Source organism: Triplophysa rosa, linkage group LG17 (genome assembly GCF_024868665.1).
Source record: "Triplophysa rosa linkage group LG17, Trosa_1v2, whole genome shotgun sequence".
NCBI classification, from domain to species: Eukaryota; Metazoa; Chordata; class Actinopteri; order Cypriniformes; family Nemacheilidae; genus Triplophysa; species Triplophysa rosa.
The window spans coordinates 3,318,599-3,389,944 of record NC_079906.1 but is presented as its reverse complement, the minus strand read 5'-3'; the positions used below and the strand labels follow the sequence as shown (position 1 = coordinate 3,389,944).

The 71,346-nt window shown below is 39.9% G+C and overlaps 6 protein-coding genes across 12 annotated transcripts in view; 4 read left to right on the top strand and 2 right to left on the bottom strand.

The window, feature by feature from the left end:
* prickle3 (prickle homolog 3) overlaps positions 1-8,574 on the top strand; it is a 49,665-nt gene extending 41,091 nt beyond the window's left edge. Inside the window, exons 7-11 of one of the 2 annotated variants that reach the window (XM_057356428.1) lie at positions 2,269-2,455; positions 2,736-3,110; positions 3,460-3,732; positions 3,850-4,221; positions 6,398-8,574. In XM_057356428.1, the coding sequence (XP_057212411.1) occupies positions 2,269-2,455; positions 2,736-3,110; positions 3,460-3,732; positions 3,850-4,221; positions 6,398-6,819 (1,629 nt within the window). In that variant the 3' untranslated portion in view covers positions 6,820-8,574. The remainder of the gene's footprint in view (positions 1-2,268; positions 2,456-2,735; positions 3,111-3,459; positions 3,733-3,849; positions 4,222-6,397) is intronic. The other variant, XM_057356429.1, reaches the window with a different exon arrangement.
* A 1,155-nt stretch (positions 8,575-9,729) lies between these two features.
* fam110a (family with sequence similarity 110 member A) lies at positions 9,730-14,766 on the top strand. The gene is made up of 2 exons (XM_057356430.1): positions 9,730-9,928; positions 11,959-14,766. The coding sequence occupies exon 2, from the start codon at positions 12,060-12,062 to the stop codon at positions 13,344-13,346; it is 1,287 nt and encodes a 428-aa protein (XP_057212413.1). The 5' UTR covers positions 9,730-9,928; positions 11,959-12,059; the 3' UTR covers positions 13,347-14,766.
* Positions 14,767-22,711: 7,945 nt separating this feature from the next.
* Positions 22,712-37,159, top strand: mfsd2al2 (major facilitator superfamily domain containing 2a-like 2). The gene is given in 11 exon segments (XM_057357015.1): positions 22,712-22,716; positions 24,657-24,832; positions 25,661-25,784; positions 26,887-27,055; positions 28,853-28,943; positions 29,221-29,338; positions 29,597-29,684; positions 34,516-34,619; positions 36,121-36,201; positions 36,630-36,761; positions 36,991-37,159. Coding segments are annotated over 11 exon segments (1,257 nt in total).
* Positions 37,160-39,045: 1,886 nt separating this feature from the next.
* Positions 39,046-44,295, top strand: fkbp1aa (FKBP prolyl isomerase 1Aa). Of its 2 annotated transcripts, none has more exons than XM_057356844.1 (5): positions 39,046-39,177; positions 39,379-39,426; positions 43,092-43,204; positions 43,434-43,583; positions 43,956-44,295. In XM_057356844.1, exons 1-4 carry the CDS (start codon positions 39,141-39,143, stop codon positions 43,560-43,562), a joined length of 327 nt encoding a protein of 108 aa, XP_057212827.1. In that variant the 5' UTR covers positions 39,046-39,140; the 3' UTR covers positions 43,563-43,583; positions 43,956-44,295. The 2 variants fall into 2 exon arrangements, with proteins under 2 accessions (XP_057212827.1, XP_057212826.1); XM_057356843.1 differs by having other exon boundaries at positions 39,047-39,177; positions 43,434-43,608.
* LOC130568148 (syntaphilin) lies at positions 44,131-52,081 on the bottom strand. Of its 2 annotated transcripts, none has more exons than XM_057356842.1 (5): positions 51,893-52,081; positions 48,459-48,565; positions 47,992-48,117; positions 47,661-47,810; positions 44,131-47,376 (listed from the first exon to the last, which is right to left on the bottom strand). In XM_057356842.1, exons 2-5 carry the CDS (start codon positions 48,500-48,502, stop codon positions 46,071-46,073), a joined length of 1,626 nt encoding a protein of 541 aa, XP_057212825.1. In that variant the 5' UTR covers positions 48,503-48,565; positions 51,893-52,081; the 3' UTR covers positions 44,131-46,070. The 2 variants fall into 2 exon arrangements, with proteins under 2 accessions (XP_057212825.1, XP_057212824.1); XM_057356841.1 differs by having other exon boundaries at positions 47,992-48,120; positions 51,893-52,080.
* Positions 52,082-52,251: 170 nt separating this feature from the next.
* On the bottom strand, positions 52,252-65,811 carry rad21l1 (RAD21 cohesin complex component like 1). Of its 4 annotated transcripts, none has more exons than XM_057356837.1 (14): positions 65,084-65,811; positions 64,335-64,517; positions 64,091-64,220; positions 63,910-64,009; positions 63,701-63,801; positions 63,516-63,611; positions 61,095-61,199; positions 60,848-60,967; positions 60,027-60,250; positions 59,822-59,918; positions 59,443-59,585; positions 59,229-59,342; positions 53,912-53,986; positions 52,252-53,023 (listed from the first exon to the last, which is right to left on the bottom strand). In XM_057356837.1, the coding sequence occupies exons 2-14, from the start codon at positions 64,476-64,478 to the stop codon at positions 52,835-52,837; spliced, it is 1,638 nt and encodes a 545-aa protein (XP_057212820.1). In that variant the 5' UTR covers positions 64,479-64,517; positions 65,084-65,811; the 3' UTR covers positions 52,252-52,834. The 4 variants fall into 4 exon arrangements, with proteins under 4 accessions (XP_057212820.1, XP_057212823.1, XP_057212821.1 ...); XM_057356840.1 differs by having other exon boundaries at positions 60,848-60,952; XM_057356838.1 differs by having other exon boundaries at positions 64,335-64,488.
* Positions 65,812-71,346: the final 5,535 nt, after the last annotated feature.

Genomic DNA, 71,346 nt, shown 5'->3' with positions numbered 1-71,346 from the left:
TTTAGTTTTTATATTACCTTTAGGTTTTTTTTTTGTTGCAATTTTGTCATTGTGTTGTTTATTTCTTTGTTGTACAAGTTGAATTTATTAGTTTGTTTTTAGTTTAGTTTATAATGATTTCAGTGCTTCAGCTTTAACTTATTTCAGTTTCCTGAGGCAACATTTCTCGTTTTTCAAATAATATTTGGGCCAAAATTTTATTTGATTTCAGTAAACGGAATTATTTGAATGAAAACTGAAAATAGAACCGACACTTTCCATAATTTATACTCAAAAACAAATTTGTTTCAAATAATTTAAAATGTGAAAAAAATTGGAAGCTACCCACATAAAAACGATAAGTATCAAATGTAAATGTTCCCGGTCTACTTTCCATTAGCATCTCATTTATGGTTTTCTTTTATGGGTCTAGGGTTCTCACATCATTTATTCTCCATCTCAACATACAGCATGATTTATAACTTTTTATTTATATACAGTCGCGGAAAAAATTAAGAGACCATTACAAATTTTCATTTAAGCAGCATTTCTAGATGTATTGTGGCCATTCCAGTCCAGTGTTTGTTGAATTTCAACAAAATCAAACCTCAAGAGTGACAAAGTCATCCAACAGCAATGTGAAAGACAGGCAGCAAAACTGTGATAACAATCGAAGTTATCACATAAAATAATCATTTTTGAGCTTTTCCTAAATGCATCTACAAATATTACTGTTTACTGTATTGCTTAACAGCGAATGTGAACTTGTTCTCTTTGCAGTATTTGAGGTCTATAAAAATACAGTGCATCTTTTCTGTTATTTTGACCTGTTTCTCCCGTTTTCATTTTCTGCAAATAAATGCTAATAAAACAATATTTTTATTTGAAATTGGGGAGAAATATGATCATTTTCATTTCTAAACACATACCCATAAATAGTAAATAAAAAAACTGAAAATAAGTTTGAAACGGTCTCTTATTTTTTTCCGCGGCTGTATCTGTGATATGCATGTTGACTGCACGTGACACCTTATGACTAAACATTTTTGATAAAAACAAAGACTATCACATCACACACACATTAAACCAGGGCTTGACATTAAGCATTGTCATGTGGTTGTCCTTCGGACAAGTAAATTTGACATTCACTTGTCCGAGTACAAAAATTACTTATCCAAAGATAAAAAAAATGATATTTCATTTGAATTATAATATAATATAATCAATATAATTGTTTCGGATTTAGATTGGTCAAGTTTGCTTCTAAGCATTTTAACTAGTGTCCGCTTTGGCCGCCTTAATTTGGTTATAGGCCTACTCTCCGTCACTGCTATAAACCAAAGGCAAGCAGTAATTATTATTAGTGTTAAGGCTGTAGGTTAACTTTTTTGCACATAGCACTGGTGTTAGAGAGGTTTAAAGTTTGGTAGCACAGGCAGAAATGTGCAAGTGTAGTTCAACATGAATAGGCAGATAACTGACAAAAGACATTAATGTTACATTCAGACGGATAAATTAGGGCCATATCATTTTTAGATTACCTAAATTTGTTTTAATATTTCTAAGTTCTGTGTTTTTCCTTTTTTACTATACAATAGTGGTATATTTGTCCACATAAATTACTGTAGGTTACTATAGTATTTACTATAGTAAACTGCAGTAAAATTCCCACTATATTGTTTTTGAACTTTAACATAGTATACAGTGTTTATCAATTTACTACAAGGGCACTTCAATTTTCTATAGTACACCACAGTATTTTTTTGTCTGAGTGTTCAATTTAACGGGACTTTTATTTTGACGGGTCTTTGGGAAGACGCTTGTTTGCAGATAGCTTCACTCAAACAGTAAAACGCTCGTAAAATAAACTCTCAAAGCAACTCTGGAGATGAAGTTCACGTGTTCATATCCTCATACAGTGCAGACGCAGATATATACTCGACCATCACTCGTGTTGTATGTTAAACTGTGCACATAATTCACTCAGACATGCAGAACAGCCAGATGACATTAAATAACAGGATTCCGCGTCTGCGTGGACTCAGTGCGGTGCGCATTGATTATTGTTACACACAAACAAGCACAACTACGACAAACACGCAGCTCTGTCTAATGCACATATACTTATTATTCTACATATATGTCGCACTGTTCTCTTTTTTCAAGTTACTTGTCCGGTCGGGCAAGTAAAATTCTCTCTCACTTACCCATACAAAACCATTCACTTGTCCCGGACAAGCGTTAATGTCGAGCCCTGATTAAACTCTATTGTCCTCTTCTGGTGGTCAGATCATCTTTGCCGATGAGTGTACGGAGGCTGAGGGCCGGCACTGGCACATGAAGCATTTCTGCTGTTTCGAGTGTGAAGCAGCGCTCGGTGGTCAACGTTACATCATGAGAGAGAGTCGACCATACTGTTGCTGTTGCTATGAGTCGCTGTACGCCGAGTACTGCGACACCTGCGGGGACCATATTGGTGAGTACAGTCAAAACAACGCTTTCCCTAAACTCCAGGATATATAGAATCACATTTGTAAATGAAGCTAAGGACACAACATAGTGAAAATGCAAAAGTGTGGCCAAAAATAGGAAAAGCCTGCAAAAAAGACAACTGTGACAAAGAATGATAAATTCCATGAGAATTATGGTTTAGGTCATGCTGTGGCAGTCTTCATGTTTCTTGATGATTAATAGGTTTGATAGAATGCTGCACTGTTTGCATTTCTCTCTCTCTCTTTGTCTCGGTTTGTCTGTAGGTATAGACCAGGGGCAGATGACGTATGAGGGCCAGCACTGGCACGCCACTGAAGCATGTTTCTGCTGTGCCAGCTGTCGACTCCCCCTGCTGGGCAGACCCTTCTTACCTCGGGGAGGGCTCATTTTCTGCTCTCGCTCCTGCTCATTGGGGGACGATCCTGATAACTCAGACTCTTGTGATTCAGCCCTGCAGAGCAAATCGGCCTCATATAAACTCACTCAAAATAAGCAACGTAGTTCTGCGCAGCGGCCACAAGGGGGAAGCAGCAGTCCCAATGCCATCAGGTCTAAAGGCAGTATGCAGAAGAATGCACTAGTAACCTCTAGCACAACAACAGTGAATGGGTGTAGTCATCTTCCACTGGAGAACAAAGGTACAGGTGTTATTAAACCCATTTTTTAAAACGTTGACGTTTTTACTACACATGTCCATAAAACACACAACATTAAAAGAAGTCATAAATACTTTCGGTTTATTTTAAGATGAAGAAAACATACATTTTTAAAACTATTACTGTATGGATAAAAAGTTATCCAGTTTAAAAATGATAAAGAATAATTAAAAGTATACATTTTGGCAGTAGGTAGGACATTAACACAGTTTTTTAATCTTGTGGTGAAACTGAAAACATCCTCAAAGCAAAAAAGAAAATGTTTGTTTTTCAATGTTTTTTTTCTCATAGATTTATGCATAATGATTACATGTCTTTTGTAATTTTGTAGGCGTTTGCACCTCATTCCCTTCTGAACCTCCACAATATGAACAAGCGCACACGCAGAACTCCCACCTGCCCTCTCAGCTCCTTCCGGCAGCCAATGACAGGACAGAATCTCTGTGCAAGGACCAATCAAACAGGACGGACAGTCCATACAGCGGTCTGGAGTTCACAGTAGAGCTGAATGGCTATGCAGAATTTGGCCCTTTCCCACCCAGCTGCACGTCCAGAGGAACTTCCACAGCAAAGGATTGTGGGAATGCTGTTGAAAGTTACACAGGTATGCTTTAAAATAATGTATGCAGACAGGGGCCGTGTGTTACAGAGATTTTACCGTGCTACAGTTACTTTACATATTCTGGGAGACTAAATGTTTCTTTGCTTTCTCCATCCCAAGGAATCTCCTCTGAACCCCAGCCATCAGATGCATTCGACGATTTCATTGACTCGGACTCCTTTCCGCCACCTCCACCCCCTGTGTGTTTTGACCCATCTGATTTGCCGCCCCCTTCAGATTCCCCACCCACTGTTACAGAACCTGAAGAGACTCCTGTTGCACCTGTTCGCAACGGCACAGCCAGGGTCAGCTTCAGAGAGCCAATCAGCTGCAGTTATTCAGTGGAAGAGGACGATTGGGAGGAAGAGGAAACCGTTGAGGTAAACAGAAATGAAGAAGAGGAGCAGGAGGACGATGGAGAAGAAGCCGTGGGAAGTTTGGGACACAGGTTGAGGTTTTGCACTGGAGTACCATCACAGATAGACCTGCTGGGTAAGATAACGTTGCTTTCCAAAGCAATGATGTATTTAATAGCATTTTTTAGAAATAAAAAAGTATCATTATCATTTACTTGTCAGATGGGAGATTTTTCTTTACAGTTGAAAATGATAGGGACTGGTGCTGTTAGAGATTAAATGGCACAAAAATATTTTGAAAGTATCACTACTTACCATTTGATGTCAGTAATTCCAGATGCTGTTTGTTCTTGTGTGTTTTATAACATTTCATTCATGAATGCCTGCATATGACATTTAAATGCTATGGCAGAGGGGAAGGCAGTCGGTTAATCCAGTTAAACTAAAAAGAAAAATAAATAATTAAACAAAAAAACATAATGATCACTTCAAACAATTTCTTTAAAAAATATATTTTTTATGCCATATTTATAATTTAAACAAATGTAATTTTGTTTACAAATGTCTCAAATTAAACAAAACAGTCTGTATATTTGAATGCTGCCCATGGTGGACTCAATTTTCTAAGCCCATACGCCCTCTAGAGGAAGACAACACTATGTGTTATTGTTTCTCAAATGTTTTCTTACGAGCATTTTAATGTTTTTCTTAAGAATGAAATGACAGGCTTTAACAATGATTATACTAGCTTGCTCATGAGGTACCACTAAATCAGGCCCATAGCCAGGGGGTTCGGGTGGTTTGAACGACCCACCCATCACGGTCAAAGGTCTAGAATTTAAGTCAGTATTTTTGTATATTTTTGTATTGAAAATGTGTCCTTTTAAATAACAACTAATTAGGACCATGAGCGTCGGAAGCACAAAAAATGTGAGTGCAAAAACGACAGTACTTTGTCAGTAGCTTCAGTGGCGCAAGACGTGTGACAAGTAATAGTAGTTTTGACGCTATCAACCAAGTTCGAATCCACCTTTCGCCAAACTAACTCTTCTACATTTTCACATATCATATCGTACAGGCATTTATTTTTCAACAGCACACAGGAACATTTTCGTTTTTATTTTTGGCATGTTTTTCGATGCATGATCTCACAAGCATGCCATTGTCATCTTTAGTCATATAAAATAATTGGCCAAAAACAAAATTGTTGACAGTGAAAATGCTGAGTGGCTAGTGTAACAGAGACCAGCGAGAGCTGTGCAAGTAAACCAAAGTCCAACTTCAAGGATTGCTTTAGCGACAGACGCTAGAGCGCTCGTCTCCCATTCCGGACAAATGCTGGTTCGAGACCCGGAGCGGGGAGAGTAGGAGCCGTTAGTCATTTTGGAAACCCCTAGCTACAGCATCAAGCCCTGGTATAAGTTTATCATTCATTATATTTATTAAAGTTGAATGATTTATAGCATTTATTGGTAATATTAGGTATAATTATTCGCATCCCACCACAGACCTCACTAATTTTCAAACCCTAGCTACGGCCATGAAAGGGCTAACCTTAGCTAATACTGGAGTCATGAGGATTCATGTGTTAAAACTGCCCAGGCATGTTTGTTAGTTAATGTATTAATTAACACATAAAAGTAAAACTTACCAAATGGACCCTTAATAAAGCTTAGAACAAGGAGTTCTTCTGAGTATTTGTAATGAGCAGCTGGATTCGTAATGGTCCTCCGATTACACATTTTACCATTTGTATGGAGACCTCAAAATTAAATAATAAATGTGGGGGGGAACGACAAAATGAGTAAAAGAACCACCCCTTCCACAAGGCTGGCTACGGCCCTGAAATGCGTCTATCCATTAAACTTTTTAGAGTGACAAGCATCTCACGATCACATACATATACCATAAATTTAGCAATGGAGGAATTTCTCTGCTGGTAATTTGACAATAAATTCCCTATGGAGGATTAACAGAATTTTGACAGTTAACAGTCAAAATAGCAATTCCTGACTCAACATGATGTGTGGCACATTTAAATGAACCATATAATATGTATAATTTGTTGGATCGTCACTATCCTCACTTTAAAGTCACCAGAAACGGAAGTTGTGATTGTCGTCTTTTCCATATCGTAGTAGTATTCCGTTCAAGTACACTGAACAGAAAGGTTCAGTGTACTTGAGGGCAGACTGAAACCAAAAAGCAAAAACTGGAAATTCAAGAAGTTTATCATGATTGCGTAAGGCCAACTCTTCATTTTTATTCGAAGGAAAAGCACATTAATATTATCAATCTCATGTCTGTTTCAGATGGGTCCTACCATCGCAGCCTCCGACGAGGACATGGTGGCCACGTTGGCACTGAGAAGCATGCAAAGCGTTTTCGAGGCTCGCAAAGTGACAGACCTCGGCTGGACATCCTGGAATCCAGGGAAGGAGACAGCAGACACCGGTCCAACAGCGTCCTGGATGAAAGACATGGCAGCCTGACCCTGCACTCCACCCGCTACAAACACGAAGAGTCGTGCTCAACCTGCTCCTCATCCACAGATTCCGAGGAGGAAGGCTTTTTTATGGGCGAGCGTATTCCTCTGCCGCCGCAGCTGACAGGTGGACAAAAAGAGAGCGATGGACAAAGAGAGGAAGCAAAGAAAAGCAGGACAGGAAGTTTTAGGAGGAAGAGAACGCAGAGTCTCAGTACGAAAGAAAAAGACAACTGCTTACTATCCTGAGACTGAAAGAAAAAAGGATTAAAACTGTAAAATCAACGTTTAAAGGGACGTGCTGTGGATTTATAGCACATTCTGGAGTCTATCAACACCATTTTATGAACTCCTCTGAACCATGAAGCTGCTTAGTCTTAAACAAAGGTCATTAAAGTTTATGAATCACATTTTGTATGGTAAAAATAAAAGTTATCTTACAGTTTGTGCATTTGCATACCAGTATTTGTTTTTTTGATGCGACTAAATATGATCCAGTACGTAGTTTCAAAAGGGTGCTTGTTGTCACATTACTATTACAATATTATTATTATTATTTGAACCGAGGAACATTTCTTACCCTACTTTGGTTTCATTTTATGTAAAAATGTCATTTTCTTTAAAGGTAATGTCTTATCCAGTTTTGTCTAAAAATGCCGTAATAATGTAAAATAATGATTAAGAAACGAGTTAACAGCTGATATTTTTTTCCGGTTCCTTCAGCACAATAGAAGATCAGTTGCAGTGTGGGATACAATATTCCACACAGTGTGCTTTGTTGTATATTGCACCTTTTGACAACTATGGTTGGTCATCCTGATATTCTGTGCCCAGCAGTATACTCTATGGTGATTCCAAACATAGTTCTCTTTTATGTGAAAGATTATCTTTAAAAAATAGATTCTCTTTTTTACAATTACAGAGTGTTCTCATAGTTGATTTCACCCCCCTACGTCTACTGAACCATTACATTTTAAAATAGTTATTACCAAACCTGAAACCAGTTACTTTAACTAGTGAGCAGTTGCATCTTGCTTGACTAGTTTTGAAAGGACTGTGTTATTTGCACTTGCTAAAGGTTTAACAATATGAAACTTATTGAAATGCAAATGCAATGTTATTGTGTTACTGTATTTGAATATGCATTGTCGTGGCTGTATAAGTAACAAGTTAAGCAGGAGAATATTCCACAATGTTTCTATGGTATTGCTATAACATAGTATAATGAAAACCAGGAAACATAAGGCCACTCCAGGATATAGTGAAATGGTAATGTCAATTTTATATATTCATGAACTGTATAATATGTAAATCAATGTGTAAATGAGAATTTTAATAAAGACACATGACATTCTCTTTTTGTATTTCCAAACAGAGATCAAAGAATTGTAAGTTAAAGGGATAGTTCACTCAAAAACAAAATTCTGTCGTCTTGTATTCATCCTCATGTCATTCCAAACCTGTAGGTGACTCTTTCTTGTTGGAAACAAAATGTATATATTTTTTAAATGTGGGGACTGAGGTTGTTATATGGTTAGACAGATTTATTGGTCCTGCAAGGGTGATTGAGGTGCATTAGCAGCAATAAAGATGAGAGAATGACAAAAACAAGACCGTAGACAATAGTATAAACATGATAAACAAGGCAGGGAATATCCACATGTATTAAATATACAAATTTCATACAAATTAACAAGTGTAATTATAATACATATAAAGTACCAACTAACGTTCTTCAAATGTTATTGTGTTCTGCTGTCGACAAAAAGTAATTTAGTTTTGTTATATGAATTTTTACTTTTTGTATGAACTATCCCGTTGTGGACTGTACTTTCAAATTCAGCATGGTGGTGGTTTATATCTTTATCCAGATGTTGGCTGGTCCTAACTTTAAAGACTAAGGAGGTTTTTTTATCTTTTTCATTGAGGAAAATTTCATCGCCGCAGCTTGGAGACTGCTGACATTATTTTTCCAACTTAATAAAGCTGTTGTACATTTAAGTAAATTTTGTGGTAATTCTATGGTATTTTTATCAATAGAAATTCCATGTATTCCACAAATTTGGTATTTTGCTCTACTGTACTAATATGAATTTACTGTAAAGCTGCTTTGCAACAATGGAAAGCTGCCTTTAAAGACGCATGAAATGCACATGCAATAAACAGGCACGATCACATGTGAAATGTGTGTTTTTGTAACATTTTTGTGTGAATCCCATGTGAATTCCCATGTGAAACCCATGGGATCACATGTGGAGATGTATGTCATCACATGCCGCACATGTCATCCCATGGTTTTTACATGTGTTCAAATGGGATTCACACAAAAATGTTCCAAAAACAGGCATTTCACAAGTGTTATTGCTCATGTAAAACTCATGTTGTACACGTGTGAAAAAAATTTGAAATTCATGTGTCTTTTCTGTAAGGGTGTGAAAAAGCCCTATAGATGGTTTCAGCGGCAATAACATACAAATGCCATGTGGCCCAAACTTCCGGTAGACTTCCGCTAAGAATCAATAACTGTTGAGTAGTTTAATTTAATTTTATGTAATACAATGAATATACAATAAAATATTAATATAAATTAAATATTGTTATAGTAGTAGCCGCTAAGCCACATCCATAACCAAAAATACAGACCTGAAGCTACTTCGGGCCAGGCGTGTGGGTTCAATTAAACTGTCTGTAGAAGTTTTAAAAAGTAAAAAACAGCTACAGCACAAAACAGCTTTTACAGCACAAGCAGTGTGATGTTTACATCCAAATCCCATTTATGATGGACAGCTTTTGCTTTGGAATGGCACTCAAGAAATACCTACACTGGGTTGTCTCATAACCATCCTGGCTTTATTTCTCAGACCACACTGTAACATTTGGTAAAATGTGCCTCTTTAAGCAAACACGATATAATTCCTTGTCCGTCATTTTTCATTATATGAAACCACTGTGTTTGGCATTAAAATCTTCTCTTTCCTTCATGGAAATATCTTACCAAAAAGAGATTACGGACAAGAGACAGCATGACAGTATTCTCAAGGCAAAGTTTGCTCCTTTCTTCTGTGATCAGGTGACTCAAAGGTTATATGGGACTCACTTCCTGGTGTGCAAATGAGTTTCTGATTGGACAGGAACAGGAAAAAGGGCAGGAGGAGTCTTTGAAGAGATAGTCAAACTGGTCTGGCAAGTTTTACTTTCTCCTTAACAAACACATGTACCGTCTGTGACTTTATTGTCTCCCACACTCATACGAAGAGACAACCGAATCCTTGCTGTATGCTGCCAGAGCAGTGGAGATATCTACATTTACAGTTTGAAGGTTTCACCGGTGCAGTTCAGTTCCCAAAGGCAGTCACAGGTATGTGTTTGGAGTATTTGTGGTGGTTCTGTCTGTGAATGTGTGTCATTGCTAAAACTTTTAACAAATACTACCACATCTAGACTAACCCAGTAACATAGATGCTTTGTTTAGGCATATCTTCCCAAAGTCCTAACTCTGGATCATGTAAAGACATGTCGTTTCTTGTCCTTGGAATGGTGAATAGTGAAATCTCATGTTACATTAAGTCTTGTTTACCTTATCTTTTTTTGCCTTAAGGTATTGATTTAGTCCACTTACTCCGGAACGAACTCCATTGTTGTGTGTGAAAGAGACATGTAGAGAGAATGGGTTTTAAATATTGATAAAGGAGAAAACGAAAGAGCAGTGTAAAAATAAAAGCACAGAATAATAGATTGTGAAAGAAGGCCGAGGCGAGTGAGAAAGTGCACTTTAACCTTAGGTGGAGTGCTGGTTCTTGGGTAAAATGGAATGATAAACATTTAGACAGTGAGTTGATGTGTCTACATCACATCTTTTTTAGGTCTAAGTAAATTGAGTAGTGTTTTGAACAAAACCACTTTAAACAAAATACTATCTGACAGAATAAAATTTCCCTTGGGTTATCAAATGAAGAGGGCAAGAATGAAAAAACACAGATGAGTTCTCTTTAATATCTCAATTATTTCCAATAGACATCAATGAAATTTCATGAAGAGCATACGTAAACTTTTGCTTAAGTATGGCATCTCAGGAATTTCTATTCAGCAAAACACCCAGAAAACTCACAAATGTCTCATTTTTAGTTTCAGAAAAAATCCAACAATTTCAAAAACTAAGCTTTGCCAAGTCTGCAATCAAAAGTCAGTAATAAAGAAGATGGACTCAAGCATTTCTCATCAAAATGACGCAAATCTAAATGATCCATATAATCTACATTTGTTTTACATTTATATCCTAAACCATTTTAGGAGGATCATCTGAGACTAAGTTGATATTTAAAAGATAACTGAGAGCTATAACAAAAACATCTAGCTCTAGGGAGGTTTTCATGTCACAGTTTGCTAAATAAAGAATGCGTCATAGATATTAAAAAGATTTCACTGATTTTAGACTTTATCATGCATTAACTATGAGACATTGATAACTTACATCAATATACTACAGAAAATGGTTTCCTTTAAGCCACTACTAATGGATCCTAATGAGCTGCATGGTCTCATAATGGTTGCTCATACTGCTCATCCATCAATAACCTTCAGGGCACATCCGTTGTGTTTGCTAAGACTCTTTGCTAACAATCATTTGGCTACATGTTTGAAAGTATGTCTGTATGTATGCAAAGGGGACAGAGAATTTTTAACTTGGTCTTTAAACTTCAAAAGTATTCTGAGTTATAATTTTCATTAACTGTTGATTAAGTAGCCTATTAGATACTTTTCACATAGTTTTAAATATTATAAACTTTACAAGAGAGTTTTCTTGTGGGATAGCTTAAGAGACGAGAGTAAATAAAACATGCATAGAACGGAACATGTTCTTTTTTTGTACACAGGGATAATAGGAATTTACTTCAAGTCTACTTATAAAGTACAGTTAAAGGTGAGCTTCAAGTATAAAAATGAATACCTAAATAGGAATATATGTACGCTATGAGTGCAAAATAATATCTAAATAGTGACATATGATGGCAAGTTCACTTAAAGAAAACTTATACTTATGTATACTCGTATAGAGTACACATCAAAGTGTACTTTCATAAACCAAAAAACGTGCTATTGAAGTATTGACTCAGTAAACCCATGCACTTGCAGTACTACACAAATGTAGTTTACTAGTTTTTCACTTAAAGTATGCTTAAAAGTTAAAGTGGGCCAAGTTACTCCCAAGTATTGAAACAGTGTACATGTATACCACTAGTACATTGATATTAGTACACTCACTACATACAGTCTACTTAAAAATATACTTGAACTTTACTTAAATATACTTAATAACGTGAACATGAAGTTAAGGCTGTTAGTGTTTCGAATTGTCTGTTAGTGATCTCTTTCTCCTTGTCTCCACAGGTGTACGATAAAGAAATCCAGTGTTTCGATCCCAGATGAGTTAATGAGGAATGGTACTGGCTTATTCTGAGCAAAGAAGTTGAAGTTGTTTGTTTCCAAGTATGTCAATTGACACTCTACAACCGTCTCCACGGCGATTCCTAAAGCTGGCTGAAACTTCTGCCATGCCAAGTCGGAACCCAGAGTCCCGTTGTCCAGTCAAATCATCTCCAGGGACACGCAAACCCAGTGCAGTAGAACGTCTGGAAGCGGACAAGGTCAAGTATGTCAAGAGCCAGCAGGTGGCTTTAAAAAAACAGCAGCCCGTCACTTGTCCATCCAACAACAGCCAGAGTGGACCAGGTGCTCAACAGCCGACTAGGAAGGTCCCTGCACGACCCACTAAGTCTGAGACTCCTCCCCTTGACCTGGAACATCTTTGCAAACTGATCGATGGCGTTGACGATACAACCACCACTGCGGTGTCTACGCAACCTATCATCACTGAGAAAGTCCAAGAGGATGCTGACCCATGCAAGTCCCTCTCCCCAACTCTAAATGCGTTGGAAGAACCTTTAGTTGTGTCATCTCCAACAAGTCAAGGAAAAGCAGATGCTTTAGGTGCTAATGGATGTCCCGTCATGACCGTACGGAGAGTCGATGTCAGGCCACAGTTACCTCATACGAGGATGGCTGGTAGACCACAGCTTCAAATCCGCCCACCAGGGCAACCCACCATGCCGCAGGTTCCAATGCAACTTTTGCGTTTTCTCAGGCCATACACACAGCAAAATCAGCACCACATTAATTTAAAACGCCTTCAAAACATTACAAGTGCCTCTCGAGGACCCATTAAGCCACCGACCAGTCCTGCCCAAATCTCACCCACTTCTAAATCTCCATCAAGCCCATTTACCTCTCAGCCTTCCCCCATTAAACCAAACACTGAACCTGCGTCATGTACATCTCCTACCCAAATGACTCCAACCTCGGTACCCCCATTCCTTAATGACTTCCAGTCACCACCATCTCCAGCCATCACTCACCGCTCGTCAACAAGCTCCAGGAAGCGTCCTTCCCTGACACGGTCAAAATCGGATGTCAGCGACTGCTTTTCACGGGCAGGGGCGGAAATTGAGCGCTTCTTTAATTATTGCGGGCTTAACCCCTCCGATTTAAAGGAGTTAGCTAGACCAGGTTCCGACATCGTGTCTGTTTCGCGTCTTCGCAGCGCCAGCGCCCCGGCATCTGAGCGTACAGCCGAGGGTGAGGAAGAGGAGGAAGAAGACGCAGCAAAAGATGAACGCCCTGGATATGGCATTTCTGTTATAGAAAGAAATGCACGAGTTATCAAGTGGCTTTATGGAATGCGTCAGGCCAAAGAAAGTCCCAAGGTGGCCAGTATGTAGGCAGTCCTCAACTTCAAGCTATTAAATTGAAATGTATTGCAAAGCAGCTTTCTACAAGTATTGAGAAAGTTGAACAATCATGTGCAATAAAGAATTTATTGTGTGTCATTTCTGTGCCAGGAATTTTTTTTTGTTTGAGTGGCCCACTTGAGAAGACATTACAACATTGGCACAACAAATGGCTTGAGTTTGGTGCACTGGTGGCAGATAAAGAGAGTGTTTAAAATCTGTTGGAAAAGAACAAGTATATTGAAATGCTTTTTGGTTCGACTAGTGCAGCAAAACATGTTTCTCTTGTAACTTTTTGTCTCTATAATGTCGTTATTGTTTGTCACCATTGTTTCTAGTGTCTAATGTGTGCTAAGAATCACTTGTTGTTAGCATGATAGCAGGCACAAATGTTTTCAAACAATAACAGTGCTTACATCTATAAGCTCTTGAATATAATTTCTTGCAGTTGCAGTGTATAGTAATCTTAATAGTATAACATGCACATTATTTCAGCTAATGATGAATATTTATTATTATTTTACTACACTGTATGGAACAATTCTGAATATTGTCATTGTTTATCGCTGCATTAAAACTCATTTTTATTTATCATAAAAACATGAACTAATGTTTTTTGGACAGTGACCCCAATGTTTATATGCAACATATACACAAACATGTAACTGAGTAAATTTTAAAGCTGTGAAATCAATGTTTAAATTGAGTCAATGTAAGTAAAAAATAAGTAAATCTGAGTAACTCAAATATTTCTATTAGAATTCCCTAAAATTATTAAGTGTATGTTAAAAATAGTTATTTAAATTAATTAGTTAATTAAATTATTATTTTTTCCCATTAAATAAACTTAAATAATATATGTACATTTTAGAGAAATTAACTGTTGGATTTGTAATGTCACACTAAAAAAAACATCAGTTAAATGGTTTTAAAAGACTTTATTAAGTTAATATAGCTGTTTATTTTTGTGATATTTCCTAGGACCACAGAATTATTTTTAAGAGTGAAAATGTAATATTGAATATCAGATTTAAAGGGATAGTCTACCCAAATAAACTAATTAATTTGGAAAAATGACAATGGTAGTCAAAAGTGGCCCAGAACTGGTGTCCTACATTCTTCAAAATATATTTTTTTGTTTTCAACAGAACAAAAAAAAAAAAGTAATTTTTCCTATGTTAGTCAATGGGGTCCAAGAACTGTTTGGTTATAAGCATTCTTTCAAATATCTTTCTCTGTGTTCCTCAAAACAAAGAAATGTATAGTCTTGGAACAACTGGAAGGTGAGAAAATGATGTCAGAATTTTTATTTTTGGGTGAACTATCCCTTTAAGCTCAAAGCGCATCAGATCGTGCTATTAAATGACAGTCCAAAACCAGATGTGACAGTTTGATACTGAAGAATTAGCCCTGCAAGATTAAAAATAAAAATGAATTTAAAACAATCGGTGTCTGTTGTATTCTGTTAGGCATTGTTCTGTACAACATTTACAAATGCAAATGCAAAAATTTATTACAGTTTTTTACGATCACTATGACAATTTTTTCAATACTTTTAACAATTTTGCTAAACTCTTAACACAGATAGCACAACATCTGTCTGTGTAGACTATACAATTAACACATTTATTGTTGCTTTGACACAAAATGCATACAGTTAACACAAATTTAAAATGCTTGAACTTCTTTTACACACAAGCTCAACCAAGACCAAAACAATGTAATTTTACTGCCAAATTTTCATATGCTTTCACACTATATGTCAGAACAGATAACATCATGTTCTGAACCTAACTTGTAGGCTAAAGTCAAAGTGAACAGCTGTATGTATATATTGTGAACTGAAACACAAATATGCCCCCTGTATTTTATTCCATTGCTAATGAGAAACAGCTGATCAAAGTTATGCAAATATATACATTACAGCTGATTCCCATATAGGAAACACACTCAGGTGTTGAGGTTCTTTCAATTACATGAGCATATGGTATAAAGTAAAAAAGGACCTCTTTGGCCTGAATTTGTGTGGAAAAGGAACATTACAGAGCAACACACACACTAAGAAAATGCCTGCACGAAGGAGAGGAAGGCAAGTACCAGGACAAGGGAGAGGAGTGGGACAAGGACTAGGAGGGAGAGGAGTTAGAATGTGTGGTGGCGCTCAAAGACGGGCCAGAGCTAGGGTAACTGATGAAATAAGAGCTACTATAATAGATCATGTCATAAACCATGGGCTATCATACAGAGGCTGGTGAACGAGTACAGCCAAATCTCAGCCGGGACACAGTGGCATCCATTGTTCAGATTTTTCGAGAAACCAACAGGTAGGATATTGTATGAGAGCTTCTACTACTGCAAAGTGTAAATTTTACCATGTATTACAGTGACTGTATGCCTCCTGTCTCTAATATGTAACACTATTTTGTCTCTCTAAGGATTCAACGTCTACCTCCCTCAGGGGGCAGAGGAAAGCTCCTAAATGAAGAACAGGAACTTGCAATTGTCAACATGGTGATTGCTGACAATGAAATGAAATTGAAGGACATTCAATCGAGAGTTGTGGAAGACAACCTTGTCTTTGGGAACATTGCAGCAATCAGCATAACATCCATTTCTCGGACTCTAGCTAAACACAGAGTGCAAATGAAACAACTATACAAAGTTCCTTTTGAAAGAAACAGTGAGCGCATCAAAGAACTCTGTCGCCAGTATGTCCAAGTAAGGTTATGCAATACAGTCATTACTGTACACTACATAGTGTGTTTTGCAGTAAACTTCTCTATAAACCTGGCGTACAATAGGACATACAGTAAAGCATTTACACACATTGTGTCTGATTACTTTCAGAGAGTCATGGAGTTGGAGGCCAATCAAGTCCCTCATGAAATGATCTACGTTGACGAGGCTGGCTTCAAATTGGCGAAAAGGCGTCGGCGAGGAAGAAACATAATTGGCAAAAGGGCCACAGTTACTGTGCCGGGCCAGAGAGGAGCCAACATCACCATGTGCGCCGCAATCTCCAACAATGGTGCACTCCTGAATAAATGTGTGATTGGCCCATCACCGACCACCTTCTCCTGTTTTTAGAAGACTTGCATGAAAGACTTGTGCCAGAGGTAGAAAGGGGACAGGTGGTAGACCTGTCAATATGTGATCACATGGGACAATGTGGCATTCCACCATTCCCGTGCAGTCACAGCCTGGTTTGATGCCCATCCGAGGATGATGTCCCTTTTCGTTGCCCCTTACTACCCTTTCCTCAACCCCATTGAGGAATTTTTCTCAGCCTGGAGATGAAAGGTTTTTGACCATAATCCACAGGACCAAATGTCCCTCCTGGATGCAATGGATGCTGCATGCCAAGACATCACAGCTGAACACTGCCAGGGGTGGATAAGGCATACCAAAAGATTCTTCCCAAGGTGCCTTGCCAGAGAAGATATCAGATGTGATGTGGATGAGAACATGTGGCCAAACGCAGAAGACCGGGCCGATTAGATTACATTTATTATTATTATTTTTTTAATTCTTCGGTGGTTTTTTTTTGTTTTTATATTCACATAATACAGTAAATGACAGCTGTCTTGCATATTTTTTTTCTTGTTTTCTTTCTTGTTTTTCTAATGCAAATAAAGTCTTTACTGCAGCAATTCTGTCTCTTTTTTCCCCCACATAAACCGTTCATTCTATAAAGCTACTCTGAGATTGGTCATTCAATTTTTGTATTTAATTTCTGCAGCAAAATAAACAAAATAAACCCAAATAGAAAAATAAACTGTACTGTAAAACACAATCTATGATCAATGCAATATACTCTCTATTTTATAAGAACAGACCTGACACCTAAAACAATGCAGATTCTGTAATTCCATTTGATGTTAGTGTTTTTATGATATTGTGCTATGAATGATTAAATGTTCCTGTTGGAAGATAACATGTATTAGTGTTTTGGACTAATAATTTGATTTTGAGACATGTTTGCAGTGTTTTTGTAGATGTAGTGTATTGTGTTAGTATATTATTGTAATTTGAAAATTAGTGTTGGAGTTTAGTTTGCAATGTGTGATTTTGAGCACGAAATTAACTGTTTTGTCAATTGTGTGTTGTAGGTGTGTTGGTGCGTTAAGAGTTTAGGAAAATTGTTAGAAGTATTGGAAAATATGTCATAGCGATCGTAAAAAACTGTAGTGTGTTGTTCCCTCTTGGCTATAAAAATAGCATTTTTGACGAGGTCACAACATTCTTGTTACATTTTACTTTTCATACTTTCCTGTTATTAAGGACAGGAAACCATTGCGGCAGAAACTTTTTAGACCGGATTTGACCTCGCTGTTTTCTTTCTCTAGTCCCCATTCCATTTCTCTATAAATAGTTTGTGTATATCAGACTTCTTTAGCACATGTATCTTGCTGGACAGTTCACCCGTAACAACTTCAATGACAATGAAATTCTCAGTTTTCTGGTTTTATGTCGTCATGTGTCTGTGGGCCCAGATCCATGCTCTACACTAGTTCATGTTATAATCATAAATTGGAACAAACTCCAAATAATCCTATAGATCCTTAAGTGTGGAAACTTTCCTTAGTAGTCAAAGCGCTCCATGTGTAGTGGAAAAGAGCCAAACATGTTAAAGCAAATCTCCTCAAACACAAAGAGTGATCATGTCTGTTTAACAAAATATATCTTGTTTTCTTTGGGGCAATAGTAACCTTGTTACTAACAGCTTTACTGTAGCTCAGTGGTCAGAGCATGGCACTAGCAACATAGGTTCGATTCCAGGAATCCCGGGGATATAAGTGTCTGCCAAATGTGTAAATGTTTTAACCTGATGGCTGTGTAGAAGTGCTCAGTATCCTCATAGGACACAACCAAAGTCAAGCAAGTTTAATGCAAGGTTGCATTAAAAAAAAACTTTTGTGGTTGTTTGGCCATATTTGTGTAACAATCTCACAGATGAGGAACGATGCCACACAGGAAACTGAGGAATACGTGAATTTTAATGAGTCCAGGCAAACTAACAAGTGCTCAGGTAGAAATGGGGAACACGAACCAAGATCCGACAGGCGGATGACATCAAAGTACCCGCGAGAGCGATTCGAAAGCAAACATTTTATGGTTTTTCGAATCGCTCTCGCGGTACTTTGATGTCATCCGCCTGTCGGATCTATAGGCACCGCATCAAGTCGAACAAGCCTACAGTGGTGTAAAGTATTGGAGTAAATGTTATTAGTTACTGTACTTAAGTATCTTTTTGGCTACTTTGTAGTTGTACTGAGTATTAAAGATATTAGCTACTTTTACTCTCTACTTGACTACATTTTTGAACATATGTACTCTTTACTCCATTTGTAATGACTAATGCAGTTACACATTACATTTTGCATGGCACCTATCTTTTTTTGCAGCAGTTTATTTTTGCTACAGAATCATTCTAATGATTCTCACATAAAGTACCTTGAAATTGAAAATCATTCATATTTACAGGGCATTGAAGGTACTATAATCTTGTGGATTTTACCCTAATTTACTAAAACTTGTCAACATGGCTTCTTTATGTGAATACGAGTGCAGTATCAGGTAGTTGTCAATCGCTGGCGGTTTATATGTGAAATGAGGACATGACTGCAGCTGGCGATGAGGCCAAACCAGCATGTCCAATGCAAAAAGGCTTTGACTTGAAAATTTTACTTAACATTATTAGGATTTTGAAGGAGTTTGGTTTACTTATGAGCACTAGAGTTTAAATGAGACTTGGGTGTTTGTAATAGACGTAGATTATGGTGTAGGCCATGATTTGTTGCAATTTTGAGGTGTTCAGTATGATTATAAAAAATGTATGATTATATAAAATTTATGATTTAAGAAAATAAATGCGATTGCTCTCCTCATGAATCAACTGTTTTTCACTGACAAGTCTCTTAAGTGTTGAGGACTAGTGCTTTGAGCCTACATTCAGTATGAGTAAAATACTTAAGTACTGTTAAAATCAGACACTCTAAGACTTTTACTGAAGTCGTTTTGGAATTGGTGACTTGCAACTTGTAATGGAGTAATTTTCGCTGCAAGGTATATGTACTATTACTCAAGTATGGTTTTCAAGTACTCTTTACACCTCTGCACGCCTATAGGGATTAAATAGAGTCCATGGGATGGGGTTCAGGTGGAGTGTAATGATGAGCGTCAGGTGCGGGGTAATCAATGAGGTCAGAGGGGTGCAGTGCATGATGGGAAATGTAGTCCTGGGGTTAAAAGTCCGGTGATAGTGATCAAGCGTGACAGGAAGTGGCTTTTGTTCAGGGGGCGTGGCTGACAAAGGCGGGGCAAATGTTACAGTACCTCCCCCTCCCGCAGACGCGTCCTCACGCCTCAACGAACCAGCAAGGGAGGGGGGGTGGTGTCTCAGGTGGTGGACGAGGGTTAGCCGAAAGGGAAGGTGGTAGGGCTGGGGAGGTGATGACAGATGGAGGATCCAGGGGTGAGTGCAGTGCAGGAGGTGAGTCCAGAGACCAGCCAGGAGGAGGAGGTCCCAGGGAGGAGTCGAAGGAGGGAGGAGCCATGGTGGAGAACAGACAGATGTAACCCTGGGGAAAAGCGATGGAGACGATGAGGGAGGAGTCCAGGATGGAGCCAGGCAGACGGAGGACTGGCAAAGGAGAGTTGGCTGCAGGGAGCAGGGACGTGGAAGTGCTGGGCGGGACCAGCGGGGGCATGGAAAGGCTGGGCGGGACCAGCTATATCAAGTCTATATCGTTTGACCAGTCCAAGAGTCCAGAGGCAGTTTGCAGCTCACCTTCAGTGGCGGGAGTATGGGCGGGGCTTCCCTCAGAGCCCTCGAAGTCCACCAGGACTCCCAGAGTGGCAGACAAGGTTGCCGGCTCAGGCACCTGGTCAGACACGTCTCGGGGCTCAGGCTCCAGGGCAAACGCAGGCTCAGTCGCTGGGTTGCGTGCTGGCGTCGGTGTTGCGGTGGGCTCAGGTTCTCCATCTGCCGTGACATCAGGCGAGGCTGGTCTCTGGTTCGGGGCAGGATTCGGGGTTTTCGGAGCACTGGACTGCGGAGGATTGAGGCGTGCATCCCGAGTGAGCCGAAACAACCCCGCCATTCACTGCCGGAACTGGATGACTACTGTACTCGCACTCACCACTTTCCCCGATGCAGAATTCACACCCCACTGCCTGGAGGACTCAGTTAATAAAGTCCTTCAGGGGGTATTCATCTGCATCGGGAAGCATAATGAGAGCGAGTAGCTCATCATCCAGTCCAGACAGAAATAAATGGTTGCATTCGGGGTCGCTCCAAGCCTCGAAGAAATCCTCCGCAAAGCTGTATAGCTGTATAAGCTGAGTCTCTGGAGAGGTGATGTCATAGTCCAGATCCAAAAGGGGGTCAGTGAAGGGCTCTAGGGTGGCGAAGGGGTACGGTGATGTAGATGGTGAAGGAGTGGTCATTGCTGTGTTTAGGTCCAGTCTTCTGGAACAATCTCCACAGCAAACGTTACAATTTGCAGAAGAAAGACAGACAGGTTTAAAATATTTATTTACATTCCTTTTACAAGATCAAGTGCCACTACTATGCAATCATAGTAGGAGCCACGAGAGAGAGAGGAGAGAGAGAGAGGAGAGAGAGAGAGGAGAGAGAGAGAGAGGGAGAGAGAGAGAGAGAGAGAGAGAGAGAGAGAGAGAGAGAGAGAGAGAGAGAGAGATGTGAAAGATGTGGAGATGTGAAACAGAGATGGATCCTTACCAAATACAGACTCAGTGATCACAGTCTGGCCGTAGAGAGAGGCAGACACAGACAAACATGGCTTCCAAAGGAAGAACGAGTCTGTGCACACTGTGACACTGGTGAGGTGGAGACAGAGACACACTTTCTCCTTCATTGTGATCAATTTAAAGATGTGAGAGAGAAACACTTTCACAAAATGTCAAAGGTCATGCCAGAGTTTGATAGATGTTCAGAAACAGAGCGAATGCAGATGTTACTGGGGGAGAAGAGACACACATCAGCTGCTGCTTCATTCATCTATCAGCTGCACAAACTACTGCCTTCATCTGCTACAATCAATGCACATCTACACTCTTGACTTTATTACATTCTCATGTTTCTGCCTGAAATATACTTTGATATTGAGATTTTATTTCCATATTTCATTTGTTTACTTACATATACTCTATTTTACATTTCATTCTATATTTATGCCTTACTCAGCACCTTAGTTTAATTTTTTTTTTAATCTCATGTTTGTACTTAATTTATGTCTTTTGTTATATGTTCAATGCTTTGGAAATATTGTAAGAACACGCAATCATGCCAATAAAGTACCTTGAGAGAGAGAGAGAGAGAGAGAGAGAGAGAGAGAGAGAGAGAGAGAGAGAGAGAGAGAGAGAGAGAGAGAGAGAGAGAGAGAGGAGCTTACCGATTGGGGTCTGCCCACTCCTGCTTACAAGATATGGGTCAGTAACTGGGTCAGTGATGGCATCCCACACATGATGATCAGGACTATCATAGAAAGACACAAAAGACGCCTCCATCTGCAGATGTAGAGTGAATATAAACACACAGGGAATGAGGGATGAAGGTAAATAAGGAAATTACAGGGCATTTCACATGTAAGAGAGATAAGATTGCAAAGATGTACAAAAACAAAACAGTTGAAGCAGTTAAACTAAAACTAGATTTTTTTTAACAGAGACAGGAAATGGCAGGATGAGAGAGGGGAACAGGAGCTTGCAAAGGACCATGAGCCGGGACTCAAACACAAGTCCACTGTACTGTAAAAAAATCAACTTAAAAACTTAAGTTAAAAAGCTTCATTACATTTTTTAGTTAAATCAAATTAGCTTTATGACAACTTAAAAATTGAAGGCAGCTGAAATTGGTGCTTTTTTACAGTGACCGGCGCCATGCTGTTGCATTGGCTTGTTTGCTAATCCATTGAAAAGGTTTTAAATATTTTTTTCTAACAGTTGTTCAAAGTTGGGATAAATAAGGGTAAATAAGGGACATGCTCCCCTGGGTGGCAAAACGCCCAGCAAATCGGCTGAGGAGAATAGGAGAAACAAAGAAACCGGGACTAAAACACACAATTATTTGCTGAAATTACAAGCAGCTGGACTTGACGGTGATCCTTACAACGTCTCTACGACTTACATATGTAATGGAATGTTTAGGAAACTACAAATCCCATCAGGCTTAGCACTATAAAAGGAAGTGAGGAGATTTGTTATTCCTCTTCCTCTTTTGGTTCTCCTGTTAATGGGAGATGTTTGGGAAACTACAAATCCCATCAGGCCTAGCATTATAAAAGGAAGTGAGGAGATTTGTTCTTCCTCGACCTCTCTTTGTTCTCCTGTCGATGGGGTGTGAATGGAAGTTACTGCAGACTGCAGCTGGCTTATTTAATGCATAGTGGCAGTAACCAGCAGTTAAGGAACATCTATGTGCAGACACGTTAAATACGGAGAGAGTGCTGAACATATGTTTTGTTTAGAAGGTAGTAGTTTTACAATTTGATGGATGTGTGTACATGTGTATTTAAAACAAACAAAATAATATCAATATGACATGTGTTAGTGTTATGGCGAGATGGCTGCCTGAGCATCACAAATCAGAATAGCGGATGGTAGAGGTATTATTGCTTTATAAAAAAGCAATAATACTTTAATATTATTTAAAATAATAATACTTAGCTTATAGAAAAAGTTTTAATGGTTTTTATAATTTTAATGGTTATTGCGAATGTGTTTTATCTTTTAATGTTTTGGGTATGTGATGTTTTTCTTTGATATTTTAAACAAGTCCTTTTATTAATGAATTGTGCTTTCCCTTACAGGGATGCACGATTACCGTTTATTTTATACTTAATTGTTATGTTTGATTGTTTGGGCTCTGTTTGTATTTCAATTTTTTCCTTTATTGGATGCTGTATTGGGCCACATCACCCAAGGAAATAATTGAACGGGTCGTAATTATTTCAGTGTGTTTACTGATCTATTTGAATTGCGCTACCCATGATTTAACAGTATTGTGTTCTTTTTGTTATAGATTTCTTTTGTCCCATTGGTGGCTGCAGGGTTGCCTTTTACTGGTGGATGACCGCGTTTGGTCATTTATCTTTTTTTGGTTTACAGTGTGGCTTGCTGTGAGCTTGATTGCAGTGTGAGCACGTTTGCCTGCTACTCGGTCTTCACAATATAGGTTCTCTGTGGCCATCCAGGGGCTGTTTTGTGTTTTCTTTTTTTCGTGGGTAGTTGCATAGGGCTTGTACATCTGACTAAGATGTTTATACTTTTGTCTTTTCATTATAATTGTTGAATAAAAAGGGAATGTTCATTCTATTGAAACTGCACTACCGCCTTCTGCCTGATTACTCGCCCGTATATGGGACCCCCTGGTTACACATAGGAATCAGGCGTTCCTGGGGCCTCATGTACAAAGACTTGCGTTGATTCCATACTAAAACATTGCGTACGGACAAAGCTGTAAATTAAAAAAAAAGAACTCATGCCAGACATGAAGTTGGCGTGGAGGGATGCACATTCTCACGTTAATTTCACTGTTCGGCCTCATGTATCAACGCTGCGTACGCACAAAAACGTTGCGTACGCCAGCTTTCACGCTCACGGTCGGATGTACTAACAGTGAAATTAACGTGAGAATGTGCGTTCCTCCACGACAACTTCATGCATGAGTTTTTTGTGCGTACGCACATTTACAGCTTTGTCCGTACGCAATGTTTTTGTATGGAATCAACGCAAGTCTTTGTACATGAGGCCCCAGGACACTGAAATGTTGCGCGGAATTGCGTTTCCTGGTGTTGTAAGCAGTCATTTTGCAGAGTGTTTTGCCACCCAGGAGGGCACGCTCCGGCGTGCTAATGTGCTGTTCGCGTGGTAAAGTGACGACACGTCCATACCCTCTATTCATTTCAAGCGGGGCTACAGCTTAAACAGCTGTTAATGAGCACTGTTTACTCGCATATTTAAGCAGAGCATTTATTAACTCCGACATCAATATTTGAATAAATTACGAAAAATTAATCACTGACTGGCCATGTGGGATTTCGTTATGAAGATGAAGGTTAGGACCGTGGTTTTCCGATAGTTTTACAGCTCACCATGAGCGTATAATAGCATTTTTTGTTGTTTGCCTACAGCACCTTATTGAGTGTTTGGACCCGGAAACTATATATATATATATATATATATGACTTAACAACCGAATATGGGCTCAGCGAAAGCTTTTTATGTAATAGGCAAATGAGCTGACTTCCATTAGTAGCGCTCTCATGCTCATTATAGATGTCTAAGGGCTGTTACATCGCACAGCTGCCCCCACACATCTTTGATTTGTCTCTCAAATCTGACTTCTCCAAAGAGAACATTATGTTTCCTGCAGTGCTACAGTGTTCCATATACATCCTTCAACATGTTTTTGGGAGGAGATCAACATGACAGAGACTCGGCAACAGCTTACATTAAAAACCATGTCAAGCACTCAATACATAAAGTTTTGCTTCTCGGCAAGACGGCAACAATCATTCTGCTACAGAGTGGAGCTGTCACTACAATGACACTCACTCAAAAATTCTTCAAATTTATTATTTACTCACCCTCATGCCATTTCTAACATTGATGACTTTCTTGGAACATCAAACTTTTTTGCGTGGAAATTTTTAAGATGTGCGGTGACTCTTTTCAATGGAATTCTAATGAATGGGGACCGATGACTTAAAAAGAATGCAAAGCATCATAAAATTAAAAGTGGTGACTATACCTTGTGCACTATATTATAATGCTGAAGTATCAAAAGATATCAGTTAAAGTGATACCTATCCAAATATACAGTATTAGTGAATGTGATGCAACTCCCTCTTTCTTGATGGTGCAGCAATGGCTGTGGTCATCATTCAGTAACAGAGGCAGAAAATTTAGCTCGACCAGAGCTAGAAATGTCAGTTATTGATGTGTTCCGGAACCATCATTTTGATATTTTTGGTATTATTAAGTGACCAAAATAAATGGACTGTATGACAGAAACTATTTAGATACTGAGTAGACCATTTCATTTTTTTATTTCTTTAAAAGTAATCAGCATAAATGTGAAATGTATACAAACCAACCTTAATAGGCAGTTTAGTCTTCCTCATAGCCCGGAATCTGATTAATAGCTGAAATGCAGAATTATGTCAAACTACTAATTTATAACAGGACATGTAGCTTCAAACAGATTTAGTAGTAGTTTGTTTCAACAGCGGCTCTGAATGTTTACTGTATGAGTGTGCACGTCTGTCTCTCTCCATCAGGGATGAGTGTGGGGGCGTTAGCTATGCTTATGGCAGCTGTGATACAAGGTCAGGTGATGTGGGTGTATAACAAATACGCAGCAGCTCCCACACAGCATACTTTCTCCCCACAGAACAGCACAGCGTGAAACCGTAAGAGCTCTACACACAAACACCACACTCCTCCATGACTCAATAGCCTCAATGACTGTCAATACTGTGTAGTGTGCGACTGTCAAAACTGTGCAGATGTTAGATGTCTTATAAAGCAGAAAAGTGGATCCTGTAAAACATTGTGGTGCTTGCCAAGGCACAATTGGACATACCATATGGACAGAAGTTCTAATAAACATGTTTATTGAATTCCAGTAATTCCAATTAAAACAAATATTTAACCCACAATACCATATGTATAATTATGTTCTGTTTTTGTTTCAACAGTTTTACAAGGACCTTTTCTGTTGATTTCATTTCTGAAATGACTGTACCCATGTGTGCAAGCCATTGATGGGTTTGGGTAATAAGTGTTGGCTCAAAGCCTGCAAGTTATACCAAAGGTGTTCCGCTGGGTTCAGGTTATGGGTTTTATGCAAACCAGTCAAGTTCTTTGCACTAGACTGAATCAATTATTTTTAAACTTGTTTTGTGCACAGGGTCATTAAAATGTTCGAATAGAAAAGGGTCCTGCCCAAACGGTTGCTATAAAATTAGAAGCACACAATTTTCTAGAATATCATATGCTGTACTCAAACCTGTTCATTAATAGGGGGCGTCCCAATACTTTTCTCCATATACAGTGGACTTGGGTAACATTTCTGTCCACCCCAATCTGTCAATGGATCACTAACTTCCTAACAGACAGGCAGCAACTAGTGAAGCTGGGTAAACCAGGGTTTCTGCAGGTTTCACAAAGTCAAATTTAAGACTTTTAAGACCCTTTTAGACCATTATGAATAAAATTTAAGACCTGCATCACAACATAAAAAACCTCACACCCAACATTCCCAGATCAATTTCTTTCTGGCATACAAAGCAATAGCTTCTAAAATGTTTGTATTTCAGCGTTACATGGTCGTAGGAAAATTAAGACCGGATTAAAATTATTTAAGACCTAGAACACAATACTTCAGTAAATTTAAGACTTTTTAAGGCCTAAAATTTTGATTTTGGAATTTAAGACTTTTTTAGACTTTTGAAGACCCCGCGGAAACCCTGGGTAAACTCACATTCGGGACTCTCACAATCAGCACTGGTACCCCTCAGGGATGCGTGCTCTCCCCACTGCTCTTCTCCCTGTATACAAACGATTGCACTACAAAAGACTCCTCTGTCAAGCTCCTGAAATTCGCAGATGACACTACCATCATCGGCCTAATCCAAACAGACAGGAAGTTGCAGAGCTGGCTGTCTGGTGCAGTCACAACAACCTGGAGTTCAACACGCTCAAAACAGTGGAGATGATCGTGGACTTCAGGAGAACCCCCCCTGCACTCCCCCCACTCACCATCATGAACAACACTGTGGCTGCAGTAGAGTCATTCAGGTTCCTGGGCACCACCATCTCTCAGGACCTGAAGTGGGACATTCACATAGACTCCATCGCTAAAAAAGCCCAGCAGAGGTTGTACTTCCTTCGCCAGCTGAGGAAATTCAACATGCCACAGGAGCTGCTCACACAGTTCTACTTGGCCATCATCGAGTCTGTCCTGTGCTCATCCATAACTGTCTGGTTTGGTTCAGCTACTAAATCAGACATTAAAAGACTACAACGAACAGTCAGGACTGCTGAGAGGATTATTGGTGCCCCCCTGCCCAACCTCCAAGATCTTTACATATCCAGAAAGAGAAAAAGGGCTATGAAAATCATTTTGGACCCCACTCACCCAGCTCACTTCCTCTTCGAACTGTTGCCATCTGGCCGGCGCTACAGAGCACTGACCACCAGAACAGCCAGACACAAGAACAGCAGGCTATTCTCAGCCTGACCAATTAAAAGCTCTTACTACTCACTGTCCATCACATTGCACACTTGCACATAGAATCTGGAAACTGTACATTGTAAGAAACAATAGGTTAAACCTGTAAATAACACATCTGTACACTCTTTTAAAAAATGATATGTTGTTTTTTCACTTTTTGTATATAGTGCATTATTTTTTTCTATTTAATTTCTCTTTAAAATATCTTAATGTATATTTTCACTGTTTGCACCATGTGTACACTTTCCTCTGCACTAAGCTCTTGTCGCCAAGTCAAATTCCTTGTGTGTGTAAACATACTTGGCAATAAAGCTCCTTCTGATTCTGATTTACATTTATTCATTTGGCAGACGCTTTTATCCAAAGCGACTTACAAGTAGGAGAGCATATAAACATTTCTTAAACACGCTAAACAGTACCGTTAGTTTACAAGGCCATGCTATAGGAAGACACAAGACAGTTATTGGTTAGTCAAATACATGCAGAACATGTATGTTTTGAGCTGTTTTTTAATGTTGTGAAGGATGCTGCAGTTCGGGTGGAGGCTGGCACTTCATTCCACCACAGAGGAACCGAATGACTAAAGGTTCTTAGAAATCTAAACTTCCTTAAGTATTAAACTGTGGCATGTGTTAAATGGTGTGTTATGTCACCACAGATTAAATGATTAAGGAATGAGTGATATACATATTCATTGTTGAGAGGAGCTGTTATACTTACCAAACCATATTCAGAGCCTGAAATGTTGGGGTGAGACCTTTTGACCTGGGCTAGAAATCACTTCCCCAAAACACCCTGGCACCCATATAGCATATACTAAATCCACCCATAACACTTAATCATCATGTTAGCGTTGTGTGAACGGAGCCCAGATATATTTTTGTGTTTTACTAATTTCATGATCACTGAACATAGTTTGAAAAATGTTTACACATTAATTGTGTAATTTACTGTGCAAATGGACATATTTGAAGAGTTTGGTTCCAAAATGAGATAACGCATGATAAATTTCAAAAATCATGTTTTTTATTAGCTTATCGTGTTTTTAATGTGTTTTATTGTGTTAGTTAGCTGTATTTTTTAGTTATTATGGCTTACATCAAAACAAACCAACTGCAGTTTGATTGATATTAATTGGAATGCACAATAAAAAAACATGATTTTTGAAAAACAATTAAAACGGAGTTATCTCATTTTGGAACCAAATTCTTCATTTGTTTGTGCATCTCATCAGAGAAGTGCGTTTCTCACATCAGCAGTAGTCATGGGTGCTCTGTTCTTTGTGTGTTCTATGGTGCTGTTCCTGTGAGTCAAAGAACAAAGAGGTAAGCCCTTCACCTTTGAAACAATGATTTTGCTGTTTTTTAAAGAACTATTTCAGTTTTAAAACTTAGCTGTCATGTTGAATGTTCTCAGAACTGAGCATAGGTTTGTGTGTGTAATGGCACATGTTGGAATTAAAATAATCTGGGTGTTAAAACTACTGTACAGAAATGGTGTTGACAAGAAACCCTACCAAACAAGCTCTTAATTCTTCCCCCAGATGAGTGTCAAATTTCTTTTGAAAAGATGCTTTGTTGCTTCTCCCTCTGGCCTCTGTAGATTCTCTCAATGGGCAGAGTCACATGCACACTCCCTACCTGACTGCTTTGAAGAAGCTGATAGGTCATGTGTCATACAAATGCCTGATCCTTGGCTTTCTCTTTTCCACTTTGGCTTTTCAGATTGGACTTTTGAGACATAAATTCCTGAAGTACATAGAAAATGATTAAAACACAGATAGCATTTGATGCGTAATCAGATTATTTCATATATTTTTATACAGTATATTTGATTGGAAATTGATTAAAGAATAGACAGTTTTTAGGTGGTTGGAGAGAAGAAGCTTGCTGACGTAAGACAGAGAATGCATGAATAAATAGATTTAATAAACATACAATAAATGTTATATGTTGATTTAACATCTCACTGTCTATTATCAGATGTCTTTAGGGAACTTTACTCTGTTTTGCACTCATGTTGCTGGGTTAGGTGCACAGTTCCAGTACCTAACATAAGCAATTCTGGTGCCTACTGGTGAGTGGTTATACGCAAACAGTCCTGGCCAAAAGTTTTATCCAACTTTGGAAAACTGACCCCCTCAATTTTTATTTCAACACGTTAATAAAGATGTATTAAAACCATTCATGTTGCATAGTTGTAGGTGGAGTGTAAACTGAAGCTCCGCTTTAAGAAGAATTTAATACGTCTTGGTAACACAACACTCAACTCAACTCAACTTTATTTATATAGCGCTTTTACAATTTTCATTGTTACAAAGCAGCTGTACATGAGACACATTGACTACAAGCAAAACAATCAAAGTTGTACCTGCAAAAACAAGAAAAGGTTGAAAACACAGAAGACAGACACACCCACACACAAAACACTCCACACACACAACACGCACACACACCAACACACACAGACACAGAGACACACACACACACACACACACACACACACACACGTACGTACACAGACAAGTACGCACACACACACACGCTCAGTGAGAGCACACATTTAGGATAAAGGAGAGAGAAGCACAGGTCAAATATAACAGATAATAAATTCCTATATGCAATATTAATTAAGTAAAACTTTAAGATTCTAAAGCAGCCCCCCCGGTCAGGCAGATAGTGCAAAAACAGTATGCAAACGGTGGCGAGGAACCCAAAACTCTAATCGAGAAAAAAAACCTCAGGAGAACCCAGGCCCAACCAGGGGATTCCAGTTCCCCTCTGGCAAAAGCTGCTGCCTCTGCACAAGCTCCAGAGAGCTTGCACAACAAGGCTAAATAAAATAAATAAACTTAATAATAAAATAAATTATAGTTTAAGATTATCATTAATAATCTAATAGCATTTGAAATTTTGTGGTGAAGACGTGTCAAGAGACCGCGTCCTTCTTTATCCAGCTCTATCATCTCAGCTCTTGTCAGGTCCCCACTTCCCATTCTCCGCTCTACCATCAGGTCAGGCCATGAACTGCATCCTGCTCGCTGTGGTAACCTTGGAACAATGAGACAAGACTGGCTGAGAGTAGAGTACTGTTCTGTACTCTTTGATGCAACAAGTACATCAGTTGTGTTTTTGGTTCCGGTTGATCTAACTAATGCAGCCTAAACCCTCTGAAGATTTATATTATGGAAGAGTAGTGTATGCAAGATTAAAAAGATGCGTCTTTAGTCTAGATTTAAACTGACAGAGTGTGTCTGCCTCCCGGACAGTGCAGGGAAGACTATTCCAAAGTTTAGGCGCTAGATAGGAAAAGGATCTACCACCTGCACTTGATTTTGAAATTCTAGGTATTACCAACTGACAGGACGCCTGAGAGCGTAATGCACGTGAAGGACTGTAATACAAAAGGAGTTCATTCAAGTACTGAGGAGCTAAACCATGTAAGGCTTTATAGGTAATAAGCAAGATTTTAAAGTTAACGCGATGCTTTATAGGTAACCAGTGCAAGGTTGACAGAACCGGGCTAATATGTTCATACTTTTTTTTACGTGTAAGAACTCGAGCTGCCGCGTTTTGGACCAATTGGAGTTTTTGTAATAAGCCTGCAGGGCAACCACCTAACAGTGCATTACAGTAATCTAGTCTTGATGTCATGAATGCGTGAATTAACTTCTCTGCATCTGCGATTGACAGCATATGACGTAGTTTAGATATATTCTTAAGATGGAAAAACGCAATTTTACAGGTGTTGGCGACGTGCGAACACATAAACACATGGCGAACACGTAAGCAAAGCTTACCGAGTCAAAATACTATACCACAGGCTTTTTGTTTTTCTATGCTTTTTGTATATTCAATAAAACCCATTCTCTGGTATTCCGTAGTTTGTCTTTTTGACAAATAATATTATCTACATAAATGCTTTTAAAAGTTAAGTGTTTTGTCCATTTTGAACCTGTCATGTATGGTGTACATAAAGAGAACCCAGATGCAGGCAGCAGGTAAGGGGTTAACAAAAGACTGGTTTATTTTGCAAAACAAAGACCCCACGAGGGGGTAAAACGACAATGACAAAGGGAGAATAATTATAGACAGCACAAGAACGTAACTAACTAAAACTGGACAAAAACACTTGACAAAAACTTGACTTGACTTGACTTGGATGATCTCACAGGCAATAACAAGACGACACGTCATCAAATGATATGGTCTAAGAACAAGAGGTACAAAACGAACCAGCACAGGACAGCAGACACAAGGGCATTAAATAAGGGGACTTAACAAAGAAGATAACAATGGGCAGGTGTGGGTAATGAGACACAGGCGGGAAGCTAAACGAGGAAACGAGAGGGGCGGGGCCAAAGACGAGACCTGAGAGAACGCACATTATGTCGACTCGTGACCGACAATAATATGTTTCTCTCCACACAAAACAAGAGGCTCTGCCATGGTTCTGCCACAAGACCAAGAACCATACATCTCAAATTTTGACGGTTTAATCCAGTGGTTCTCAACCTTTCATGTTCGCGCCCCCCTGTAAACCCATTTAAAGAACTAGTACCCCCCCCATACTGTACATTGAGGATAGATAAGATAATGTGTAAACTACAGTATGTTAGATATAGTTTATATATATACCTGTATATGACAGATTGATCTCAAGAGATCAGATTGTAAATGTAACCCTGCTGATAAAAACAAAAGAAACCCAAAAGAAACCATCACAGAAATTAATGGTTTCCATTAAAATACCATTGTGAACCATTAGCTTTTTGCATTAAAACCATTAAAAAATTGTAGTGTTTTGGGCATTATTCCAAAATGATTAATCTGCCAGATCACGAGAGCGTTTCATTGATTTTAACAAGAGCAAGAGTTTATTTGCAGTTTATAATACAGACACGGTGTGGTGTCATTTGCCTGTCGAAAATAGCGCTTTACATCTTTAATAACTGTCAACAGGTTTATATCAAATATATGAAAAGGCACTTTACTTACAAGCCACTCCCTTCATGCGCACTCTGAACTCATCGGGAGAGAGAGAGATTTGCGCTTATTCTGAAATTACAGTCTGAAAGACAGACATACTTTTATGATCTAATTTACAGAGGTAATTGCTCATGCTTCCTTGAGTTTTTGTAAGCTTTTGTGTGCAGCCTAGAATTGCACTGCGCAGGACCTACAATGAGTATGTGTGGCCAGGGCCGTACTCAGGATTTTGGAAATACAGAGGTCCAAAAATTGAATATCACAAAAAAATTGACCTTCTTGATCTACATATGTGCATTTTAAAACGTTTGGAGTGCAAATTACATAAAAATTGCTAAAACCATCTCTGTCTTTTCATGTTTATCAGTAATGAAAGTATACACATGGTCACTTGATATTTTTATACAAATACTACCAGATTGAAATACAACCTGTCTTTCATAAAGGATCATAATGCATTTGGGTTTGAAATTACATAAAGGTAAGAGGTTTCCATTTTTGAGTGTACTGTCCCTTTAACTTTTTTTGTGTAGCTACAGAAATCGCAGACACTTAGGTTTTTATTAAAAATAGGTCAATTTAAAATAATATAGAAACAGAATTAAAGAAGGAAAATTTGTTTAAAAGGGATGCATTTTAATTATTTGCAAATCATATAGTTGTATATGAGTCAAGCCACGCAGTTTAGCATGAACTAGTGAAGGTCTGGTAATGTTTTTGTCGCGTCAAACTGACATTAAACACGTAAATGATATGTTTTCAGAGTTTGTATTTTGTATTACTGAATAGTACAATCGGTCGTTTACTCAGGTTTGTTGTTTAAATGTTTACGCGCGTCAAGCACGCTCAAAACGTGAGCGCAAACTCCCGGGCGCTCTGAAAAAAGGGAGAAAGCGACGCAGTCAGCGTTTTGCACACATTTTTAGACGGGACATGTGAATGGCCGCTAACATTTGTATGATAAAACATTAAACAGTTAGCTACTTACATCGCGTTCTTTCACAGTAGAAAGTGAACTCGAGATTGACTTCTGTCAATAGCAACTCTCGCCTTCTTTCATTTGATTGGACAGTAATCCTCGCCTTTCTTCATTTGATTGGCCAACTCAATCAGATTGACACCTAAGAGCGCTGTTAAGCAGGTGAGGTAGATCAGATCTGAGATCAGTTATCTAGGCGTTTTCTACTAAATTGGCATTTTTTTCACGACAAAACTACCGAGGTCTGGACCTCGGCTCTCACTAAATCCTTGGTGTTTCGAGTCAGATCCGTGGGCGTGGCTTGTTGGTTTTGACTAAATCTTTGGTGTTTCAAGTCTTACGAAACCGTACGGCCATGTGCGTAGCCACTCACGCGCGCAGCATTGCCCTCCGTCAATTTGCAATCGCGTTCCACCATTCATGGGGTTTCGGGGAACCGTAGCGCCCCACCTGCAGTACCCCCTGGTTGAGAACCACTGGTTCGTCCGATCTTTTTATAGTTCTTGCACAATTCTGTGGTTCTAATTATTGTGGTAATGGCAGTTTTCTGCCAGTACCTTGTAATTCCTGCGTACGAGTAATAGTGAAATAAATGTGTGAAAATATTTTTTGGGGTTTTTTAGTACCATCGATTGTAAAAAACAACAACGTGATGAGCTTGTTAAACTTCACAAAGAAACATGAAAAATTAAAGCGAAACAACTTTTTTGTTACATTGTATATATACAGTACATTTTGTATATTGCCCTTCTACCCTACCATCACTTTTGGCCAGTACTGTACAAATGCTCTGTGTTTATACTGGACATTATAATCTTTGTTTTATTGTTAAGAACAGAATAAAATACATTTTCAAACGTAAGTGATTATATAGCCACTCAAAAAAAATGAATAACTTCATTAAATCCCAAATGTATGGATGGAATGCAGGTGGCAGCTATATGTGTGCCAGTATGGCAGATGTCACTGGTGAGGCTGAGAAGGAAGACTGCTCTTTTTATAGAGTTCTCTTTGTTTGATGATGATAGCAATGAGTGATTCTGGTAAAGATCTAACAATGGGATATCAATGGGAAATCCTTGGATGCGTTGTAAAACATTCAGTTATTTTGGAGCATCAAATTAATCACCCAAAAAATGGCAAAAATAGGAAATGTGTGTTCATCGTTGTAATAGACTATGTGATACATTTTGAGATACAGTACTCCAATTTTCATTTACAGTACTTAAATTAATGATTTTATTGAAGCTGTTTTATTATTTAGCACAGAAAATACTGAATATTGGCTCTCTAAATCTTTGACATGCACATATTCAATCAATGTTAACAATATCAAGGTTATACTTTTACAGAATGTCTTTACATTATGTCGAATGATTTTATGTAGAAATCAGTAAATCACCAAAAAAAAGACTCACATATTTACAATGATCAAGTACATGTATATATCATTTGTGACCCTGGATCACAAAACCAGTCTTAAGTAGCACAAGAACATTTTTAGTAAAAGACAAAAATACATTGTGTGGGTCAAAATTATCGATTTTTCTTTTATGCCAAAAATCATTAGGATATTAAGTAAAGATCATGTTCCATGAAGATATTTATACATAGATAAATGTTATACATAACTTTTATTGCAGTGTGCCACGTATGTCATTGACTTTGCAGGACCCACAAACGTTCTTTATAAAAATGGTATACATGTCTAATATATTAAATGTACATGCACCCACAAACGCTCGAAGCCAGCGCGCATAGTGGGGCAGCTAGCAGCGAGCGTGCACTAAGCACACTGTGGGTAAAAGCACCAACAGCAAACGCTGGGAGTGAGCGCAAACAGTGGAGGCATAGCAGGCAAAAACGCAGGCAGTGAGCGCACACATCCCGGGCAGCTGCCTAGATTGCAGCGGTATGAGCTTGGCTATGCTGCAGCAACAACAAACTATCAACCCGTGTAGTCTTGTGGGCGTGGTCGCAATTTGAAAAATGTAAATCCTTTTTATTGCAATGTAAGAAGTTCCACTCTCCAAAACAGCATGTTTGGAGTTTGATTGGATAATAAGAACAAATAACTGGCCATTGTGGCCAAAGCGCTCCGTTTGACTTTTCCGAGATCCTCTTCCCTGTGGACGACCTCTGACGTACTTTCTGTACGATCTGAATTTCTGCGTTTTGAATTTTAGAAAATTGAATTTGATGTTCCGAATTTCTTCTTCATCTTGAAAACGTGAGGCTGTATTAAAAAAAAAAGGATATTTGCAATCTAAGAATTCAGAGCAAAAAATATGTTGTTTGAAAATGCATGCCTATAAAACTCTGCCTTAAAAAAAGCAATTGTGTTAAATTTCAAATGTTCAATATTCAAGTAAAAAAAATTCAAATTCGAAATCAAAATCTAATTCAAAACTATTTAACTCCCATATAATATTCAGTTTTGTTAAAAAACACTTGTCAATAATTCAGATTTACGAAATTCAAATTCAGATTGTTTTGTCATATTTCTGGCTCCATATGGTGGTCTTAGTCATGCAGCATGTCAGGAAACTTTCCAGTGTACTTGGCCATGTGTGTTTTGGTTGGAGCTAGTTTAGCGGCACTGTTCTTGTTACCATGGTGAGAAAAGCTAAGACCTAGATCTACCTCCTAAATGCTCATTTTTTGTTCTGCAATGTTAAATAAGTTGATAATATCAAGCCTTCAATGTACATAAAAGAGAGACAAAAATTGTTAGAATTATTGTTGATGATTAGTTTGATCAATACATATCTACTCTATCACTAATATATATTACTATACAAAATATTTATAATTATAATAGATTTGATTATGACCAACTGATATTGTTCAAAGTGTGCGGCTAGCCAGCCATGTGGAGGCACACACATTACATATCACCCTAGCAACCATCCAGCACTGTTCTAGCATCTGAAATTAGCTAAAAAAAAGAAATACCTTGCAGAATACCTTACGTTTTCAGTTAATACATTTTATCATGTATACATTATACAGTTTAAATAACTAATTTGCTTTATTTTGTTCAGGTCAATGTTGCCAGATGTAGTAGATGAGTTTGCTTTTCAAAACCCTTCCTGCAATGGCCTGGAGCCCTTGTTCTGTTTTTGCAATAAACTCTGAGGAAGTTTGTCTGCTGGCATCTCCACTATGACCCTACAGTGAGTCAGCACTCTCTTTCTCATGCTTTGAAATTCCTGCGCTAATGTAGTGCATGCTTTAAAGAGACATTTACCAGTAGTAAATCCTAGTTCAGTAGTGCACTGCCAGTTGTCAGACATTGTCAGGTGAGAATGTTTGAAAGGTTATGTTTACAATAGTTCAGCCCTTGCATAGAAGTCTGAAATGTTTACCTTGAATGATTACACTGAGCGATGTGTTTGGCTAAAGCTACACAGGATATAAAGCAGGGGCATGAAGCCATGCAGATGGAGTTGTCCTGGCACTCAAATTGCTTTTGGCTCCTATACCAATCATGCTGTTGCTGGTGGGATTAGTGGGTTTTTATCTATACCCAATTAATGAAAGATCTCGAAAGCACATTCAACAAAATCTTTGACACATTATGTAAGATGTAATAAATGTAAAAAATGTAGAAATAACCCTAAAGTTAAAATTTTTGGAACGTATTTTCTGTCAAAAAAAAAGACTTACTGTTCTTTTGTTTTGCTTTCTAAAAGGCCAGATATTACCATCCTCCCGAGTTTGGAAAAGACAGAAAAGTTACCCTTAAGTCTATGCGTCCAGTCACAGATTCATCTTCAAATCAAATGCCAAGATTGTTTCTCATTGTAATTCAAAAAAGTCTAATCTTCATGAAAAAGGTTTAACCAAATTGTTTCTTCAAGAACATTGCAACGCAAATGAAAATGTTGGGCCAGGTTGCATATCAGAAAGCTGGTTTAGTAAATCTACAGCTTACTCAACATCACTGAAACAACTTAACATAAATATGAAAAGAGATAAATCAAGGTTGAGAGATACTCGCTTCAAACATGAACATTATTTAAGGTGTCCAGACATTGCTGATAAGAGGTCAAAAGTAAATTGGGTCTGAATGTAAAGTAGTAAACTGAAAGATTTGAGTTTTATTAGAGGAGTTGTATTAAGGTAACGCAAAAAGGCATTTATACAACATGTTTTACTTGCAAAATGCGACATATAAATGTGATATTTTTAAAGAACATAATGTAGGCTATTTGGCAAGTCAGTGGCCAAATATGCTTTGGTTATGTCAGATGAAAAAAAAAAGTAATTTGATGTTAAAGTCCATGAGGTCCATAGATATATTATACAGAATGAGACCAAAAATGCATTAGGAAAGTAAATAAGCTAGGTTTTGATTTCATGTTTACTTTATTTTGATTTTGTTACTGATTTTTGTTTACTTTAAGAATCGATTACTTTTTTTTAGATTTTTAGCATTGTTTACTTTTTGTAAATGTAATCCAGAACAAGTTCCCATGCATAGAACTAAGAAACTGAATAAACTAAATATAATCTTCTAAATTGTATTGTGGTTATTGTTCTCTTTAAAATCTAAGTATTTTAATATAAAAAACAAAATAGTTGCCACACAATATCTGGACAGAGACTATTTTTATTTCAAAATATAAGACCTATGGAAGACCTGAGGTATAGTCCACATGACTCATGCAAATGAGAATGTCATCATTGGTATTAATGCAATTTAGGCAATAAAGTGGTCATGAACTCTAAAAAATGTTGGGTTATTTCAACCCAGCGTTGAGTCAAAAATGGACAAATCCAATCCTTGGGTTATAAATTAACCTATGTTGTTTTACCTTAAATGCTGGGTTGTTTTAACCCATTGTTGGGTCAAATATTAGCATTTTTGGTGTTATATAAACCCAACGGTTGGGTGTGTATATAGTACTGTATATGATCTCTTTCTAGGGTGAAACATTATCATTCTCTCTGCCACATTCACCACAAGTTCACTAAATCACACCTATAAGATGTTGTTGTTTATATCAGACCAAGAATGGCAGAAAGTGTAAATTGTCTGAATGGAAGGGGCCCCTGTACTGACTTGTAATTGTTGACTTGTATGAGCTGGGTGTTGTTGTTAGAAATGAAAATACCCTTTTGGGATAATTGGATGAACATCATTTGACAATCTTTGAATTAACACATATAAGGCTAGTATATTAAAGGCAACATAGGCAATCATATGCCTTTAGAGAATGCTTCACAGTTAAATTGGTGGTAAAAGTAATTGTGTCATCTAACACACCCTTGCTTATATAGCCTATGTAGACTGCAACATAAGGCAAGACACCACCAACCTCTCCAAACATCAATGGCGAGAGATGTCAATACATTTTGATAGGAAACTATTGTTACCATAGTAACTGTAGTGGGGATTGGCAGATAGTGCTGTTCGTTGTTTGTCCACCGGGGGCGGAATATGCTCGTGGGTGGTGCACACAGGGGCTTTCTGCCCTCAATCACAATTACTGAATTGAAGCGCATTTTGTGTGCGGACCTTCAGGAGTAAAAACAAGCAGCCAGAAAGGATGGGAGTCGAGGTCGAAACCATTACTCCTGGAGACGGTAAAATATGTCCCATATTAAACTCTATATACATTTCACAGACAACTATAATGAAATACTCAAGATTATTCTTACTTTTAATCGACACAATTTCACTGATGTTTCCATAACAGGCTTTAGCTTGCTAGCTGAACACACGCTCACAGGGCAATCATTTCAACCTCAGTGTTTAATATTTTTCTGCATTTTTCTGTTTTTTAGGAAGTACTTTCCCTAAAAAAGGACAGACGTGTGTCGTACACTATGTGGGTAAGTGAAGTGTTGGTGTTGTATGAATCGCGTTAGTAGTGTTAGCCAGTTAGCATTAGCCGATTAGCCGTATTAACACAATAGACAATTACACAACCGCAGTCGGTTTTTTTGTGCGGTAAATTCTTTAAGGTGCAAACCTGTCATAATATTTGCCACATCTTGAATCTGCAGCGTAAGGAACAACGTGTAAATCTTGTGTTGGACATACGTGGCCTGTTATTGGTTATAGTCGTCATTTATGCTGAAATGGGTTGGTTCAAAGCCTGTTGAACTGTCTATGATGTTAGCCGTTTGGGGCATTATAGGCGCGTCCGAATGTTTATTCGAATGTTTACATCGCACGTAAAATAACAACAACAAATGAAATAGTCCGATTCGAACGCATCCGTATGCGTATACAACGCGTCTGTTATGCCTAACAATGTTCAGATTCAACCGCGGTAATGTCGATGTTCAAAGTGCTCTAAATTAATTCGGTGAACTCTCATGTTTGTTTAAAAATAGTGATGGCCGGTTCGCGAACGAATCGTTCATTTGAACCTGTTCTTTTTAGTGAACCGGTTCACCAAATCGGACTGAATCGTTCGAAACGGTTCGCGTCTACAAAAAGCACTTATCCACAAATTCCTTCAGTTACTCACTTTTGACATGCATGAAAACCCATCCGACTCAAAATAAACCAGCCAGTATAAACGACTTTAAAGTAAATCCAACAGTACACTACTACATGCTGAACTGAACTGTTAAGCACGAGCGGAGAAGCTATTCAAGTTATAGCTAAGCTGGCTGATATAGTGAGCATGCGTGCAGTGGCGTGTTCTATCGAACGCTCCGCCTAGAGCGATCCTCGTTCTCGATTCAAGAATCGGTTGCCACAGTTTTCGGATCACCACTGAACCAACCGAGAGCTGTCTTTCGGACACGTCCGATTTGTGAACCAGTCAACATATAATGTTTTCATGAACATCTTATTTAATTTCTAAACAAGATTATATAAATCTAAACATGACGTAATCATCATGAGAAGCAAGCGGATTCCTTGAATCGCTCTCGCAGACTAGAAGAATCTAGAGTCACGAGAACCGTTTCTGTCGGGCATGTCTGATTTGTGAACCGTCGAACCGGTTGGCGGTTTGCGAATCGTTTCTTCTGACACGAACCGGTTGCAACAGCTTTCAATTCAGCAGTACACGAACCGAAGAGCCGCTTCTTTCGGTCACGTCCGACTCAGAACCGATGATACTGCGCATGCGTGTAATTTTAAAGCAGATAAAAAGCATCTAAGTCAGATATTTTTTATAAAACAGAGGTGTGATACTATAAAACACATTGGAAAGATGTTTAGGACTTTATTACTGCCTTATCACTGTACGTAAACCAATCTGCAGCGCCGTTTACGTTCATGCCACTGCTAGAGCGGTTCTCGTTCTTGAGTCAAGAGCCGGTCTGCAACAGCTTTCGATTCAGCCGAAGAGCCGCTTCTTTCGGTCACGTCCGACTCAGAACCGATGATACTGCGCATGCGTGTAATTTTAAAGGAGATAAAAAGCGTCTAAAGTCCTATTCGCACAGGATTAGTATTATCTGGGAACCTCTGGTTATTTGTAATAGTCGCAGAGATTGTCTGTGATCTTAATCCCGTGCGAAACGGGCATGTCTGTAATTTGTCAAGTAAAAATTCCCCCACAAATTACCTACCATATTTTGACGAACACCGAGGTCCTGTGATAATATTAGTCCAGTGCGAATCGGCATCTCTGCGATTTTGAAATTTTGAACAAGATTTGGCGGGATCGTATTTCATTTTTTCAAGGTTTCTGTGCGCCTTTTCAGTCATCTTACCCAAAGAATGGAAGCTGCGTTGGAGTGTTTTCACAGTATTTTTGGTGCTGGGTTATGTCGCTACATACCAGACAACAATAATATTGGCAGAGAGAAAATACTCACTGTAAAAAAACATGACAGGATCAGAAGAGCAAAACAAAAAAGAAGGAGTATATGGAGATGGCTGACATGCATGGCGGCATGCGGTAAGGAACATTCTTCGGTTTACATACAACTACAACGACAAGACTTTCACGTAGGGCTGTCAACGGTAACACGTTAACGCATGCGATTAATTATTTCAAATTAACGTGTGAAAAATATTTAACGCAATTAACGCAGCATCCGTTTGTTTTGACATCCTTTGTCTAGCGTTACATTATGTAATCACACTCTTATTCGTGTACAGGCTTTTAAACCACTTAAGCGCAATTTGAAACAGTTGCTTTGACATGTTCAATGAAGATAGATAGCTTCTAAACTGTGGGACGCGGCAAAATGCAACGCGAGGTCCAGTCTGGTGTGTACAGTAACGGGCTAAAGGCTGCCTCGGTGAATCTCTTGTCAGACAGCGCATCCGTGTTAAACTCTCTTTCGTGAGTTTATGTTTAGAAAGAGGGAAGCGCCTTCACGTCATTTCCGGGAGATAAGTCAGTAAATTCGAGTAAAATCACAGAGTTCACTTATCCAGTGTGAATGCGCAACATGATCACAGACAATCTCTGCAATTATTACAAATGACCAGAGGTCCCCAGATAATTCTAATCCCGTGCGAATAGGGTTTAAATCAGATATTTTTATAAAACAGAGGTGTGATACTATAAAACACATTGGAAAGATGTTTAGGACTTTATTACTGCCTTATCACTGTACGTAAACCAATGTGCAGCGCCGTTTACATTCATGCCACTGCTAGAGCAGTTCTCGTTCTCGAGTCAAGAGCCGGTTCGCAACAGATTTCGATTCAGCAGTACACGAACCGAAGAGCCGCTTCTTTCGGTCACGTCCGAGTCGGTCCGACAGACTCCGACTGAGTGAGAACCGATGAGCTTAGCTAGTGAGCATGCGTGATTCACCGTGAGGCTAAAGAACAGTGTGGACAACTGATGCTGTGCTAATGTTAAGAGCGCACGTGAACCGAGGACTTAAAATATATGGAGCAATCTGGCAAAGCGTAAGTTTATTTAATAACACATAAATCGTATTGAATTATGCATGGATCATATAGTTTTTGTAAAATGCCGATGAAGATTAATTATTCACTTTTTATCTTTAAGACTTAAAATGTCATAGTTTGCTGCACTTCACTGTGCCTATTTGGGTGCTTTAGTTGCAAAACGTATATGTAAGAAACAGATCATGACGTGATGTGTTAACTGACAGAAGTTATGATTACTGGTTTTGGTTGTATATTTGAATGTGCCGAGTGTATTTTCATCCCAGCCGGTAGGGATGATAGATAGACTTGACACGTTTCATCAGGGCGAGTGACGTCATTACGTCACTAACGTCAGAGCGTAAGAGAATCGTGAACCGGTCTTTTGAACCGGTTCATTGAAACGAACTGTCCGAAAGAACCGGTTCGCAGAAAAGAGCCGGACTTCCCATCACTATTTAAAAATGGTTTCGATTCGAACATTCGTAACGCGCCATGATGCTTCGATTCAAACGCCCCAACGCTGCTCAAAAACGCTTCTGTTCATAAACACGTCTAGAGATGTACTAATGATTCAGGATGTTAAATGTGTTTTTTATTTTATTTAGCTGAGTGAATTGGAAATCATGTGTAGTAGTAGTTCGATACATCATTATTCACATGAGATTCATATTTTTCACAGGTTCTCTGACAGATGGACACAAGTTCGACTCTTCCAGGGACCGGGGCAAGCCTTTCAAATTCAAGATTGGCAAACAGGAAGTGATCCGTGGATGGGATGAGGGAGTAGCCCAGGTACCATAATTGGATATGATTTCTGAAATAAATGTGGCTGGCCTACATTCAACCACTTACTGTCAGTTTGTAAAGTAGGTCTCTGTCTAATTGGAAAATGTTCCCTTTACACACTAGCCAAATACACACAACCTTGTTATTTTGGAAATCCATCCGCATCCCTTTTTAAACATCTATTTATGTTCTATGGGACTGAATATAACTAAATGACCTTTCCCCCGTGTGACAGATGAGTGTGGGGCAGCGGGCCAAGCTGACCTGCACTCCGGACTTTGCTTACGGGAGCAAGGGGCACCCAGGCATCATTCCTCCCAATGCCACCCTCATATTTGACGTGGAGCTTATTTGCATGGAATAATGCCCCCACAGTTGGACTCAGGTTATTCCCTATTCATTCTTTCAGGGTATGTGCATGGTCTTCCACATTTTCTCACGTTTTTCAGTTACTTGTATACTTTGTAGTTTGTACTAAAACATGTATTTATTTGAATTGTTTTGTTAAAGTCAACGTATAACCAATAGCACCTGTTAAAACATTTCCTTAATGTTGCACATAGTTCCTGCAGGTACATAGATCACTTTAATAACTGAAGGATGATCTGTAAAGAAGATTATTCTTGTCTCAGTCAGTCAGGGGCTTAACATACTTTGGAGTTCATTTAATAGGCTCATGGATTAAACCTTCACAATCCTCCTTGAATAACCCACAGCCTATACAGTTGTTTAATAAACCTTTTTCTTTTTCTTCCAGGTCAACCTTTTTAAGGAACATTGCTACGTGATCCTCAAAAGGGGCTTGTGTTGATAGCGATGCCACTTAGCTTAGCTCTGTTATACATTTGTATATTTTGTTGTCTTTTTATTTCTCATCTGCTTGACATAATTTACTGGTATACTCAAAGTCATTGGATACTCACTATGAAACGTTCTTTTTTTCTTTCCTCCTGTTTTTTATATTTTATTTCTGTATTGTAAACACAATTACAGCAACAGGGTTTTGGCTGAGCTGGTAAAAGCACTCTGGTGGGGAAATCTGCTTAAATATAAAACAATAAACTACTTGAAAATAAATTGTTTATAAAAACATGAAACTGGTATGTGGTGTGTTGTGTGGAGTAGTGGTTTTTGAAAACATGTATAGTAAGTAACACTTATTTTGGAAGATTTGTCAAGTGATCAACAGGATGATTTCAAAACTCTTTGGCTTTTATTTTGTGGCAACATTCTGAGTATCCCTGTCCACGCTGGAATCTCATTGGTCTTCATCCAAATGAGCATAACTAACTGATTTCTGTAATTGTTTGGTATCAAACACTATTTGCTTTGAACGTAGAAAACCATTGCCCGTTTTGTGCCTGGTTCGGGCACAAATGAAAAACAAAAGCAACATTTGAGTAGTCTTGTCATTTTAATGAATCACTTCATTTTCAACGGGTGAGTGAACTACGTAATCAAATTTCAGAATCACCGTATATTAAACTGTATCATCAAATCAAGATAAATGATCATCCAAATGTCAATAGAAAATTAAGTATTTCTAACTAGGCTACTAGGAGTTGTGCTAACATGCATCTTACAACAGCCCTTCTACCAGATTGCCATGATTAGCCATTTTTACAATTTTGTGTTACCTCTAAATACATTAGTTTAGAAATGTATTACACCATTGCATACGTATTTTACTTATATATAGCTAAAATTTGGATGGATGCATGCAGCAATTCATATCAATGTTGATATAAACCTTTGCTAATGAATGGGTCTTCTGTCATGAGTTTCCATTCATTTTGCATTCTCTATGTACTATTCACCTGAGTTCCACCTGAGATCATAGTTTGAACAACTGCCTGCTAAACAGATTAAAAATCTGAAATTGTCACCTTCAAAAGCTTAATCAATGAAGTTTGACATCTAAACAATTTTCTACAATTCTAATAACCATGTAAGTCATATGCAAATTGACATCAAGCAGTTTCACAAGTCTGCTGAAGCAGCGATCACATAAAAAAGTCTGAAACAAAAGAATCACACAGAATTGTGATTCACGAGAATTATATTCAATGCACTAAGTAAAGCATTTCTTTCAGAACAGCAAGATGCAAGACACCTATGACCGTAGTTTTTTTTCTTTTCAGTACTCTAAAAATGTTGTATGTAGTTCTAATGTCATACAGAGAAGACTGGTAATGAGTATGTAAAAGTTTCAAATGTGAAAGTCCAGCCTTGATGATCTGAAATGTCCTTTTTCTGAAATTGTACCACGGTCTGACCCACTGAAGGTTAGAATCAAATTTACCTCAATATGACAATTTAAAAAAGTAAAAGGGTTTATGAATGATTTATACAAAATCTATTCATATTTCAAGAATGACACGAGTAAATATAACTGCAGTAAACTCCAACAAGGTAAAAGCAATGGAAAGTACAAAAAAAAATGCAAAGAACCCTTTGATATCGGGGGGGGGGAATTATTTAACTTCCCTATTAGTTTTTTTTAAATATTTGTTAGTTTCTGTACATTCTCAGCTCAACTTGGAGTTTTACCTTATTGCTGCTTGCAGTTTTATTTGGCTCTGTTTTGCCTGGTTAGTTTCAACCTAGAATGAGGGGAAATCCAGCAGATAAGAAAGGAACCAGAAGGAAAAGGTAAAACAAATGGTGGAAATGAGCAATAGCCATTAAACAAGTAAATGTCTGTGCAAATAAGGTCCACAGTCCCCAGATCCTGTCTCAAACAAGCACTGGTTTAATGGATCGAGGCGTTTTTGGTTCAAAAACATTGTTTAGCTACTAGGAGACACAGACAAGGACAAAGAATCCACTCAACTTGAAGATCTTTTTTGATACTATGGCAAAACAAAAGTTTTCAAATTGGTCTTGCTCTTCCTGTTCCTGAGGGGCTGCGATCGCAGCCGCTGCCAACCTGCCTTAGAGAATGCAATGCAACGGCACAGCAGCCGCGCAGCAGGGAGCCCATGTTGTACATGGGCATGCCTTCATTCCTTGCCCCTCGGCAAAACCATGCCAATGTGGGAACTACAGGAACAGCTACCGCTAACAGATCAATTAGGAAGTAACGGCTCCAGTGGCTCCTCTGAGGAGAAGCGGGTTCAGCCTCCTCCTCTGCGGCACAAGCTCCATCCACTTCATTTTCATCACTGACCGTAACTAGCGCTGCTTCCTGTGGTGGTGATTCTGCAGGTGGTGAAGATCTGGGGCAAGGCTGGTGAACCTGGGGTTTGGTCAACACCATAGGCATTGTTGTCGATGATGTAAATTCAACCGTGTTGTCAAGCGGCAAAGGTTCTGTAGCGTAAGACATCTGAGCAGGTGAAGTAGCCGCAGATGATGGCGAAAACACCTGCGGCTCAGCTAGGGTAACATCTGGTGCACAGGTTGCTGAAGTGATGATGCTCAGCTCCTCGCCTCCACCCTCTTCGGAGATCCAGGTTATGGTGGGACTGCATGCCTGTGAACGGTACCCTGGCTTGTCACCTACCTCTGATGCACTAGGGGGCGCTGGTGGAGGGGGAGGAGGAGGTGCTTCCTCTTGTGGGAGGTGCAGAAACAGGTGGTGATGTGGGAGGTAGCTATGTGGAGCACAGCTGCAGTTGTTGTTCACAGCATGGCAAGATCGACTAACCGGCAAGACTGTCTCTCCGCCACACAATCTCTCACAGGTGGAGGATCGTGACAACACAGGGCATATTTGTGCATGTGGCAGTTGCTCATGCAGCAAAGCCGCTTCCAGAAGAAGATGAGTGCGCCCATCACCTCTGGGTAACGTCATTGCCCCTCTGTTGGCCGGAATGTAGCGTTCAGAATGCACATTTCCATTACGGTCTGTGGTGCCAGGTGATGTCTCGCTACTAAGCCTGGTAAAAGTGGCACTGCGACTCATGGTGTGGGCTGGAGAGCAGCCACAAGACCTAGATGCCCCAATTCGTGGTCCTATACTACCTGCACGGATACTTTCAGACTTACAGTCCTGTTGCTCTGACTCAGGGACACCTAGATTGGACCTGACTGCGTCCACGGCCTGCTGAAGCTGCCGGATCTCCATCCGAGCTTCTTTCAGGGCCAGCTGGGCCTCTACGCGATGACATTCCTCCTCGATCCAATCATCCTGCATCTGAGTCAGTCGCATCCGCAAATCCTCAATCTCAGAGTCTCTGTCATGTTAAAAAAACAGATATAAACAAACAAATCTTAGGGTCCCTAAATTTAATATTGAATATATAGGAATATATGAATGAATTATCCATAAAAGATCATAAAGTGGATCATTTAAAAAATAATATTGGAAATAATAATAAATTGGAAAGACCATGGTCACTGTTATATTAATTCAGAAATTCTAAAAATATATGACTCATGAGAGGCTGGCATGTATTATAGTTATTATAGGCATTTATGCATATGTGTAGCATTGCCGAGACATTGAAACATTACTGACCGGTCCTGAAGCCTTTCCACATTCTCTTTCAGCCGAGCTCGTAAGTGACGAATACACACTTCCTTCTGCTGTAGGGGGGTGAGATACTGCTCAGGGGCAGGCGGACGGATGCCGTGATTCTCACTACAGGCTGCATACTTCACTTGCCGTCTGGCGCAAAATAAAAGGCAAAAAAGACGCCATCATTAGCTACAGGTTTGTGCCGGATAAGGCCATAAAAATAATATGAAAAACAAAGAATTAAAATCATAGCCTCAAATCTAAACATTACCCCTAAGACATAAATCTTATCTGCCTTTTTAGTATGTGTGTGTGTGTGTGCGGAGTTTACCGTGGTGTGGTTGGATTGGAACGTGTTGCAGTATTGCTCTCTGTACATTTGCAGGGTGCTGTTGAATAACTGCTACGGAGAGGCGAGTCACCGTGTGAGTGTCGAGCGCTGCTCGGGGCAGCAGGCCTTCTTTGATACAAACACACATTGACAACTGAGCTCTGATCTCCATATCACACATACTGTCAGTGAGGCCTTGCAAACTAAACACTGGGCGTTTCTTAAAGGAACACAAACTATCACAATAAATATAGTGAATGCCATTTCGTAACATTTTTACATGTCCAGTCCTCCTGCATTTGAGTCTGTCCAGCTCAAGTATTAATACTCTGTTTATACTCAAGGTCGACCCTATGCTTCCAAAAATGGCTTAATCAGATCTAAAGTGGATAATTAAAAAATGTAAGATATGCATTCTTCTTATGTATTAAAATATTAAATTGGAACACTTAGAAAAGTAGCATTACCTGCGAGAACCAGCAGATGGCCTTCTGCTAGAAGTGAGGGACATGGGTATGTACTGCCTTACACAGTCTGTCTCCAAAGATACAGGGATTCCACAGAACAAATATCTCTAAAACACAAAACCAAATTTATTTTAATATTACATGATATTTTAAAGGGGTCATATGACACGGCTAAAACAAATATTATCATTTGTTTTAGATGTAATGCAATGTGTATACACGATTTAAGGTTCAAAAACGCTGTATTATCCACATACCGTGCATGTTTGTATCTCTTATTTGCCCCGCCAAATTTCATCGCTCTGAACAGCGAGGTGTGCTAGGATTGGCCAGTTAACCAGTGCGTAGTGATTGGTCAAATACTGCAAGCGTGTGATGGAAATGTCCATGTCCAAATTTGGAAAATCAGGTTCCAAAGAAATTGTACTGACAGGTACGCCCACCCTACACCTTATCTTAGTCAAATCATACCAAGAACTGACGTAGATTTGTGGGGGTGTGGTTACACGAGGCGTTTCAGGCAGGTCTGGGTAAGCGTTAACTTTTAGACTGAATGCATCTTTTGTTCCGGCACTTTAATATTTGCAATTTTACGTGTCTAATACATGCATGGGAAATTTATAACACACCAAAGACACAGAAAAACATGTATTCGCGCCATATGACCCCTTTAATAATAACATCTTAGGGAACAGACAAAAAGCAACATAACATCAAAAGAATGTTCCTTCCGAAAACTCAGAATGAGGATGAATAAATGATTTCTTTTTATGTTTTTTATAACACGTGTCTAATAAAAAAATTTAAAATTTTTAATAGGTTCTAATGCGTTTCTAATCTCTTTTGTCATGTAGCGTCGCGCCGGTCGCATCCGGTGTAGACACGATGTAAGTGTTCAAATAAATAGTTTTAGTATTTAAAATGTTAAATTCATCTTCACAAAAAGGACTGAAAAAAATCTTACAAACAACAGTTTTTCTGGATGTTGCATGACTCAAGAAAAGAAATGCTTCTGTATACCATTCAGTCAAAACAGTCAACAAAATAAACTAAACAAAGACACACAGCAGCTGACAAATTCTTATACACTGAGCTATTCACACACTTACAAACATGGACTGTCTCTTTAGTAAACAAAACAGTGACATGAGTGTGTGTGGGTGCACTGACGAAATACCAACATTAATGTCAAAGCCAGTGCAAACAGAGTTCTCAAATATTTTCTATGCATAGTCACTGAAAGCACTTTGAATATGCATGCTGTAACTGCTGGATCATCCTGCCTATGCATCTGTCAAGTGTTCAGGCCTGTTCGCAGCAAGAAAGATAACTACCAACGCACAATAATGTTATGTTCATTTTAAGCTCACTTGCTGCAATCTGACATTTGATATCTATGAGCTCTTTAAATTCTAAGGAATATTGATTGGCTGTAAGTGTTTTATCATTTGACAGCTTGGAAAATGCTCTGATATTGTTGTTCTGAGCCTTTATTTGTGACAGTGTGTTGCACCTGTTTGAAGTTAATTCTAGGTCTATGGAAAAGGAAAATTCTGCCCACAACTGAGCATGATCTATTCCAGATTTGTAATGTTCTCAAGAAGTCTTCACAGTCTGTCAAAAGGCTGCTTTTACATGCAGTATGTATAATAAACAAAGACATTTTCTTACACTTTACCAAGAAGAAGGTGAATATAGCTCATATCGACTGCCAGTTGAGCTCAACTGAGAAAAGGGTTCAGTTCAGGTGAATGTAAAACAACTCAACGCGCACCTGCCTCAAAAGCTAATAAGAAAATTCTCTTGCACTGCGCTACCAATAATAACAAAACCATATCAAAACGTGTGTCATTCATTTATGTCAGATATACTGCAAATGAATAAATCAAATAAATTGTGCCTTTTAACTACTGAATCAAATTATTTTCAAAAGTATCACAAATGATATCACAAAACTGCTAAAATAAATGAAGAGTTTGGTTCCAAAATGAGATAACTCCGTTTTTTTATTTTTTCAAAAATCATGTTTTTTATTGTGCATTCCAATTAATATCATTCAAACAGTTGTAGTTGGTTTGTTTTGATTTAATCCATAATAACTAAGAAAATACAGCTAACTAACACAATAAAAACATGATAACTTAATAAAAAACATAATTTTTTAGCCAAGCTTTCACTTAATCCATAGTTAATGAACAGCAGCTACGCTAATTATTCTCTTTCTGCCCCCGCCTCGGGGTAGGGAGAGATTCCACCAGGCCCAGATGAACGTCATATGCCCACCCTCAACTAGAGATTACGCCAGCTACATCTGAAAATCCCGTGCCATCCTCCTGCGGACTGACTGACCATCCCAGCTCCATCTCAGGCAATTCCATCACCACCCAAGAGAAAAGCGACCATCTGACCATCACAGCTCAGACAATTCCATCCCCAACCAAGAGCAAAGACTGACTACTTGTCACATTAATGCTAAATTTACAATACTTGGTATTTAATGATAAACTTACATCACATGACAGCAGTTTGAAGTTCTAGCTGCACTCAGTGACTTTGATTGGAGGTTGCTGGGTGGGTGTTTGTGGGGAGTGGGGGGGCTTGTTGGTTGTGGTTTGGGGGGTTTCATTTGTTGGGGCTGTGTGGGTCTGGTTTGGTCTTGTTTTGTGGTCGATGTCGGACAACGGAGGAATAAAGTTACATTATGCCATTACTATTTTTCCCTGGTGTTTTTCTGTTTTTCTTATTTGCTCCTGTAAAGCTGCTTTGGAACAATGCACATTGTGAAAAGCGCCATATAAATCTTTTTTTTAAAAATGGAGTTATGTCATTTTGGAACCAAACTCTTCAAATTTAAATAATAGGCTGCGCCTTATGTTGCATTAGTCTGCCATCACTATAGGCCTATCCAAGTTTTGTAGTTATGTGGAGTTCATGTTCTCTCCATATGTTTACACAGTTGATTAAAGTCATTAAATCCATAGACCCCAATATTATACAAGGACGTATGTCCTCTCATTTAAATATAACTTGGGTAGTAATATCTATCTAAATGTGAGTAAATCTACATTCAAAAGTGCACTTCTGACTTCCATTCGGCGTATGACGTCACCAGACCCCATATGTTGCGGGTGTATCGTCCTCGTCCAGTAAAGGGCACAGACTGTATTACACAACAGCATCTGATATCAGCACTTCGTCTGTCTTACGCTACAACTCTGCAACAGTGCGTCCCTAACCTGTCGTTCGAACAGTCGTCATATCATATAATAAAATCATAACATAGGAACTGTATTGTGTTTGATAAATATTTATAATTAGTCTACAGCATCATTCTAATTATATGCATAATGCACCAGTTATATGAGAGTCGACTTTATGACGTTTCACGATAGAAATAATAAAATGGGATCAAAACAGGGATACAGTTCACTTACAGTACATCCTGAATTTGCGTCAACGCTCCGCTGCAGTATCTCGGTGAAGTTTGTTCATGGATGTGGGGTGGCCCTGTACGCAGGTCAGTGATGCGCGCGACGTCATGTTGAGCTGGTGGGTACATGTACGGACGGATGCTGCTGATGAGAGCGCGCACGGGCCCTGCAGAAACAGACGGATGCGTCTGCGCGATGATGTAAAGGCAATTCTTAAAGGTACAGAGTGCCCATAAACAGTCTACATAGAACGAAGCAATTTATAAAACAATCATTGGATTATAAACATAGCAAAGATAGCATACAGTATGTACGCATTTGCCTTAAATAAATAAATATAAAACATAACAGACCTTTGCCATTTTAATATTTATTTTTATTTATACATACATAATATATAGTTATGTCAAAAATGTCAGGTAACATCACCTTTCACAAGCAAAGGGTGAAAACAAAGCCAATCATAAGAACTCAACACTGGGCAAAAACTTTTAAGGAACCAAATCAGCGATGAACCTTTTTCAATAAATTAGCTACACTAAAACAAATTACTGATGGGCAAACTTATATGGATAGAATTAATTAAATGATAAAAACAGTACATTGTGGTGCTTTCTGCTATACAGTACTGGGTAAAGCCCGGGTCATAAAAAATACGAAAGACCTTAAATATATATATTACTTTGTTTTATTTAAGAAACACTATACACATAAAAATAACCCAGGAGACAAAGTACTATTTCTCAACCTTTCTGGATTTCATTTCTTCTTTAGTAGGTCTATTTAATCGTTGAATATTTCACCAAAAATCTTTCAAAACAGGTAAGCAATGTGTTTTGAACCGTGAACAAGCATAAAAACAACAAATGTGTTCTAATAACCCTTATTAAACCTCACATTAAGTTTGGTTTATGGCTCCTGATACTCAGAAACAGACAGCTAGTTTTACAGGGAGTGAAAGAGGGGCCCAGGTGTGGCTGTGATGTCACTGTACGGGACGCTCTGGTGCAGGTTCAGTGCCTGTTGCTTCTTTAACACCAGTAGGCAGAAGAATATTGCTGCTACATAGGAACGACTGCCTCTCCCACACATAGCATAAAGGCTGTAAGCGGCATCGGGAGAGCAGTTTTGTGTCTAAGGGTAGTAAACAAAAAAAATTATGTTATATGAGCACACACACACAAACACTTTACAACCCACACACAGCAAATGGTCATTAAAAAATATTTTGTAATTTAATTCATTTTTATAGGTTCAGGTTTGTCTAGCACAAAGTTGTGGTGTCCCTAACACAAGTAAACGTAAACTATCATGGCAGCATTCACACAGAAACAAAATGATACAATAAAACAGAATGCAAGTTTAAAAGTGCCGGACACATACAGTACAAGAAAATTAATATACACTCAAAAACTATTTTTAATTGAATACAGTGCAGTATAAATGCTGCTGTGAAGCGCTGAAAAATCAATGACACAATCACAGCCAAAGGCGTCTGTCTTGCATTAGTTTATTAGATATACAACCAATACATTAAATGCTTTTCAGAGTGTACTAAAGACTTTCTTGCCTTTTTCAGCATTTTAAAATGAATTGTAAATGTAAATGTTTTTCCTCTGCGCTTCTTCACATTTTATATTGTACCACACTTTGGTTTGAAAGTACTTTAGAAATAAATTTAAGTCTAACTGTGTACATAGATTGAGATTTAATACGTAAATCAAGAAGTAGTAATGGCATATGGTTGATGTTTGATATAAAAGTATAGAGTCATTGCTGGTGCCACAGGAACATTAACATAAATCAACACATAAACACACAGCACACATGACTTGGCACTGCCACTGTGTCATGTGTTAATTGGCCCTTATCCCTTTCTGCTGTGAACCCACCCATATGTTCCCACTCTCCTAATTACTCATTCTTACAGTAATTCAGCATCCATAGCTGCTCGACATGTCAGGTCTGATGAATATCAACATAGCAGTGATGCCTGTGGAGTGATGTTTGTTCACTTCTTACCTTGAGCATTTGGAGAAGTTTGCGTGCCTGAATGGTCATTCTCTTGTCCTCCACATCCTGACTGTCCAGTAAAGACTACAGAGACATAGGGATAGAAACAGATGAGACCAGGAATGCTGGTATCAAATTTTTAAATAATTTTATCGTAGTTGTTAAAGCTTTTATTATATACAGTATTACTGTACTGCATAACATACCAGGTTGAAAGATAAAGGGCTCTATCATACACTCGGCGCAATGCGGCACCAGGTGCAAGCCGTGCAACGCAAGTGATTTTTGCTAGTTTAAGCCTGACGCAGTTTTCATTTTCACATCGTGCGCCACGTTGTTTAAATAGCAAATGCATTTACGCTTGCAAATTCTGCCGTGTAAATAGTGAATCCGCCATGGCGTGTGCGCAACTGGCTCTTAAAGGGAATGGGAGATGAGACTCTGATTGGTTTACTGCACGTTTTTCCTAAAACACACCAATGACTCATTAAGAGAATAGGGACATTTTAGATCATGCGCCTGGCGAGCTGACCGTTTTCCCATCCTTAAACTAACAAAAGTGGATTCGGACACGCCCTGCGCTTTAGACCATGTGCTTAGATCGTTAAAATAGAGCCCAAAAAGCTTTTGTTGACCAAATTGATCTTGTCAATTAAAAAAACACAAAAAAGAATAATTTGACAACTTAAATAACATTCTAATAAAAGAATGAATTCATTTAAAATTCAAATATGTGAACCTACAAAGAAATAAATTAAAATACTTCTACTAGTATGTCTTAAGAGCAAATGACACAAATTGTTTATTTATTTCCCAGATATTTTATTCAAAGTGACTTAAAAATGTAGAATTCAGCAAACGATTAACGGTTTATATGCCATTGTTAGAACCACAGCTGGCACAGAAAGCTCATTGTGTTCCCTTCCTAACAGCTGGTTTTAAAGTAGTATATTTCCTTATATCGGGACTGCTGAATATGCGCTCTGCCCGCATTACCACCTCGGGTGTGCATTATTTTCTATTAATTCAATGGCCCATCATCAATTACTCCTTTTAAATGTTGTTTGGGCGTGGTTGGGGAGAAAAATGTATCGGAATTTAAGTATTTGGGGTCAACTGTTCAGAGTAATGGGGAGGTTGGAATGGAGGTGAAGAGGAGAGTTTTGGCAGGGTGGATTGGGTGGAGAAGAGTGTTAGGAGTGATGTTCCTTCAAAAACAGCCAGGAACCTCAGAGTCATATTTGATGAACAGCTGTCCTTCAATGATCACATTGCAAAGACAACGCGGTCATGCAGATATGCCTTATTCAACATTAGAAAGGTTAGACCCCATCTCACTGAGCATGCAGCACAACTCCTTGTCCAGGCCCTGGTAATCTCAAGGTTGGACTACTGCAATGCTCTCATTGCTGGTCTTCCTGCAAAGGCTATCAAACCACTCCAGCTGAAGGGCTCATGTGACACCCTTCAGCTTTTCATCTCACTCCACTGGCTACCAGTTGAAGCCCGTATCAGATTCAAGTCACTAATGCTTGCCTACAGGACTATCACTGGATCTGCACCGGCATACTTTCGCACCCTCCTACACCCCATCAAGAACCCTACGTTCAGCAAACGAGCAGCATCTTGTATTGCCTTCTCAAAAGGGCAGCAAATCGCGCTCCCGCTCATTCTCCTTTCTGGTGGAACATTCTTCCTTACTCAGTCCAGTCAACCACATCTCTCACAACATTCAAAAAACTGCTTAAAACCCATCTCTTCTGTGAATACTTGACAGACAAATCAGAAAAAAAAAGAATGATACTCCCTATGTTCCCTTACCGGAAATCAAATGACAATTTTTAAAGCTGTCTAACCAAAATCGCACAAACCAACTCAATAAACATAATGAAACGCAATAGAACTTTTGAAAGGACAAAGCTTATTTTATGTATAAACACACGTTGCTAATCAGGCAGGGAACATAAGTTTCTTAACATTTAAGTAACATTTGAACACTGAACTAAATTTATGCACAGATATGTAACAAAATAATCAAAGTGTTTTTCATGATGTACTTTAACCAGTATTTAAAAGATAAATGTTTTGTTGTTGTTGATAAATTCCATTTGTACAGAATCACATCGTGCTTAAGCTGTTACTGATCCCTCAGGGATCGGTGCTTGGACCACTCCTTTTCTCCATGTACACGACATCCTTGGGACCCATCATAAGGACACACGGCTTCTCCTATCACTGTTATGCTGACGACACCCAGATTTATATCTCATTTCACCCAGACGATACCACTGTAGCAGCTCGCATTACAGCCTGCCTAGAAGACATCTCAGCTTGGATGAAAGAGCATCACCTCCAGCTGAACCCTGCCAAGACAGAACTACTTGCATTTCCGGCACACCCCACGGCGCAACACGATCTCACCATCCAACTTGGCTATTCCACTATCACTCCTTCAAAAACAGCCAGGAACCTCAGAGTCATGTTTGATGACCAGATGTCCTGCAATGATCACATTGCAAAGACAACGCGGTCATGCAGATTTGCCTTATTTAACATTAGAAAGGTTAGACCCTATCTCACTGAGCATGCGGCACAACTCCGTGTCCAGGCCCTTGTAATCTCAAGGTTGGACAACTGCAGAGCTCTCCTTGCTGGTGTTACTGCAAAGGTTATAAACCACTCCAATTGGTTCAGAATGCAGCAGCACGCCTCGTCTTCCAAGAGCCCAAACGGGCTCATGTGACACCCCTTTTCATTGAAGCCCGTATCAGGTTCAAGTGACTAATGCTTGCCTACAGGACTATCACTGGATCTGCACCGACATACTTTCACACCCTCCTACACCCCATCAAGAACCCTGCATTCAGCAAACGAGCGGCGTCATGTATTGCCTTCTCACAAGGGCAGTAAATCGCTGCTTCCTGGTGGAACCTTCTTCCCAACTCAGTCCAGTCAACCTGATCTCTCACAACATTAAAAAAACTACTAAAACCCCATCTCTTCGGAGAAGACTTGACAGGCAATGTTACTACACAACAATATAAACACTTCACTTCTTGAATCGATCTTTGCTGTTTGGGGGAGAAAAGTTTCATGGGCGTCGCAATATACAGTATTGCTATATTGATGTTTTGAGCACAGCCCTATTTAATGCCTTGTTCCATGTGCCCCTTTTATACTTTGAGCACCTGCCCCTTTAAAGGTCTCTGCACGGCCCTGTAAAAGACACTGGTATGTAACCTTATTTATGCACAATATCAAATGAATTATTCCACTGGTATCTCATTAAAGGGCCCTATTTTAACGATCTAAGCACATGGTCTAAAGCGCAAGGCCCAAGTGCAGTTAAGGCATGTCTGAATACACTTTTGCTAGTTTAAGGACGGGAAAAATGGTCGGCGCGCCAGGCGCATGGTCTAAAAGGGTTGTCCCTATTCTTTTAATGAGTCATGGGTGTGTTTTGGCCAAAACGTGCAGTAAACCAATCAGAGTCTCATCTCTCATTCCCTTTAAGAGCCAGTTACGCTCGCGCCATGGCGGATTCGCTATTTACTAGGGCAGTGCAAAAATATCGATACATGTAACAATCGCAATATTTTTTTTTCAATAGTGTATCGATAGTGATACCTCTACTATCGATATTTTTTTTTTAAATCATGTCATATACATACGGCCAAAACTAAGTGGGGCATGGCGAAAAATATAAGAACGCTTGGAGCTCTCAGAGCAGATGTGTGGGAGTGCTTTGGTTTTCAAAATAAGTAATGGAGTAATGAGTTATATAAAATAATGCTGTTTGTAAGCTTCGCAAGTCATGACACAAGTAACTTGGCTACTGCAGTGTATTAGACAAAAAGTTTATTAAGAAAAGTAACAATGACATTTATTGTGCTTTCACGGATGTGACACCAGCACATTTACAGCACGGATGAACCAGGGGTTTTATACTGCCCATGTTCAGTGTTTTAACTGTAATGCACCACAACAGCCAAGTGACTTGCGTGACCCACCTTATTCCACCTATTTGAGAACCCAAACCTCTGATCTAAAGGTCCATGCATCGCACATCATGGCCATTCTGCAGAGGTAAGGGATGTTTTTACACTTATCCTTACAGAAAACCCCAAGTGGTGCACAGCATGTTGTATTTCTAGCTCTACTTTTTACATTTTCTATTTAAAGTATTGCAATATATCGCAAATGTGCATCGCATCGAAATACATAGCAATATACTGTATCGTGACCCACATACTGTGATATGTATCGTACCGGGAGGCACTTGCCAATAAACAGCCCTACAATTTACACGGCGGAATTTGCAAGAGCAATGGCGCAGTCTAGTTTCAGTTCCTCAAAATAGCAACGCACTAACAACGTGCCTGCACACACCTCTTTTTTAGACCAGCATGCCCATAGGAGCACAAATGCATTTGCTAGTTAAACAACACGGCGCAGGACGGAAAAATGAGAACTGCATTGCGCCGGGTGTACGATAGGGCCCAAAGTCTCTCATTTCTCTGTACAAACTTCAATCACACTGCTCTCCTGTTTTGTTTTTTACAGGCATAGAATTTTGAAGAAATCCTGAATCCTGATGTTATCTGGTGGATAGGAACTGATAGAAAACCCTTTCTGCAACTTTTAGATCACACACTGAAAGCATTAAATCAAATATTCCTAATTGTGTGGAAAAATAAGACAACAAACAAAAACAATTGGTGCCTCATCATCATATTGATGCTCGTGCCCAAATATTGGAACAAATGCAGTCTTTAATAATAACACAATAACATGAAGAAAATCAGTAAAAAATCAATGCTTGTAACCCTATATGCAAACAAAGCTGCCAGCAAAGCTGCACCAATAGCATCGACTTCAATTTTTCACTACAGCATTATAATGAGCAAAAGAATTGACCAAAGAGATCGATCTATCGCAATTTCTACTGAATTTGTTTTAAAAATAAAATAATGCTATCCGTCAAATTCATTTTTAACTTTGTTTAGTTTGTGGTTTCTCTTTATGGTCAATGAATCACACTCAAAATAGTATTCATAGTAAAGAGTGCAGGGAGGCAGAAAGAGAGCCAGTAACCAGTATAGCTCTTAAAGCCAAATGTAAACAGAAGCTGAATAATTTCAATATTATGTGTTGTATTAAAACGATATTGATAATCATGGTTTTTAAATTCACCATTACTGTCACCTGTATATTGTGACACCCCTACTACAAACCCAATAAAACAACATAGTCCAACCTATTCCAGATTTTTTTATCTTGAAAAATAACAGATGCTCATTTGTTTGCGCCTGTGTTTTAGCACTACCTGCTTCCGTGTTTGTGTCACCACTGAAGTTTCCCTTGCCTCTCTAAATAGATGAGTCAACACTGAGTCTTCAGAAAGAGGCTCTGGATACGACACTTCCATCCTACTCTCCACCTGCGACAGACAGAGAGAGATGTGAAAAGAGGAAGGAACAAATTAAATATGTGTTTACAGAAAAGGATGTTTTTCTCATTGGATGCTAATCTTTTCTTACACTAGTGGTGTTCCAGGGGAGTGGAGGTTCTGTATGACTAACAGAAGGCTCTACAGAAGTGTCTGCTGCTATATCTGGAGCTATAGACTCTTGCAGCAAACTCCATTCATCCAGTACTGGCTCAGCAGTGTCCTCACTGTCAGCTACATGCAAATCAAACATCACACACACACCAGCATTAGCAGGAAAATGCACTGCTGTCTGCTTTCATAATCTTTCATCATCCTCGTGTCGCTTAAAACATTTTTTCCTTTGGAACACAGAGAGTTATGCAGTATGCCCAGGCACTACTTTAGTGTTCAAAAGGAGAAAAAACAACATGAGTTTCAGCCGTGTGACACTGACTTTGCTTGGCATTTTGTAAATCTGTGCTTCGTACCCGCTCTAGTTTGCTCTCTCATCTCTTCAAGGTCAGTCTGCTCTCCCACTTCTGCACCCAACCGCTGTCTCCTAGGAGACATGTTACGAGGGAACAGCTAGAGGAAAGAAAGGATGCTTTCCCATGATGCATTGCCTTAATGCCACACTGACAATATAATGATAGCTGTGGACAGAGCTCTGCTGCAGAAGTGAGTGCGTGATACCTGCTTTAAATCAGGGTGTAAGACTGGAAGGCAGAAACACGAGAACAGTTGCTTCACCCCTCCGTTTGCCTTCCACTCCATGAGCTGTTGAGTGGGTGGTGCTATCTCTAATGTGGTCAATAGGTCAGAAGTGTCAGCCAGTTGCTCCCTTATGACATCATTAGTTAGCTCCTTTGACCGATCGACCACCAGCTTCCTCTTCCCACTCTTCTTTATTGAAGATGCTGCGAAACGAAACTTCTGTTTAAACTCTCAAAGCTGTGATGCAACATTGTCTTAAAATATTCTTAGTTTGGCCTCAAAAATAAGTGTGATGTAACCAGCAGCATGCACGGGGCCATTTTGTTGTAACCTTTTGAACTTGTTTAACATTCCAATCAAATGATGAGTAAAAACAACACTTTTGCTATTTATTTAGCAAATGCAGTTGATATTACTTACAGTTCATTCATCACACTATTAATAAAAATTTGAGCACAACGCATTGTAGGATACAGCATCCTGCATGTTTGTAAATGGTGGTTTTTCATGCAGGTAAGAATGTTATTCAATGTATACATACGGCTGCTTTCGGATTTTAGAAGTTTATTTCAAACATATTCCTTTCCTATTACACATATTAAAGTGAACAGTGCCCTCTTGTGGCTTCAAGACCTGTTTGTTTTTTCTTTTTTAACACCATGACAGCTTCTTTTACTATGTTCACGGTGAGAGCCAGGTTTATAGCTCAAGACCCGATAAAACCTCATACAGTTGTGACTCGTAATCAGTCTGAACAAAAATTACTGTTCATATCATTCTCCAGAGCAGTTCACACTCACGTGTAGTAACAACAGGTCCAAGGGCGAAGCCTTCCTCCGCATGCACTAAGAACGTGGTTTCAGTCAAGGCTGGACTATTCACACCCGTCTTTGAAGTGGAAACATCTTGATTCACAAACACTACGATTTAATTACTACTTTGAATGAAATATCAAAATTAATAAAGCACGAATAATACTGAATGACTCAATGTGCCTGTCGTGTCATGAAAGTTTAAATTTACTAATGTAAATACAGCACATATTACCTATAACACTGACAGCAGTTGGAGGAGGTGTAGCTGGTGATTCATTAAGAATGTTCCCATAGAAATCAGTCACTAGAGCGTCCTCACTGTTGCTTGATATAAAATCTTATCACAAAAGACAAATAAAAGAAAAAAATGAGTAATTTGGCTATGGAGAGGATCAGAGATGAGATATTTTTGTAGGCTAAACCCGGAAGTAAGTGCCGCGCTGGTTCCCTCGACTGAAAGCCTATGCATTTTTCCCATAGACTTTTGGAAGATTAACAAAGGTTTATGATGTTTACATGTTTCGTCTATCAAGATAATCTTTACAAATTAACACAACATTTGTTCCATATGAAGCCGAAATACAATCGGCAGAAAAAGCTAACACAATGCTATAAACAGAGTACACTTAAGGTCGCTCAATATCAACGTCACCACCACCAAGCCTCCGACAACTCTTCCAAACTTTATTAAAAATGTGTTCTCTGGTAAGTAATTACTCCGTGAATGAATCCGCACCTACGTTTTAAAGAGGTCATATGACACGGCTAAAATTAATATTATCGTTTGTTTTAGATGTAATGCAATGTTTATACACGATTTAAGGTTAAAAAACGCTGTATTTTCCACATACCGTGCATATTTGTATCTCCTCTTTGCCCCGCCTCTCTGGAACGCCCAGATTTTTTACCAAGCTCATCACTCTGAAAAGTGAGGTGTGCTATGATTGGCCAGTTAACCAGTGCATAGTGATTGGTCGAAAACTGCAAGCGTGTGACGGAAATGTAATGCCTCTTACTATATTTGGAACATCAGGTTCCAAAGCAATTGTACTGACAGGTACGCTCACCTTACTTGCGTATACATCTGGGCGGTCTTAGTCAAATCATACCACGAACTGACATAGATTTGTGGAGGTGTGGTTACACAAGGCGTTTCAGGCAGGTCTGGGTGAGCATTTGCTTTTAGATAGAATGCATCTTTTGTTCCCACACTTGAATTTTTGCAATTTTAAATGACTAATACATGCATGGGCAACTTATAACACACCAAAGACACAGAAAAACACGTATTCGCGCCATATGACCCCTTTAAGAGATATGTGCCCATGTTGCATTATTTTATAACTCTAGAAATATTTATAGTTGTTGTTTATTTCGAGCGATTTACCAAAAACCCATTCAAAAAACCCATAGACTTTGGTGTGATGAAACCGCATACAAAAATATGTCATCTCAGAGCCTCCCTATTGTTCCACCTGAACAGGTGACATCACTGGACAAGCAGCGATCAATCAGTCACAGTAAGAACATACAGTCATTGCCAAAAGTATTGGCAGTTACATAAATGCTGTGTTTTGCAAAGTTTCTGCTTAAGCTGTTGTGGTGTTCATTCACATTGTTTATAGATTATTATGCAGAGTGATCAGATGCATTTTAAATAATTGCAAAAAAAAGCAACTCCCCAGATGTCAATCCCATATGGAGTGTATAAGCAGAAGCCCACAAATTGTGATTAATTCAGAGCACTAATAAGGCAAAAAACGTTCGCCATCAGTCAGGATGGAGTCAGGAAGCAGGTTGTGAAAAACAAGGCCCAACACTGTAAATATTGACTCTTTGCATTTATTATGTTATTGCCAATAAACGCTTAAAGAGTACATAACATGAGATCATGAAAATTACATTTCATGCAGTGTGTAATATTGCCGTGTTTGAAAGTAAGCAGTCTGCCAAGTTGTAAATCCGAAGGTGAATGAATAACAACGTTACTGGTTTGGAAAAAAGGGAGTCGACTCTGAATCACGCAAACGAATCGTCCCTAGTCCGATTTGTGACCCGCCTACGTTTTGTTAGTACGGCCCGCGAAAACTTCACTCTTCTCCCCCAAACACTGTAGCTCGTGAGCCTCATTCGCGGTAGACCAATCACAGCAGACTAGACAAGCTGACCAATCACATCAGACGAGGCTAGCGGAAAGGAGGGGATTAGGCAGATGAATCACGGAACGAATCATTTGAGAGTCAGTCAAGAAGTAAGGTAAGAATAACTGCCCATAATAACAAAATAATAGTGTTTTTACACCTTCTATGTACATAAACTTGTTGTTGGACACTCCATAAACCAAAGTAGGACCTTAAAAATCCCTAATTATGTACACTTGTGCTAACTAAGGATACCCAGTATACCATAGAAACATGTGGAAAAATAATCTACAAATAAAGCAGCAAACTAACAAACACACAATTTATGTCACTGCCAAGACTTTTGGCCACGACTGTAAATAAAGAATTAAATTAAGTGTCAATTTTTATTTAATTTGGACTCTTATGATACAATTTTATATTTCAGCGATGACACACAGAGACTCTATTACTGCATCTACTAATTTGTGAAAATACAATGTGAATGTCATGAGTGAAATTCTTAACTTTACCAATGAGGTCAACCTGCATTTCTTCATCACCAAAGCAGTCGCCATGGACACTGAAACTTTGATCAAAAAGCCCTTGATAAGTGTGGGTATCCTCTCCTGTAAATTGATGGAAAACCAATGCAGATATAAACAGTGTGGGACAGAAAATGTAAAGACCATTTCTCTAGATTCTTCCAAGCTATTACCTAGGCCCACAGTGAGAAAATTGCTCCTCAATGTCTCTTTAAGAGTAATGTCTTCTGTGCGACACTGGTTTAAAGAGAAGTGGTCTACCACATCGATGGTGCTAGGCGATAGACATAACTTGCCAAATAAGTAGTAGCAAAACATAATATCTGAAAAAATATATGTGATGAGTAATTAATTGTCATATTGAAAGAAACAATATACCCACTTGAGATCAGGCAACTGGAAGTCAAAGTCAGTGAAGACTTCTTGTAAAGTGATGTTATTAAATGTGGCCTCCAATGCATCTTTTGGCAAATCTGTCTGTCCTGTGGTTACAGAATTCAGTATTAGATAGTATCAGAAGTCTATAGATCTTAGATAACATAGACAACATGTGTGTTTTTCACCTGGCCGGAAAGCCACTTTAATTTTGACCAATGCATCGCTGCAATCCGCAAGTAGATATCTAGTTTTCCGAGAGTATATCCGAACGACTCCTACAAGAAGGTGACTGGACGTTCGCAAGCCAATTTTAACCTGGGCATTAATCATTAATGTGCATCACAAACACAAATGGGGAAGAAAATAACAGTTATGTATGATACAATAAGAATAGCACTATCACATTCAGTTACTGGATTTCAGTCTTACCTGTGGGGATAAAATTTCTTTGATGGTGGTCTCAAGGTCACATTCAAACACGTATGCTTTGGTTACTTTCTTTTCCCAGTGTGCTGCCAGCCAGATCTTGGCTAATGTTCCTCGTTTTGAGGTGAAGAGTTGAGAATAAAACATGGTCCTCACTCTTGAGTGAATGAAGATTTAGAAAATACACTGTAGGACACAAATAACTTATTGCGTTCATAGTGAATACAAAAAGCTGTAAATCCAAACCAGTCTTGTTTATTTACATTTACAGACGGTGTCTCCACAGCGACTGAACTACGCAGACACCGTACTGGATAGTATAGGTGATTTCTAAAAAATGGTGCCTAACAAGCTGTCTAGTTAGGTATCTTACACGGCGTTCGGTACGCAACCAAGACACCCAAAATGCTATCTAAGCAGTCAGCTCACTAGCTTTCCAGCTACCAATTAACACATCTAGGCCTATACAGACTTAAAACTATTGTAAATTTCAGTCTCAATAACATTTAACGTTACATGCCGTTTATTCCTTTAAACACCTTACATTAATTTGAAAGTATTACAGTAACTTTTATAACGTACAGTAAATATTTGTTGTCCGCTATCTCTTAGACCATCAACATTTATAAAGATGTCTCGCCTTAAAACAGACGAATTTTCTACTTTACTGACTGAAATACTGCTTTAGTGTAGGTTAAGTAACACATCCTTATAATAGGTAGGAACAGTTTGCGTTTATGTTTGCCTCTTACCTGTGTTTCCAATTGATATTTTAAAGGTAAACAGAAAGTTGTCCGGAAGAAAAGTCGCACGTGCAGCCCGCCATTTATTTCTTAAAGCGGTATTTCCTCAAATCAAACTGTTTTTTGTAGTTGTCTACAAACTGCTGTTATGTAATTGCATTTAAAATATTTGCAATTGCTGTTATTATAAACACACGTGACTATATCTAGCACCTGTGTTAATGCCAGTTTTTTTACGTGAAAACGCAACTAATTCATACAATAGATTTTTATATCTTCCCCAAATAGAGCAATCTGCGGAGCCCGTCTGGTCACCTGTCGGAGAAAAAAAAACAAGACCCGCAAATCCGTGGCCACAGTTTTGTAATTCGTTCCCTCAGTTTAAAAATCCGTACTCACAGATTCTAAAACTGTTCCCACAGTTTACAAAACCGTGCTCTCGGATTAATAAACTGTACCCACGAGTTTCCAATCCGTGCTCTCGGTTTTGTAAACCGTCCCCTCAATTTTGAAATCTGTACCCACAAATTCATAATCTGTGCCCACGCTTTCGCAATCTGTTCGCACAGTTTTGCAAACTGTAGCCTACTCGCGGAATTGAAGCCTCTGTCTGTCAACAGAACAAGCTCCTACAGGAACATTAACGTATTGTATACTGTTTTATTTTAGATTATATTATAAATTGTCTTAATGTGTTTACACACGAGCGCGTGGCGCATATAAAGCATGCGTTCATTGCCGCGTTTCACTGGCATAAAGTTGGTTTGACATTAAACTTTCGATATTCGTGAATTTAGGGACCATCTCTAAAGTTACATACACATTAAAATACCTTTTTCCAACTTCAATGGCATTTAAAGGGAATTACTTATACCCACAATACTAACTGTACAGTGTTCATGTGTGTCAGATATAATGCACACTTTTTAGATTATTTATATTTATTATAATAAACCGTTAAATCAAATGCAAATACTGCATACTGTTTCACTGCTGTATGGGCTCTTAAATATTTTTTTCTTAAATTTTTCCTATTTGTCAAGTATGGTGACCCATACCCGAAATGTGACCTCTGCATTTAACCCATCCAGAGAGTAGTAAACACACGCACAGCAAGTGGTGAACACACGTACACCCGGAGCAGTGGGAAGCTATCACTGCAGCGCCCGGGGAGCAAGTAGGGGTAAGGTGCCTTGCTCAAGGGCACCTCAGTCGTTACCCGCCGGCCCTGAGGATCGAACCGGCGTGAATTCTGGTCATGATTCTGACTCTCTAACCATTAGGCCACGACTGCCCTACATACGTAAATATAAAATTTTTAAAGCTCAATGGCATTTAAAGGGAATGACTTCCCTGACTAACTGTAAAGTGTTCATGTGTGTGTCAGATAGAATGCACACCTTTTAGATTATTGATATGTATTAAAATAAACCGTCAAATCACATGCAAACATTCCTATGTGTATAATGGTCTCATACACAAATATACCATTATTTAAAGCTCAATAGCAATATGTATGGGAATATGTGCATATGATTTGATGGTTTATTTTAATACTCAATAATCTAAAAGTTGTGCGTAATAGCTGACACACACATGAACACTGTACAGCTAGTTTTGTGGCTATAAATCATTCCCATTAAATGCTTTTGAAGTTGGACAAATGTATTTTAATGTGTATGTAACTTTAGAGATGGTCCCTAAATTCACGAATATCGAGAGTTTAATGTCAAACCAATTTTACACCAGTGAAACGCGGCGATGAACGTGCTTGCTGAACGTGAACATGCTTTATATATGCCATGCGCTCGTGTGTAAACACATTAAGACAATTTATAATATAATTTAAAATAAAACAGTATACAATATTCGTTATTCTTCCTGTAGGAGCTTGTTCTGTTGACAGACAGAGGCTTCAATTCGAGTTTGCAAAACTGTGCAAACGGATTGCGAAAGCGTGGGCACAGATTATGAATTTGTGGGTACAGATTTCAAAAATTGAGGGGACGGTTTACAAAACCGAGAGCATGGATTGTAAACTCGTGGGTACAGTTTATTAATCCGAGAGCACGGTTTTGTAAACTGTGGGGAACAGTTTTAGAATCTGTGAGTACGGATTTTTAAACCGAGGGAACGAATTACAAAACTGTGGCCACGGATTTGCAGGTCTAGTTTTTTTTTCTCCGAGGGGTGACCAGACGGGCTCCGTACTTTTCCCATTGGGAAGTTGGGAAATAATTTTGATTAATTTTGGCCTTACACTATCAACATGGCGGAGGGGAGAAGGATTTCTGCTTGTGACAGATATGATTTATTAGTTCCCTTTCTGTCGATCTCTCGACGTTGTGTCGAACCGACAGATAGGGTTTGCCCTTGAGAACCTATCGCTTCCGACTATTTTAGAAAAGGCCAATGAAATTGGCGAATGAAATTTGCATGCCGGACTCTGCCCCCGGATATCCGGGTATAAAAGGGATACGGTGTGCTTCATTCATTCACCTTTTTGTTGTTCGGAGCCTTCACACATGATCGACTTCGAGACTTCAAACTCTACGCCGAATTACTGCTGGAATCTTACGACGTGGTGCAGCAGACTGTCCCTTCCTGCGGCGTCTTCCCCTGAGCGTCTCGGCAGTTCCAGAAGTGTTCGAGTTTTTTCTCTAAAAGAGCAAATTTCTCCAGCGTGGCATGTCCCGCTGTTCTCGTGGGTGCAACACTCATCGAGGATGGGGACGGACACGAGGTATGCTTCCAGCACGCTGGCGCAGCCTTTGTGGATACGTCTTGCCCGCGCTGCAGGCAGTTGACGATTCAGACGTTGCGTTCACGGGTGGCTGTGTTTCCACGGGACTCAGCCACCACCTCGATGCTTCCCGCTCCGTGACAGCAGTGGCTATGGCCCTGCCGTCCGCTATGGCGAGTAGCGAGGGTGATATGAGGATTACTGTGAACCTAATCCGTCAGCCACTGGCTCGCGGACTGTTCGCACCTCGTCTCGCTCGTCTGACCGTTCCCCAAGAGACGGTCCCACCGTCTTGTTCCTCAACCATGTATTCGGAAACGGTGCATGATGATGAGATGTCCCTTGCAGCATCGGAGGGTGACTTACTGGTGCACTTGTGCCCGCAGACGGCGGCCACCTGGGGGGCTCGACCTAGACTCCTGTCCAAAGCATGTAGGTTTTCAGCATCTCTGGTGTCGAGAGCTTACACTGCTGTGGGCCAAGCTGCCTCCTCTCTCCACGCTATGGCCATCCTGCAGGTCCATCAGGCCAAGGCGTTGAAAGAGATCCACGAGGGTAAGACCGACCCGGGGTTAATGCAGGAACTCCGCACCGCCACTGACCTCGCTCTAAGGGCGACCAAGGTGACCGCGCGGGCCCTGGGTCGGGCGATGTCCACCATGGTGGTCCAGGAGAGGCATCTCTGGCTCAACCTTGCGCAGATGAGCGACGCCGAGAAAATCCGCTTTCTCGACGCGCCCATTGCGTAGGGTGGGCTGTTTGGTGACACTGTCGAGGACTTCGCTCAGCAGTTCTCGACGGTGAAGAAGCAGACGGAGGCGATTAGCCATATTCTTCCCCGCCGGGACTCGGCCGCCCATAGGCCTTAGAGTTCCCGTGCGGCCTCTGCTCCCCAGCAGCCCCGGCCCCCTTCGAAGCCAGCTCCGGTTCCAGTGCTCCCTACCCAGGCGGCACCCCGGAAAAGGGTGTCGAAGGGGAGACCACCATCCCTTCAACAACCTTCGAGGAAGAAGCGTTCCTGACGGGAAGACCCCAGGGAGGTTAACACCATCGGGCCCGTTTCCAGCCATGTCATCGCTGGACGGTCGATCCAGGACGATCCCACGGGGGCCTAGCGCCCACTTTTTCACAAAAAGAGTTTCCTATCTCCATGGGTGTTCTTCACAGCCGCTCTCACCCTCTGTCAGACGGTGTTCGGCCACTCGACGTTGCGTCTTGGCGAGGCGCAACATCGAATGTATTTTGCAGCCCTCAGCACTCTCAAATCGACGGTGCGGGGACCTGCATCACCAGGCAGGCAAACCAGCAGAGCCAGTCTTCTTCCCGGTGGCTCCCCGGCGAGAGACCTGCACTGCCAGCCATCGAACCACCCCCCGGGGGGTCGATGAAGCAGATCGTTCCCTTAGTCCCCCTGTCACGGTCCCTGGGAGCTTGGCTCGAGCTTCCCACACCGTCACGGTGGCTGAGAAGGACGATCCGTCTCGGCTACGCGATCCAGTTCGCCAGAAACCCGCCCAAGTTTCGGGGCATCCTCGTCACCTCGGTCAGAGGCCGGGATGCTCCCGTACTACGGAGCGAGGTCGCCACCCTTCTGGCAAAGGGTGCGATCGAGTCCGTCCCCTTAGCCGAGATGTCCAAGGGGTTTTACAGCCCTTACTTCATCGTCCACAAAAAAGGCGGGGGGGAGCGCCCCATCCTAGATCTGCGTACCCTGAACAGACACCTGCACAAGCTGCCGTTCAGGATGCTCAAGCAGAAGCGCATCCTGGCATCAGTCAGATGTCAGGATTGGTTCATGGCAAACGACCTGAAGGACGCTTACTTTCATGTCTCGATTCTCCCTCGTCATCGCCAGTTCCTACGGTTCGATTTCGAGGGTCGGGCATATCAGTACAGAGTCCTCCCCTTCGGTCTGTCTCTGTCTCCACGAGTCTTTACGAAGATCGTGGAGGCCGCCCTCTCTCCCTGAGGGGAGAGAGGTGTGCGGGTACTCAACTATCTCGAAGACTGGCTTATCTTGGCTCACTCGCGAGATCTGTTGTGTGCACACAGGGACCTGGTGCTCCGGCACCTAGATCGATTGGGACTACAGGTCAACCGAGAGAAGAGCATGCTCTCCCCTGTGCAGAGCATCCTCTATCTTGGTATGGAACTCAACTCTGTCACCATGACAGCGCGACTGTCCGCAGTACGCGCCCAGTGGGTGTTGAACTGCCTGGATCATTTCACGCAGCCGGCGGTTCCCCTGAAACTATTTCAGAGGCTCCTGGGACACATGGCATCCTCGGCGGCGGTGATACCCCTCGGGTTGATGCACATGAGGCCGCTTCAACACTGGCTCCTGAGTCAAGTTCCATGGAGAGCGTGGCACACCGGCAGCAGGCAGATGGTGATTACGCCTCGCTGCCGACGCACCCTAACCCCGTGGTCTTCCATGACCTTCCTTCGGGCAGGGGTACCCCTAGGGCAGGTTACGAGGCATGTCATGGTGACAACAGACGCCTCCCTGCAGGGTTGGGGTGCAGTGTGCAATGGGCACGCAGTGTCGGGGCTTTGGACGGGCCCCCGCCTGCGCTGGCATATCAATTGCCTAGAGTTGTGGGCTGTGCTACTTGCACTGAGAGGCTGCAGCCTCTCGTGCAGGGCAAGCACGTGCTGGTCCGGTCGGACAGCACTACTGCAGTAGCGTATATCAATCGTCAGGGTGGCGTTCGCTCACTGCAGTTAACACGACTAGCCCGACGCCTCCTCCGGTGGAGTCAGCAGGTGATCCGCTCCCTGCGTGCCACGTATATCCCAGGCGACCTGAACCAGACAGCCGACGCGCTCTCTCGTCAGTCTACGCCTCGTGGAGAGTGGCGACTCCACCCACGCGCAGTCCAGCTCATTTTGGTGCAGTTCGGGCAGGCCCAGGTAGACCTGTTTGCCTCCCTCGAAACCACCCATTGCCCGCTTTTGTAGGCGACTGTACGCCTACAAGTGGCGCCTCTTCTCGACCTGGTGTGCTTCTCGAGGAGAAGACCCACGGAGTTGTGCGATCGGGTCCGTGCTGTCCTTCCTACAAGAGAGACTCGAGACTAACCTCTCCCCCTCCACACTGAAAGTGTATGTAGCCGCCATTGCTGCTCACCACAACTCAGTTGCTGGAAAGTCTCAAGGACAGCACGACCTGGTCATTGGATTCCTAAGGGGTGCGAGGAGGCGTAACCCGCCTCGTCCGCACTCCATACCCTCTTGGGACCTGGATGTAGCCCTGATAGGTCTCACTAGGCCCCCCTTCGAGCCCCTAGGGGATGCCTCTCTTCCTCATCTTACGATGAAGACGGTTCTCCTTTTGGCGCTCGCCTCCATCAAGAGGGTAGGGGATCTAAAGGCTTTCTCCGTGTCCCCTGACTGCCTAGAATTCGGACCCAGGGATTCTCACGTTATCCTGAGACCTCGGCCCGGCTACGTGCCCAAGGTTCCCACCGCTCCCTTTCGGGACCAGGTGGTGAACTTACAGGCGCTCCCCACTGGGGAGGAAGACCCA

Excerpts from the sequence above, each read along its gene's own strand:
- fam110a (XM_057356430.1), top strand. The coding sequence starts at position 12,060 with ATGTCAATTGACACTCTACAACCGTCTCCACGGCGATTCCTAAAGCTG.
- LOC130568148 (XM_057356841.1), bottom strand. The coding sequence starts at position 48,502 with ATGTCCCTCACTTCTAGCAGAAGGCCATCTGCTGGTTCTCGCAG. Across the intron at positions 48,121-48,458 it reads CCATCTGCTGGTTCTCGCAG|AAGGCCTGCTGCCCCGAGCA; the intron begins GTAATGCTACTT and ends TTTGTATCAAAG. Across the intron at positions 47,811-47,991 it reads TCCAATCCAACCACACCACG|ACGGCAAGTGAAGTATGCAG; the intron begins GTAAACTCCGCA and ends ATTTTGCGCCAG.
- fkbp1aa (XM_057356844.1), top strand. The coding sequence starts at position 39,141 with ATGGGAGTCGAGGTCGAAACCATTACTCCTGGAGACG. Across the intron at positions 39,178-39,378 it reads AACCATTACTCCTGGAGACG|GAAGTACTTTCCCTAAAAAA; the intron begins GTAAAATATGTC and ends TCTGTTTTTTAG. Across the intron at positions 43,205-43,433 it reads GGGATGAGGGAGTAGCCCAG|ATGAGTGTGGGGCAGCGGGC; the intron begins GTACCATAATTG and ends CCCGTGTGACAG.
- rad21l1 (XM_057356837.1), bottom strand. The coding sequence starts at position 64,478 with ATGTTTTATTCTCAACTCTTCACCTCAAAACGAGGAACATTAGCCAAG. Across the intron at positions 63,612-63,700 it reads TTTTCTCACTGTGGGCCTAG|GAGAGGATACCCACACTTAT; the intron begins GTAATAGCTTGG and ends ATCAATTTACAG. Across the intron at positions 60,251-60,847 it reads TGGACCTGTTGTTACTACAC|CATCTTCAATAAAGAAGAGT; the intron begins GTGAGTGTGAAC and ends TTCGTTTCGCAG.